The sequence below is a fragment of the Rhodamnia argentea genome, chromosome 6 (genome assembly GCF_020921035.1).
Source record: "Rhodamnia argentea isolate NSW1041297 chromosome 6, ASM2092103v1, whole genome shotgun sequence".
Lineage (NCBI taxonomy): Eukaryota > Viridiplantae > Streptophyta > Magnoliopsida > Myrtales > Myrtaceae > Rhodamnia > Rhodamnia argentea.
Genome location: NC_063155.1, coordinates 14,169,251 through 14,241,339, shown reverse-complemented (window position 1 = coordinate 14,241,339; position 72,089 = coordinate 14,169,251). Strand labels below are relative to the sequence as shown.

At 38.4% G+C, this 72,089-nt stretch overlaps 3 protein-coding genes and 1 long non-coding RNA gene across 6 annotated transcripts; all 4 read left to right on the top strand.

The window, feature by feature from the left end:
• Positions 1 to 20,890: 20,890 nt before the first annotated feature.
• Positions 20,891 to 25,282, top strand: LOC115754356 (protein LONGIFOLIA 1). 3 transcript variants are annotated; one of them, XM_048281211.1, is made up of 5 exons: positions 20,891 to 20,912; positions 20,959 to 21,133; positions 21,270 to 22,700; positions 22,863 to 23,058; positions 24,396 to 25,282. In XM_048281211.1, the coding sequence occupies exons 2-5, from the start codon at positions 20,984 to 20,986 to the stop codon at positions 24,980 to 24,982; spliced, it is 2,364 nt and encodes a 787-aa protein (XP_048137168.1). In that variant the 5' UTR covers positions 20,891 to 20,912; positions 20,959 to 20,983; the 3' UTR covers positions 24,983 to 25,282. The 3 variants fall into 3 exon arrangements, with proteins under 3 accessions (XP_048137168.1, XP_048137169.1, XP_048137167.1); XM_048281212.1 differs by having other exon boundaries at positions 20,892 to 20,912; positions 20,963 to 21,133; XM_048281210.1 differs by having other exon boundaries at positions 20,895 to 20,912; positions 20,955 to 21,133.
• Positions 25,283 to 34,808: 9,526 nt separating this feature from the next.
• LOC115754365 (protein DOWN-REGULATED IN DIF1 11-like) lies at positions 34,809 to 35,168 on the top strand. The gene has a single exon (XM_030693363.1). The coding sequence runs from the start codon at positions 34,809 to 34,811 to the stop codon at positions 35,166 to 35,168; it is 360 nt and encodes a 119-aa protein (XP_030549223.1).
• A 5,863-nt stretch (positions 35,169 to 41,031) lies between these two features.
• LOC125315633 (protein FAR1-RELATED SEQUENCE 5-like) lies at positions 41,032 to 42,883 on the top strand. The gene is made up of 2 exons (XM_048281220.1): positions 41,032 to 41,046; positions 41,574 to 42,883. Exon 2 carries the CDS (start codon positions 41,690 to 41,692, stop codon positions 42,485 to 42,487), a length of 798 nt encoding a protein of 265 aa, XP_048137177.1. The 5' UTR covers positions 41,032 to 41,046; positions 41,574 to 41,689; the 3' UTR covers positions 42,488 to 42,883.
• A 576-nt stretch (positions 42,884 to 43,459) lies between these two features.
• LOC125315634 lies at positions 43,460 to 62,985 on the top strand. The gene is made up of 3 exons (XR_007198899.1): positions 43,460 to 43,632; positions 47,978 to 47,986; positions 62,972 to 62,985. It is a non-coding gene; the product is annotated as an uncharacterized LOC125315634 (long non-coding RNA).
• The last annotated feature ends 9,104 nt before the right edge of the window (positions 62,986 to 72,089 follow it).

Here is a 72,089-nt window from a genome sequence, read left to right as displayed (position 1 = left end):
ACTGTACTTTTTATAAATTTTAAATTTTGATTGTGCTTTTCTCACAAGTTACTTTGAAAATGAAATTATTTATTTAAAAAATCTTACAATAAAATAGAAAAAAAAGGATTAAATAAAGGGATGAAAGGACCGTTAAAACAAATCTCTTTTCCACACTGTCACCATCACTTTTTCCTTCTTGTCTCGTTACTCAAAAGCAAACCCTAGATTGCACCATAGGGGGAATGATATGGTACTTCCGAGTCACATGCCATAACAATGCTAGCTAGTCACTATGTATAAAGTACTTTTATAATTATGGTCAGTCCATGTTGTCCCATTTTTATGTAAGTTTGAGCTTTTTCTGCATTTAATTTTTCAAAAATTTCTCATAGGAGTACTTTTTCTTTTCTTTGCTTTTTGGATTTGTTTGCATATATATACTAAAAAAGGGAGGGAAGAGAATTATGAGGTAAAAAGAGGGGAAGAGAAAAGGCAAGAAGAGAGGGGATGAAGATGAAATTTCCTACAGTTGGGTTGTTTTGGGAAGGGAAAAAGTTAGAGAGGAGGAAAAGTGGAAAGTAGGAAAGTTTGAGTTATTTGTGTGAAAAAGAAAAATTGCACTTCAATCAAGAAAGTGTTGAGAATGACCCCACGATGAAAACAAAAGTAGCATTCATGTATTTTTCATTTTTTTTCCTACATCTTTTTAGCCTTAGTGCATAATTAAGGGCCTATTTGTTTCCAATTTAGTTTAATCACTTTTTTTTTTTATATTCTCCTGCAGCGTTTGGACTGTCATCTAAAATTGAATAAAATATATGTAAAAATTATGTAGCAAGTTCATGTGTATATGTCGCGAAAGTTTCGGGCTAAAAAAAATCAAAGTGCTTATTCCGCGTGTTTTAGATTCAATAAAAAGTTAATCCATAAGATTTTTTTTCGCTAGCATATTATATTGCTTTTTCTTTCTTGTCGAGATTGTAAAAATCAATGAAGTATGTATAGTGTACTTTATTGAAATCTCCATTTTGTTCCATTCTCATGTAAGCTATTTTTTTTATTTTACTTTTTAATTTTTTTACGAGCACCTTTGTGCAATTTGTTTGCATACTAGAAAAGGAAGAAAAGAGATTTAGGAGGAAAAAGTGAGGAAGAAAAAAGGGACAAGAGGGAGGAAGAGGAAAAAAATTTCGACTGTTGGTTGTTTTGGGAAGGGCAAAAGTTAGAGGGAAGTGAAAATTAGGAAGATTTCACCTCCTTAGGTGGAAAATCAAAATTGCACTTCAATGAAGAAAGTAATGAGAATGACCCAAGGAAGAAAAAGGAAGTAGCATTCATGAATCTTTTGGCCACATTTTTTTACCCTCAGTGCATAATAATTAAGGTCCCATTTTGTTTTAAACTAAGTTTAAACAAAAAAGGCTATTTTATTTTCTCGTCAAAATTCTAAAATTTAGGTATTCGATTAAAAAATCGCAATGCTTGTGGCACAAATTATAGATTAAGCAAACAATAAAAATCAATCCGCGAGAGTTTTGTTTCACTAGCTATTACGTTTTTTTCCTTTCTTGTAGAGATTGTATATGCAAAATTCAGCTGAATTTATAGATTTTAGGTTCGCAATATTAAATGAGATACAAATTTCAGAAGTTCAAATGAAAACCATAGACAAAAAAAGTTATTTCAAACACACACAAGCTTTTTACATTCTCGAATTCTCTTTACCTTTTTTTTCCGCCGCAACTTTCTTCCTATCTCTTATTTAATATCTTATTGTTTAGAAAATATTAAATCCGCCGTCATTATTGAACTATGTATATAAGCAAGAAGGAATTGGCGGTCCAACAAAACAGCCGTCAGATGGATTGTTCACGTTTTTTTTTTTTTTCAATGTTCCATAAGATCGTGTGCATGTGATAATATCTATTAAAGTTGTTTTCACGTGAATTAGATACATGCATGTGCATGGAAACACATGTTTTCAGAGTTTGGACGGTGTTTTGGAGAATATCTATATGTGGACCCTTGTTTGAGGTTGACGCATATTCCATCGATCCTTCCAGTTTCCACTGACATTTTTTCTTCTTCTTTTTTTCCTTCTACTAATTATTGTCGTGTAGTTTGAATCATTTAGTATTACAGGGTCGAACTAAGAAAGGGGTTAACCCTAATTATTCTCCTGCTACATGACAAAGACTCCAATCAGCTCACCACATGAATATATGCTTAGAACATGCTTTTCTACGATCGAATTAAGAAAACATATATGTAGAAGAGAAACAGCGTTTCTATGGATTTATGTTGCTAGTTCCCGCCAACTTTTTCAGGAGCATGTTTTGTGTTTTTGAAAATTGATCGGGTATTAGAATTTATTAAAATGATCTCATCTCGAGAGGAAACACTAATTTGTAGAAGGTCCAAATAAGGTCCGAAGTGACATCATTTTTTCAAATAAGGTCTTAAAGTGACATGGCGGTTTCAAATAAGGGCATGAAGTGGCCATGATTGTTTCAAATAAGAGCTTGACTTCGTCAGCCGGCCTATCAAGTGGATTTTCATCCGAATACAATTTTAACCTAATTTTTAGTTAAAGTAAATTTAAAAAACTAAAAGCTAAAACAAAAAAAAAGGAAATACATGCTACCCTCCCGCTTGTGGGCCGCTTGCTCGTGTTTCTTTTTTTTTTTTTTTTTTGGTTTAACTTTTAGCTTTTTTATTGTCCGAGAAAAGCAAAAAAAAAAAAAAACAAAGAAAAAATAAATGACGAAAATGCCTCTAACCAACTGATGAGTCAGACCCTTTTTTGAGACTGGTATGACTATTTCAGATTCTTATTTGAAATAATATCTATTTCGAGCCCTTATTTGATATTCTTCCTTTGTAGAATCACCCAGAGAGCAACCTACATGTCCTCCCAATTTCTTGAAGATAATGACTTTGGATCATTCGCACGTAGCAGCGAGTGTCGTTTAATACATTTGAGAGATTACGTGCCAGTGTGCCAAGTGAACTAGATTTTAGGTCTCGATAATTTTTAAACTCCGTATTGGGTGCCTACATCGTCATCCCATTAAATGCACAACAATTGAGAATGGCATATGATATCATGTCTACATTCAAGATTTAATGGGATTACCTAATCCTCCTTATCGTGATTAAGTATTGTGTGCATGCAAATTCATGCACGAGAACAAAGACATGACAAGAATATTAGTCAAATGCATTAATTTTAGGGTTAAGACAACAAAAAATTCTAAACTAACACGCTTATGATAAATTTACCCAAAACTATTTTTTTATCATAAAAAACCCAAACTAATACACTGTGACAAATTTACCCCAAATTATTTTTTGACCACAAAAAATATTAAATGGTGTACTTGTAAAAAATTTACCCATAATCGGTACACTTGTAACAAATTTACCCTCTATTAGTTTTCGTTAAATTTTACTATCACCTTACTAAATTAGATAACACATGGCGGTTGACAGGTGTACCCATTTGAGGTTTTTATCCTTTGTTTGTCACGAGTGTATCAATTTGAATTTTTTTATGGTATTAATTCAATTTATTGAAAACTAATGGAGGGTATACTAGTTTGGGGTAAATTTGTCACAAGCTTACCAGTTTAAGATTTTTGGTGGTCAAAAAAATAGTTTGGGGTAAATTTGTCACAGATGTACCAGTTTGGGTTTTTTTATGGTAAAAAAAATAATTTAAGATAAATTTTTCACATGTATATTAATTTGAAATTTTTCGTGATATTACCCTTAATTTTATTTGTATTCAACCCATTAGAGTTTTCTACACCCAAACGGAAATACCCACTTGAATTATTATCTTGTTGTGGAGGATATAGTAGTGCCCTGCCAAGTTCATGTTCACCTAAATTTTCAAACAACCCAAAGGAGTTTTTTTTTTTTTTTGCTTGATTTGTTTCTTTCTTTTTTTCTTGTGAATTCTATTCTTGGGTGCAGCTGGGCCACATGGAGAGACAGATGACAGGAGTCAGAAACATAGACTACCATTAAAATTCATTGGTTTTATGTTGTAAAAATGGGGCATTGTTCAAGTCCTCCAAGTGAAGTGATGAAGTGATTCGACAAAAAAAAAAAAATGATGAAGTGCTGAGCTCCTCTCTTTTGCACTCTGCACAACACTTACCATGTCACAGAAGCCTCCATGTGGAAGATGATGGACTTTGCAGTCTTCTAGGCGGTCCAACCCCTAATCCCAGACAGGGAGGGTGGGAGGGGAATCAGAATCCACATCTCCCCTAGCTTCATGATTGATTCAGAGGGCCCCCAAGATCCAATCACCCACCCACAGTATTCTGCTCTACGTGAATTTAAAGGGGCTAGTCATTTTTTATTAATATAACATGAAGGGCACATTCTTTTCTATTCAAGCTATTGGAATATTCATCTCCTCTACTGCCTACCTAGCTGGGAATGGCATCACTTAAAATGCATATATGCTGAGGAAGAATGGTAAAATATCCAGAGGGATTTTCTAATGGCACCGGTGATTGGAGACCTATTGATAAAAATGACTTCATAAATAGTAGAAAGTATAACATACCCGAATTGACTTGCCAAGGTATTGTTCGTTTTGGCCCGTCCTATATTGAGCCTCAATTTTGTCCTTTGGCGTACAAGTGCATGTCTTTTTAGAAGGTCACTTATCCTAGAAGTGCTCCCACTTAAGAACGCTTATCCGTGGAGTTTCAAAGTTAAGCTTGTTGTTACGTCAAAAGGCGCTTCTGTGAGTTAATTATAGTTTTTACATATATATATCTCAGATTTGCTCTCCTCTTATGTGGTGCAGAGTCTTGTTTAATCATGCCACCTTCGCCATCTTTAAAGCCTACTAAGAGTTGCTTATTGTTCAGACCCTCCGGCCCCAGCGACCATTCTCCTTCTTCGTCGGACCGTTTTTAAAAGTTTTAGGACTCGAATGCACTTTCGTGTCAAGTTTTAGGACTTGATCGAACTTTTTGAAATTTTAGGACTCATTTACACTTACATGACAAGTTTTAGGACTTCAAGTGCAGTTATCCCAATGATAAACAATATTGGGCTCTTGTTTGTGATTTCTAGGGCCACCCTGCAACAATACAACAGATTATCCTCCAAAGTCGGGGACTGTTGGGAGGAGCTCTTTCTAAGTGAAAAACAAAAAAGCTGGCTAGGTAACATGGTACCAAGTGGCTTCTGAGACCACTGTTTCAAAATGTGGTAGTACTATGAATTTCTTGCATGAATTCACTTGTAGAGAGAGGTAAGAGGGAGGAAAGGGAGGTGCAGTTAATCCCCTCTATTGGCATACCAGGGAATGTGACTAAAGAATAGTGTGGGGGGTCGGTGGGAGAACATTGGAGGTGAATGTTGGAAACTGTGGAAAATCTAACCACAGTCATCTAATCAGCACATGGGAACTTGAGGTGAGACTGGGGCTCATCGTACCAAATTTTTTTGCTCTTGCCTTTTTCTAATTGGAATATTGTTACACAAATAGTATGGTCCACGGAGGGATAGTTCCTCGCGCCGCAACGGGTCATAATTTCTTACATTTTTCGTAATTTCTATACGAAATATCATCCCACACAAAAAGTTAAAATTTTTAGGATCAACGGACAAGATATGTATATATATACACACACACATTGTATTAGCCGTTCCTGGAAGGGTATGAGATTCGCTTCCAAAGGATCCTTACAAACACCCTACACCGAGTGGACTTGCTCGTCGGATGGCCCGGGCGGGCCTGCGCAAGCCGAACCTCGACAAGCCCTACCCAAGCCCGCCTAGGCCTGTCCAAGTTGAAAAACATGGTTTCTTTTTTAAAATTTCAGCTAAAAATGACTGAAACTTTAAAATTAATGCAGAGAAGCTTTAGATTTTGTGTTATTTTATTTTGTTACTTTACCTATGAGTTTTATAAGATTTTTTCTCTCCTATATTAGAAATTTAAGCTCATCAATCCTAATAGTGTTTGTAAATTTTAGACATCAAGGTAGAACTGTTAAGAAAATGTATTTTATAAATGTTCTAATAGTACATATGCTCAATGGAGCCCAGCCGAGCCTCGAGGCCCTTACCTAGTCTCGGCACGGCCAATGATCAAGCGTAAATTTTCCTCTAGGCGCGTCCATCGGTTCGGGATATTCCAGTCGACCTGCCCATTCTTATCATGTACAACACCACTTGATAAATGACATTTCGTCCCTCGCTTGCTTTTTATTCTATTGCACTTTCATTTCGTTGTGATCATTAAAATTACTATTTGATTCACTTTGGAGTAGGATTGAGATCAAACGGGGCAAATACATTTGATTCACTTAGGAGTTGGATTGAGATCAAATGGAAAAATATATTCATGGCAGGGTCAGCTTGGGCAATGGATCTGAAATGCATGTGGGTCAAAATGAAAGGCTAAAAACAAAGGCACCAGTGGCTGATAATGAGCTATCTGAAAATGCATGCGGGAAGAAATGAAAAAGGTTGAATGAAGGTACAAGGGGTTCATGATGAGCTTTTCTTCTCCTTATGAGTTGGGTGATGTCTTCTTCTTTCTTCTTCTCTCTCTCTAACCTGTGGTCCAAACGAGGTAATATTTCTCAATCAAAGCCAGAAAGCTACACCATGTGCAACTTCCAATGGGGCCAATCCCTAATGAGTCTTAAGGTTTCTAAAAGCCAGAAAACTGGTCTATGAGATTACTTTATTTACCCAGTGCGACATATGGTAACTGGATCTCTGAACAAGTGGATCAACAATGTTCAATATGTGGAAAATTCTATCTTTTCTATGAGGGAAGCAATTCAATGCATATCGATCTTAATGTAATTGACATTATTCTTTTCTGTTTACGAGAATCGGGCAGAAAATGGGAACACTTAGAGCACCGTGAGTGATTATGTTCCCTTGAGGTAGAGAAGAGAACCATTTTGAGAGGCTTCCTGTCTTTAAGGGACTAGCGTTTGGATATTGATTGTTGCTTCTCAAATTCAGTGTAGCTCTGTACGATACACATGAACATGATAGTTTGGGTGCATTCGTAGAGATTAACAAAGCCAAAAAGTAAATGAGTTGGTGAAACGCCTGGACTTACTCTCAGCGACTACGTCTTGGGGGATTTACCTGGTGGTATTGGTAAAACCCTCACCACCTCGAGGAATAGTCCATTGTATGCGGGAAACTTTGATTATAAAAAAATAAAATAAAAAAAAAAAAGTCAAAAAGTAATCATCAACCGAACACTTGAACGAGTTCGAAAAGCTACTCTCTCTTGCTCTCTTTAAGTCGATATCCGGTCGACTAACCAGCCTCAATGTGATCAAACACAAGAAGATTTCTAGGGCAAACATCAAAAGAGTCCTGTCAAGCGCTGGTGGCTTTCTCTCCATTCCATGGCTCATGCTTGTTCAATTTCCAAGTACCGTGGGGATGGAAAATTGTCTCAAAAATTTTAAATTTGCTACATTTTTGCTATTTCAGGTATCAATATTTTGTTGTGTCAATTAAGTCTCAAGCTTCTTTTTTTTTTTTTTTTTCATGTTTTGCTAATTGACCAATCAATTTTAGTATAAAATCACCTGCGCGAAACGTGAAAAAATTTAAAAATTTATTGACATAGTTAAAAAGCTAAAAATTGGACTTATAACAGTGTGGTACGCTGAGTACCTTTTGGATAATTTTTCAAGATGGATGCAGTGCTTTTTGGGGTGTGGCGTGACGTTTTTTCGTGGGCACCGGACAAGACAAGCGAAGAGACGTTTGTGCTCGACATCGTTCGCCCAATTTCGTACCCAAAAAGCAAGTGCTGGAAGCTGGAATCATACGACTTCACATGCAACGGATACTTCATGGGAAAAGCGAATGGTCGCTTTGTTTTTTTCTTTTACCTCGGGACAATCCACATGGGTGTTGATTGCAAAGCCCTAATTATGAAAGCACGCATTATGTTCCCAAACCAATCTTCTTAAACCCTTCTTTTAAGGAAAATAATCACGAAGCAGAAGCCTATTAGTCCGTGCCCCAGGACTAACCTAACTATAGGACAGCAACTTTGTCACGTGGTGTAGGCGGCCGTTGAGGCTTTTTAACTTGTTGACAAATTATTCTCCTTAAGCAAAGTCGGAGATGTTAAATGAGCGGGAGCTCCGCGAGCGCTTAAGCTTGATCTCTTTTTATTGACGAGGAAGTCCGCCTTGATTTGGTTAGTCCGGACTTATAACACCGCGATTCTTACGAGCCGTGTAAGGCGTTAGCTGATATCTAGAATGGGTGACTCAAACGTGTGATGGTTAACTTGGCCATCGAGCTTCTGGTTCCGCGTACACGTGTTCCTCCGCCAATTAATCATTCGATTCAATTCCATGGGTTTAATGTTTTCAACCACTATGCGGTGCGATACATGATGTTCCTGACAATTGCCGGAGATTTTCTCAAATCATCGGCTTCGTAGATATGATAGCCGTTAGAGGTGTCAAACGGGTGGATCGGAACGGGTTTGGATCGGGGTTGAATATGGTCCGACCCATATTAACCCATTTAACTTATTTTGATCTATTTTCATATAGGACAAATCCAACGACCCATACCCAACTCGACCCATATTACTAAAACACTTACGTATTCAATCCAATTTAGCTAAACTTATGAATTATAAAAAAAAATTAAATTACTAAAAAATTATGGACAATTACTATAATTAAAAAATTTAAATAAAAAAATTAAAAATTGACTCACTTGAGATAGTTAGCCAACCCATTTAAAACTCATTTAAGACACATTGAGTTATTAAGTGATCAATTTATGACCCACTTAAGTTTTTAAGCAATCCATTTATGACTCACACTCTTAAATATGGGTTAGAAGGGTTTAGTATAAAATAAAAAAAAAAACCGAACTTTAACAGTTGTCCCAATCATATCCAAAAAAAAATGTCTCATAAAAAAACTTTCGACTTTACTTTTATCCTAATTTTACCGGCATAATACCCCAAAAAAACCCCCAATTTTAGCATATGTCCTAATTATATCCAATTTTTTTGTCTCATAAGAAACCCTCAATTTTTATCTCAATTATACTATCTTCAGCCTTCCGTCCATAATCACCATTTGTTAATCCTATGTGGCTCGAATTTTCTCACCGAACTTACCAATAAATCTTCGAAATTAGGAAATAACGGGTTTCATTGACGACGATATTTAAGATCGTTCATTCAAAAAAGCAGATCTCTACGTCTAGCCGTTCTTTTGGTTGTTGAGTGCCAAGGAGAATTCGAAATGCTCCATCTTGAATGGCTCAGTATCACCTGTCAATGTGTAGGGGAAGCAGACAACAAAAGAGAAGTTGAAGAAATTTTTCATATCAACTTTGCAAAGATGTAATTCATTAACGGCGTGAAAATGCCACGTAGAATTAACTAACGGTGATTATGGATAGAAGACTAATGGCGGTAGTATTAAAAAAAAGTAAAAGTTGTGGATTTTTTATGAGACAAAAAAAGCTTTGCATATAATTGAGACAGATAATAAAGTTGGGGATTTTTTTGGGTATTAGGCAAGTAGAATTGGGACAAAAGTAAAACTTAGGATTTTTTTTTTTTTTTAGTATTAAGCTGGTAAAATTGGGACAAAAGTAAAATTTTGAGGTTTTTTATAAGACAAAAAATTGGATATAATTGGGATAAATGCTAAAGTGTGGAGTTTATTTAGATATTGGCTCGTTAGAATACGGGTTCTTGACCCATTTTGCCACCTCTAGCCGTGATGATCATAGTATCTAAAGATAGAATGCTCGATGCACCCGACATGGGCAATTCACAAGGTCATTTACCTCTTCCTATTACAAATTTGAGTAAAATTTTACATGAGATTTTTCTGGTAACTTCATTAATGCGAGAACTCAATTGTGTTTGGGGTCTCGTGTATGTGTTAACACCCAAAGTTACTCCAAGAACCACGTGACGGGCAAGAGCAGGAGTTTTGATCGCCCGTGAGCAGGTGTATTGAAGACAGATTCAAGAGAACCTCGAAGATGCCACATGTCAAAGAAAGTTTTGGGGCATCTTCCTTTGAGGACAAAAGGAGAAGCATGCGAAAGGAGCCACGATCGGGGCGGTTCTTGAAAGATTGGCAGTAATCCTCACGAGGTGAAAAGAAAGGACGCGAGAATCAAGAAAGCTTCAAAAGACTATCCACACGACTTATCGGAAAAGGATAAAACGTGGAGTCAAAGGAAATAACCGCTCGACGGTTGCCAGAGCTAGTCTATAAATACCCCGCAGTCACAAGAAAACAGACACACACAAATACTTATATTTACAACTAAACTCTTAGCCTTTAGCTTATTTGTAGCTTTCACATTCCCGTCGCCGATTCAATTCCAGCGAGTTTCATATCCAGAGCTATGCGTCGTCGATTGAATTCCGGCGTTTGCTCATTAGGTTTAGTACGATCGATTTAATTTTGGTGTTATACCCTTCGCTCATCCCGTTGGATACCGTCGATTAAATCCGAGTATTGTGTCCTACATCTCTCGTCCGGTGTTGTCGATTAGATTCCGGCATTGTGTCCTATAATCTGTTTCGATCTCGTTGATTAAATTTTGAAGTCGCATCCCAAATCCTAGTACGTCGAAGCTCATCTCACCGTTGAATGTCCGGGCTGTCGAACCGTTAAAAGTCTATATTGCGCCTTTGGTGTTAATATAATTATCATTTGCATTTGACACTCTTTATCCAAAATTGACCCGGAACTCCTCATTGGAAAACGAATGGATTAAGTTTGATAAAAGATTCTCACGTTAGCAATCCTTTTAGGCCTTAACCCGTTTTGGGCCAAGATTTATCTGCTTGGGCCTCGTTTAGGGATTTTGACACGCAATAGTATGTAAATGTTGTAACCCTCAAAGTGAGTGATCGAGATTGAAAGTACTCAACATTTAGCTCACGCCATCTCCTGGTTGTGCTTCCCTACCAAAGAGGACATAGATAAGATAAACCAATTATTATTTCTCTAATCAGATATTTCCTAGGGACTAATCGTGAATTATGAGCCCCAAGATGAAAGATCACGTGGACCCTTTTATGGAATGAAACCCACTTGCGTAAATTTCACTTCTAAGTTCTAACCGACTTTGCTTGTTAAAATAAACTTTGAATTAAGACAATTCGCGCAAACCAGCAATTTTTTTTTTGCCATTTATGTGCAAACCTTGAGATTTCTTTCTTGCTTTGAAAGTGATGTTACTTCAGCCTTTTCCACTTATAAATGAACTTCGTAAAATAATAATATTTTTTGTGGATAAAAACGGTCACTTCATTAATGAAGCTTGATGGGATTTGAACAGACCTCGACGTTAATATCAGTTAAGCATTCATCAGACGGTCTAGTATCCAACGATCATGTCTCTTTCGATTAAACAAAGATTTCAACGTAAGATTTCTCGATGGCAATTTAGGATCACGTGTCGAATATTTTTTTCATGCGTCATTGAAGGTCAAATGGCGTAAGCACGCCATTGATACTGCCAAAAAAAAAAAAAAATTAATATCTCATGATAATGATGACGACGCTGAGGAAATGGGATTTTACTCCGGATCTTCTGAGGTTTTAGATAAGGTGGTACCAGAAAATTCGGGGTCGAAACGTACTATATTCAGTGGCCCTGGAATCTAGCCACCAGAACAATGAGCAAAGGAGGTGAGCCAAAGTATATACTTTGATACTGCGTATTATCTTAGAATTAGTAACTAAACAACGATGAAATAATTAAATATTAAATCACGTCTTCATCTATCAAATTAAACTTTCTGAATAGTTAATAGTCATCCCACCAAATTTATCTTTTTTTTTTTTTTTTTTGTGTTCAGAAGTACCACCAACTTTTTCATACTCCTAAATTGTGACTTTACAAGTTCGACGTCAATCTAATCTAAGGGTGCGAATCTTTCACTAAGGAAAACTTCGAGATACAGGAAAACATTTTTGATGAAAAACGGTTAGTTTGTCATTCGCTTGGTGATTTGGTAAAAATAGTTTCCTTTTCTCAGAGAAGGGAAAATTGTAAAAAAAAAAAAAAAACTCTATACCTCTTGCACTTTTACCAATTCAATCATCAACTTTTTAAGTTTGTCGATTTCACTCCTAAATCTTTTCACCTTTTGCCGATTCAGTCATGTTAGCATAGAATAGGCGACGTGGATGGAGGCCGTCCACGTGGCACCGCCGGCGCCGATATGGATAATTTTTAATAATATTTTTAATGAATGTGTGATTTCCGGACGGACAAGGCTCGTACCCAAATACATGTGGGCATGGAGAACCCCACATCAAATGTGAAGAGCATTTTTCTCGGAAGCCATATATCGAGTAGTTGGACTTGAGTAGGTCCTTAAAAGGTTCAAAGGGAGACAAGGAAAGGAACTCCCCTATATGGTGGAGGAATCTTCCCGTAAGTTCTCTCTGTATTCCTTATTTTTAGGGGAGAAAAGGATTTGGAGAGACCTTAGGGACCTTTGGTGGGTGAAGGTACACCCAATCAGCTTCGATTGGCGGCTACTGGATAGGCAGGTACAGTAGCCCCCTGTGCCTGGAGTCACGAAGGAGAAGCTAGGTGGACCTATGCTTCGCACAACATTAATAATGGACATGTTCACCTAGTTACCCCCAGTGACATTGTATCATCTTGTAGTGTTGTTCAGAACGATACCCTTTTCTTATCATGGACTTACATGTAAAACGGCCCGTCGTCACATGAATATTTAGATATTTTCACCGTTAGTGGGAAAGCAAATGTATTTGCCCGAGAAAGCGGCACGCGGCTTTGGGGTCGTGTAGGTGAGGCGGTCGGTGACGCGCCGGTGGAGTTGCCCCACGTTGCGGCGGTGGGGCGCTCGGTGCGGCTTACCTTTTGTTCCAGCTCTTTGCTTTGCTGATCCGAGTGGTGTCCTGAGAAAAAGCTACGCGAGACTTAGCTGGATCACTTCCACTCTAGTGTCTATTTTTATATTATTTGTCCGTATAAAAGCCAAATGCAATTGTTTCACTTGAAATATATATATAGAGAGAGAGAGAGAGAGAGAGATGAATATAGTTGGGTTGACATGTAAAGTGGATTTGCAAAGGGATGCGTCCCGGAATTTTTCAAAGTTACTATAGTATATATATATATATATATATATATATATATATATATATATATATATATACATATATATATACATATATATATATATATATGATCATTTGATTTTAAGAAAAATTATCCAAAAAATCCAAAATTTATTATACAATGGTCAATTTTTTGCAGGAAATTGCTAATATTGGTATTTTTGAGGCTTTCTTTTTTCTATCTATGAATTGTTTCCTTTTTGTTTCTTCATGCTTCTTTCCTTTTTCTTTTTCTCTTATTTCCTTCTACCGGTCTGTGGCCATGGTGATGGCTGGCGGAGGTCACCAACCACAAGCGAGGGCAGCAACGCCCTTTCCAACCACTATTGGAGTGTTGAGTGGACCGACCGAGGGAAATAAGAAAAGAAGAAAATAAAAATCGAAAAAAGAAAAAAATCAGACAAATTTTAATGAAAAGATTGCAAAAACTGTTTACTTCAATGCCCACCATGGCTGTGGCACATAGGAGGCTAGCATCTCGACAACTATTTTTGACAAAATTAACTAGAAAAATTATATAAAATCATCAAAATGTTTATGACTAAATTGAACAAATTATTCGATAATTTTTTTTATCAAATTGAGAAATTTAGAACCGCATTGATCGCCGTACAATATGTTTGGGAATTTTTAGACAATTTTCCCTTTCATTTCATTTAGGGTCAAATTCATGATTGTTTATTATTGAAACTTAAAAGAATTGATGGAATGATACTACCAGGAGTGGAACATGCAGCTTAATTTGACTGAATATGGGGAAGCTTACCAAGTCTAGACATAGTAAGAACTGATAGAGTGAGAGTTCTTTCTTTGAAGCATTTTATCAATGATGTTGAAGATTTTCGTATAAGCTCAAGACGCATAAAGAAGGGAGAGAAAAAGATGAAGATTCCAACTCGAAAATCCTAGTTTTTTTTTAATGTCTAGATAAGGCAGAGAGTGCATTTGACTATTGAAAATTAAGTGGCACATTATATTATAATATCGTTTTAGGGGTTGGGATTTGTTAATTAATGTTCCGTTTGTTTTATGAAAAATAAATGATTTGAAAAATATTTTTTTAAAAATAATTGCTCGTATCGTTTACAAAAATGCATAAACAAAAAGATTTCACCGTCTATAAAAATATATAGGCATAAATTGTTATAGTAAAAAAAGATATTTTTTATTAGTTAATAATTTTAGACGATATAAGTAATTTTTTGAAAAATATTTTAAATTATTTATGTATGGCGAAGCAAACGCCCGGTACGAGATTACAGTGAGCAGAACAGGACACAGCCGATCAGCATGCAGACCTGTGGACTAATCATCATTTTCGTTGTTGTCGGATTTATCATCACTGACTGAGATCAACAGACTACAGAGCGAAAGGCCCAGAAAATAAAGGTAGTCCTCAGAGAAAACAGGCGCCCGACCACTAAAAAAAAAAAAAAAAGGACAAGACCAGAACATTGACCATCAAAAATACAAAAAGAAAAAGAAAAAAAAAAGAAATTAAAATCCCAAAAATTCATGCGTGATCTTTCCGAAAATAATAATAATAATGTACGCGTGATCTACCCGCTCATAGGATTTTACTATATCCGCTTGTACTTGAATCCCGTTAATCGAATTTCACGTGTCGCTTCCAACCCGATTTGCACGAGAGAGGAGATATTGAAATATTCTACGGCGCTTGACGATAGCGTTTGTATACTTTTTATGTACATGCGATCTTTATGTATCTATAAGCTGCTTAAACTTTTGGTTAGATTTCCAATGAGGATTTCCAATTGACTTATATGGTTTTGCCATTTTGTCATGTGCGTGCATCTCGCTAGTTAAATTTCACGTGCCATTTTTTATTCGGCTTGCACGTGAGAGAAGATGTTGAAATATCTCGTATCGCCCGGCAATAGGGTTTATATACTTTTTTACGTGCTCGTGACCTCGCTTTTGGTTGACGAGGATTTCCGTCTTGAGAATTAGAAATTATCTTATTTCAAATATCATTGAACGCGGCCATTTAGCCGGATCTCTGCACACGTGTCTGAACTTTAAAAAGAAAAAGAAAAAGGGAAAAACGAAACTCCGAAGCGAACCAAGCAATTTTATCTCATGGACTATAGCAATAACTTCCCCTCGTGGCACGCGTGAATGTTCATCGTCACACTCTTTGGTTTGTTGGTCCTCGCGGGGTTTAAATGGACTCACACGAATTTCACCTGACTCCTAGATATATAAAACAAAAATGAGACAAATAGTCTTAAATTTTGACACAACATATAATGTGGTCTCCGAATTTTTAATCTGTTCAATATAGTCTTTAAACTTTAACCCAAGATGTCATGTGGTCTTTGAACTTTTAATTTATTAAATGTGACCCATGAGTTTTTCGTACATGTTCAATTCAGTTCATGATCTATATGGAAATGTTCAGCGTTATCCCTAAAGTTAAATTAACGGGAGGAGAATATCGAACATTTTCATATAGTTTACATACTACGTTGAAGATGTATTAAAAGTCCGTGAATTCCGTTGAACAAATTGAAGGTTTAAGGACCCTATTACATATCGTGTTAGAGTTCATGAATCATATTAAACAAATTAAATGTTGAAAAATTACATTATATATTAGGTCAAAGTTTGGCATTATTACTTAAATGAAAGCACACGATGCTTCACTTTGCATAAGGCTGCCATCAACCCACGCCAAAAGCGAGGACGGCCTCGGGTGCCATTAACTCTTTTCCTATGGGCCAAACAAAAGTTCCCTTCGCTTTAGATTCAACTCATGACATTCTCTAGTTTAGGAACTTTACTTGTTGACTTAATTACAAGATCTCAGCCAAATCCTATATTAAAGTTAAACCATTAACTGAGGTGGCAATTTTTATTTGGGTAAAGAAATTAATAATCTAATTCATGAATCCCACTTATTGTACCGAGTGAAATTCGATAAAAAAAAAAAATTTCTCAGCATATCTAGCATCTTTTCGAAAATGTTACTCACGACCACCGAACAATGGTCGATATGCACACCTAAAAACAACAACGTAAATAGTACATGCGACGAGAAGAAGAATGATGTACGAGATTGAAGTCTCGAATTCATGCAAATTGTTGAAGTATTTGTCCTTATCATTTGGCAACGGGCTCTATATACTCTTTATATTTATGGATGAACCCGTTGAAAGTTATAAAACTTATTACGAAAGTGCAATTGAATCTTAATCTTTCAAAAAGTACAATTAAGTCCAAAAACTTGACAAAAAGTGCATTTGAGTCTCAAAACTTTCTAAAAGTGCAATCAAGTTTTAAAACTTGTCAAATTGGTAGAATCAAGGCCTTCCATTCAATGCACTTTTTGAAAATTTTAGGACTCGATTACATTTTTGTGACAAGTCTTAGAATTTGATTGCAAATTTTGAAAGTTTTATGACTCGAATGTACTTTCGTGACAAGTTTTAAGACTTGATTGTCATTTTGAAAGTTTAGGACTCAATTACACTTTCGTGACAAGTTTTAGGACTTCCAATGCACTTATCCCTAATATTTAGGTAGTTTTCTTTCCCTCTATTGATTTAAAATTTTGAGTTGAATTTCTTGACATGGTGTTAGAGTAGCCTTATCACTTTCTCGTATGTGCTGATAATTATACCTGTTCCAAAATTCACTCAATAGCGCACAAGCATTTAAAATTGGTCATAACAAACTCATCGGTCCAATATAATGGGTCTACAAAATAAAGATGCCAAACTAAGTCGATTATAAATGGATCCATTATGAACCCATTTACAATCCACTTAAAACAATCCATTCAAGAGGCCTCCGCACTTTCCTTATCAAGTGGACATACCCATTTAAGAGACCCAATAATTAACATGATTATTATAATTTTTACTTTTTATTTTTTTGGATTTCTTTATATTTCTTTCTTTTTTTTATTTTATGTTTTCTTTCTTTCCTTTTTCTTTTTTTTTATTTCTACCAAATCTGGTGAGGGTTGTCGGTCGCATGCAAGTTTTATGACTCAAATATACTCTCGTGACAAATTTTAGGACTTACTTGTATATTTTGAAAGTTTTGGGACTCAATTACATATTCATGACATGTTTTAGGACTTCCAAGATAATTATCCCTAATATTTACGGAGCTTTTTTTTATGCTATTAATTTAAAATTTTGATTTAAATTTCTAAACATGGTATTAGAGTAGCCTTATCACTTCCTTGCATGTACGGATAATTAGACCTGTTTCAAAACTCGTTTAATAACTCATAAGCATCTAATAAACTCAACAGGCAAGTATAATGGTCTAAAAAATAAGGAAGTCAAACTAAGCCGATTGTAAATGGGTTCACAATGAATCTATTTACAACCCACTTAAGACAACTTGTTCAAGAGGCCTCTACCCTTAACCTATTTAAGAGATCCAACAACTGATAGGATTTCCATAATTTTTATTTTTTAAATTTTTTGAATTACTTTATAATTTTTTTCATTTTTTTTCGAAGTCTAGCTCGGCAATAGGTGAGGCCCTCGCCAGATTTGGGCGAGGGCCCGACCCTTGCGCATGGCCGGTTGGCCGGCCCTCGCCGGACATCGTAAGGAAAAAAAAAAGGAAAAGGAAAAAAAGAAAAAGAAAAAGACAAAAAGAAAAAGAAATAAAATAAAATAAAAGCAAAACAGCAAATCATATGAAAAAGGAAAGGAAAGAATGAGAACGAAAAAAAAAATCAAAATTTTAAAAGAATTACAAAAAGTCGTTCACTAGAATTATATTGCACGCAAGTGTTTCAACAATATGAACGTGTACTAACAAAATGGATAAAAAAATAATTTACGTTATGAATAAATGAACCATAAACAGACAAATAGATCAATTTGAACTGGTATTATGATTCGATCCAAATCCAAATCCGATCCGACCCATCAATTTCACAGCAGGACTACTGATAATGTTACGTATGTACCATCTCTTTCTCGAGTTTGGACTTGCGTTATTTATGACGGGATACACGAACGAATGCATACGGACGCGAACGGGTCAACGGGGTCGTCGTTCAAAGGATGACCCCAAGAGTCGAGCACGTGGGTTTCCGACACGTGGCGAACGTCGCCCCGCTCTTGGTTTTTGCTATCCTCCCTTCCGCCCGTTAAGCCTGCGCCCCGGCAGAGGTCACCTGCAAGATTTCCCCAGTCCCCTCCCCCGACGACCGGGAAGAAGACAGGAAATAATTTGCAATAAAATAAATGCCCTATGCCCATTTTTATATTTATTATTTGTTCGCTTAATTTATTACAATTTTGCGTAGAATAGTCCCGACAGCATTTCCATCTCTCCGACCACCTCCCCCCAAACATCAAGGACCCAACCCCATTTCCTCGATATAGACATGGCCACGGGTCGTGAACCGCCGATTCCGATTCATGAATCGACAGTTCCGATTCGTGACTATGCTTGAATTGGAACCGGCCCTTGAAGGGGCAATCCCGATTCCGGGCCGGTTCCGGTTCGGCCCAATTTTGAGCCGTTGGGAGGAAAAGAGCCGTTGTTTCCCCTTTTGTTTTTTTGTTTTTTTTTTGTTTGGAACGGCCGGTTCCGAATTTTTTTAAATCGTAACTAGCCCGTGAAGGGCCGGGCCGGTTTAGGTTTGGGTTTGACCTCGTGTAAAACGAAACCGAATCGTCCGACCCATTTGGCTAAATGGGTCATATTGACATGATCGATCGGTGCAACTTGATTAATTAATTGGCTATGTTTTTGTCTCTTATAAGTGAAATTGACATTAATGATTGCTGTAGTATTTCACAAAGTTTGAAATTGTAAAGTTCTAATATGCCAAGCGAGAAAGTGACATTCGTGATTTCACTCATGCCTTTTCTAGGATAATTTTTATTGGTTTTGCATAATTATAACAACTTATTAAACACATCAATTTTTTGAGAATAAAATAGTCAAACATTAGATTTCATCTGAAAGACGTTATTCAAATTGTCGCATCATGTTCGGATTGGAGTGGCCCGTGTAAAACGAAACCGAACTGTCCAGCCCATTTGGCTAAATGGGTCATATTGACATGATCGATCGGTGCAACTTGATTAATTAATTGGCTATGTTTTTGTCTCTTATAAGTGAAATTGACATTAATGATTGCTATAGTATTTCACAAAGTTTGAAATTGTAAAGTTCTAATATGCCAAGCGAGAAAGTGACATTCGTGATTTCACTCATGCCTTTTGTAGGATAATTTTTATTGGTTTTGCATAATTATAACAACTTATTAAACACATCAATTTTTCGAGCATAAAACAGTCAAACATTAGATTCCATCCGAAAGACGTTATTCGAATTGTCGCGGTCGCGTTCGGATTGGAGTGGCCCAACTCGACCCATGTAAGTAAGCACATTTTCATGCGGGGTTGTGTTCGGCTTACGTGCTTAACGAAACAGATCGTGTTCGGAATTGGCCTAATTGTTTGTAGATTCTTAAGTCGATGGTAGCGAATATGATTCGCGAATACGAATCGCCACCCCTAACTCCGGCGGGTTCGCCGAAATTCGAAGATCGGGTAATCGGCGATGCCGAATGACCCGGGTTCAAACCGAAGATTCTCCGGTGCGTAAGGTTCTTGCGACGACGCCCTTCTGGCCCTTTATCCTAGGGATAAAATATCTCCTCGAAGGAGACTTGGTCATATTCTCCAAAGAATTCTGTTAACGAGCGTCGTTAGCTCAACTTACTATGCACCAATATTTTCATGAAAAGAAAAAAATAATATTTTCCATCATTCGCGAAAATACTAGACTAAATTACCGGCGATGATGAAATGTTTTCCACAAACCGATTATTCGAAGCGACATGAGAGATCGTTTTCTAGGAAATCTCTCAATTATTAATTTTTCGTGGAACAAACGGAGTCTAAGAAGCAAGAAGGGGGCAGGAGATAGGCATACGTCAAAGCTCCATTTTGGCCCGGGGTCTCGTGTTCGGCGGCTCGTCACACTCGCCAATTGGTTGGCTCGTGGCTGCGCTAGGACGTCCCGTAGGCTCGCGCGAAAATGATCGAGGCTAAAGGAAAAGTTCGCTCAAGATGCGATATTTGTTCTCTTCGATAATATTGATATTTCACAAGTTACGAGTGGCATGAACTTCCTCTTTACGTACGAGCGAAAAAAATTACACACATCTTATTTTTAAAAAGGACATAAAATTCGAGGCGTAAACATGCGTGTATTGTTGTATTGAAATTCGAGATAAATATCTTACTCGGATAATTCACACGTGTCGTCCACCGTTCAAATTTAATAGATTGAAAACCAAATCAAGAAATTTCTCTTATTTGAATTAATACAATAACATTGAACATGTTTATATACTTTTAGAGATTAAACTGAATATTTATCAATAATTCATAGATCATATCGAATAGATTTAAGATTTTAAAAACTACGTCGTATATCGATTCAAAGTTCACGTATGATTGTTTTTCCTTTGTAATGATACCGGCAGTCGTCGGGGAGTGCAATTTCAGGCGGGGGCTTCGGAAACGCTCGGTGGCGGTAATTTCCGGGAAAGCTGAGGGCGAAATTAGTCATTTCGGAGATGATAGCTCGCAAATTTGGCTCCGGTTCATTGCCTGACAACGCTCGACCCACCCATTTAAAAGACCAGCAAAGCGGGAGTCATCGGTAAAGCGAACGGTCACACTGCCCATCCACACTTCCACAGAGAAGAGAGAGAGAGAGAGAGAGAGAGAGGAATGGAGATCTGAGATCGGGAACTTCGTTTCAGCTAGAGAGAGAGAGAGAGAGAGAGTCTCTCCGGCAAGATGATGACGGGGATCGTGCAGGATCAGCATCTGGAGAAGCAGATTGAGAAGCACATCGGATGCATGGCCGGCTTCCTCCACATCTTCGATCGCCACCAGGCCCTCGCCGGGACACGCCTCTACGCCGCCAAGCGCCTCCCTCCTCCTACGGTCTCTCTCTCTCTCTCTCTCTCTCGCGCGCGCGCTCGCTTTTGCGTCTTGGGCGCTCGTTCAGTCTCGTCATTGCTGTTTCTGACGGCTACTTTTTTTTCTTTTCTTCTTCTTTTTCTTATCTTTTGATCTTCAGGGACTGAATTCGGCTCGAGAGACGCCCAAGGTTGTTCGTTCTCCGGCGATGTCAGGAGAGCTCGCGAAATCTCCGGCGGCTAGAGCGCCGCCGTCGCCCGATCGGTCCTGGCCTTCTCCGCTGAAGGAGATCCGCTCTCCGGCGCCGGAGCCGGGGACGCCGGCCGCCAGGTCGCCGCTCCCGTTCCCGGTGTTCGAGTTCAAGGAGGGCACGCGGTCTCCGTGGAAGTTCTCCAAGGAAGCCCCGAGGCTCTCGCTCGACAGCAGAGCGACGACCGACGCGAAAGGCAGCCTCTATCCCCGCGAGATCCGCACGAACGCGTCCATTCTGTCCGCGAGCAGGCCCGACAAGGCGGCCGGCGGCGACGACGAGAAGCAGCGGCGGTCCCCGAGCGTGATCGCGCGCCTCATGGGCTTGGAGAACTTGCCTCGTCCGGATCCGGAGCCGGCGAAGAAGGCGGAGCTCCGGAGATCCGCTTCGGAGTCCAGAGTCAACAAGGACATCTACCGGTTCATGGAAGGGGCCCCGAGCGGTTTTCACGTGAATCAATCGCAGCAATTCAAGGTCCAGAGCAAGGCCGCGTGCAATGCCATCAGAGAGAATGCCGCTGCGAGAGGGGACAACAAGTCCAGCCTCGCCGTTGGCCATGACGCGAGGAACGTGAAACCGGAGACGGCCAAAGCTTCGCACAGAGGATTGATCCAGAGGAAGAGCTTCTACGACTCGACGGAGTTCTTCCCGGAGCCGAAACAGGCCGTGTCCATCTACGAGGAGATTGAGAAGAAACTGAGGATGAGAGGCATCGACGAGCCGTCGAAGGATTTGGAGACGCTGAAGCAAATTCTCGAGGCTCTGCAACTGAAAGGCCTTCTCCACTCGAAGCGCAACGATGTAAACCCGAGAAACTTGGTCTACGAGAGAAGTTTCAACGACTCTCCAATCGTGGTCATGAGGCCGTCGAGGTCCAGCAATCTCTATGGCAGGAATGGCAGTAATTCACCGCCTTCGAGCTTCAGATCGAGGCCGGCGGCAGCTCGCCGGAGCCCTGGTGCGGTGTCGCCGGCGGCGAGCCCTCGGTTCGAGAATGTGAATAGCCAGAACAGGGGGAGGAGTTCGGTTTCGCCCACTCGGAGTGACAATGGCGCCAAGAGCCCAAGCAGGAGGAGGCCCCTGGCGGCGGAGCCTCAGAGGAGAGCAAACGCAGTCGCAGAGCAGCGGCGAGTGTCTCCCGTTCAGTCCCCGAGGATTGGTTTCAGAAGGACAGGGCCGGACCAGAGCATGACGACGAGTCAATCTCCGAGGACTCGGTGGTCGACGGCCAAGGCTTACCAGGAGGAGGAGGAGGACGTGAAGGCGTTCCTTCCCGCAGAGGATGAGTCGTCCACAATTTCAGAGAGCAGTATCAGCACTCCATCACTGACCGATACGGAGGTACCCAATAGACATTCCATGTCCAATTACAAATCCTTTCGTTTTATTTCTCCCGCAAAATAAAATCCCGTTCCCCATAAAATCCTTACGACTTGTTATCGTCTCCGAATGGATTTTTATAAAACTTTAGTTCATGTTGATTGGTCCAAAATGGCGAAACAGAGATCGAAGATGGAGGAGTACAAGGAAGGGAAAAGCTTGCTGGAGAGGTGCGACAAGCTGCTACACAGCATAGCGGAGATCACAGCCGCAGCAGAGTCGCAGCAGCAGCAGCCGAGCCCGGTGTCCGTGCTCGACTCCTTCTACAAGGACGAGTCTTCGCCCTCGCCCGTAATGAAGCGCAGCATTGAATTCGAAGGTAACGTTTATTCCCAAGCAACGGGCTTCAAAGAAAGTCTCTTACTTTCACAGATTGTCTCATAGATTTTGATGGTTACGTCCTGCGAAATTTTCGATCACGGTGACCCCTCCTCCTGCAGCAGCAGCAGGACTGGACCTAGTCTCCCTCTCAGGCATTTCTTTCTTTCACCGGGTTTTAGATTGGTCCCCTCCTCCCTCTGCTTGCCATTTAAAGCCAGCCTTGACATGAGTGTCGCTGCGTCAATGTGAACTGGTCGTGCGATCAACGTCCATGGCTTTGAAAAACGTTGGCATTCTCTGTTCTCAAGCTTTTAGGCAATGTCCCAATCATCACTGCTCTAAACAATGTCCAGGACCTCATTTTCAGTCTGCTGGCAGTGTTAAAGTAGGTCTGTCACACGGAAACCGTTGCTTAGTCATGTCCATGTCCTTCTCGAGTTGAACAGCAAACTCGGGTCCGTTTTGGTGAGGATTGCGGTCCGGGTTTGGCAAATTTCACCTCCGAATGATCACGTGGTTGTCCTGCGATGGTGAAGGTCGGTGCAAATCTGCGGCGACCGACCGTCTTATGTGGGTGTGCGTGGGGAAGTTCTCGTGCGCTTTTTGGTGACGCATGAATCTGGCCAATTCAAGGCACGAGAGCATGGATTAAATTAGTAAGGCGGGGTCCAAGCCCATGAGCTGGATTGACTAGAATGAAGAGCCAGAATCATTGGGCACTGTGGCCTGTGGGGGCGGGGGGGACCCCCTGGAGGGTGTTGGATATATATATACATATATAAAACCCAGCATGTGCTCGGTGTACTGTCACGTGGGACGGGTGGGGCTAGTCCGACCCACATCATTAGTGACCTCATATACTCCATACTTAGAACATCTGCATAGTGCTATAATACTTTGTGTATCGTCCCTACGTGTTGATGGGTGGTACGCTGTGTTGCTGGATCTCTAGGTCTAAGCATTTGAGAGAGTCATGTGATCCTTATGTGAGGACGTGACTGGTGCGGGCTATGGAAAGATTATGTCTTGAGATGTCTAGGGAACGCTGTGCTGGTTGGTGGGTCATGCGGCGGCCCTCCTTCCTTAATGGAGTTAGGATCGTTTGCTGCCCCAGGAGGCGTGAAAACGGCTTCTCCATGAGCGCAGTCAGTGTAGATATGAGCCCTTGTTGCTTTCGTCTTGTGCTGATGTTGACAATGCCCCCTCTTAAAGCTAGCAAAATCACCCACCAAGTGCTTGTGGTTATGCTAGCGAACTCATCAGTTGATGGCACGTAGTGATGGGTTGCGATGTTTGTGATTTTCGACTGACTTTGATGATGCCGGGTGCGTGCAGATCAAGCGGCTGATCTGGACGATGATGCTTGGAGCCCGGTTTCCCCGATCTCCTGCAAACTCAATGAGAAGGCGGAGGACGGTGATTATCTTTACATCTCCGACATTCTCCGAGCGTCCAGCCACATTCCCAAAGACTCCAACTTATTCTTGTTGCTGGAGAAGCAACAATATCTCAAGGGGAAGGACACCTCCCGAGTCTCGAGACTCCAGCGGAGGCTAATATTCGACACCGTCGCCGAGATCCTCGATCGGAAGAGGCATTTGCTCGAGTGGAAGTCTCTCTCCGATGCGAGCTCGGCTCTCGAGAATCCATCCTTACAACAGATATGGTCGGAGTACCAGAGGATCCGGGAGAGGGACACATCGGACGACTTGCTGGAAGTGATCTGCGGGACGCTGAGGAAGGATCTGGCAGGGGACGCGGTCAACGGTTGGGACGGTTACCCCGTGGAGATGTCCGAGGCGGCCGTGGACGTGGAGCGGCTCGTATTCAAGGACTTGATCAGCGAAACCATCCGGGACCTCGCCGCCTTCGCCTCGGAGACCAGTAAATATCAGCCTCCCAGAAGGAAGCTGGTTTTCTGAGTCTGCCGCTGAGAGGGGGGGGAGGCGGCCTGTGGCGTATTACTTTCTTCCCCGCGTGCCCCTTTTTTTCGTTCTTTGCTTTCCCTCCTTTTTTTCTTTTTCGTTTTTCTCATCCTTTCGCACTTCGTGTTTCCCCCCCCGGTTTGATAAAAATGTTTAATCCTTAGTCGTAGCCTGAAAACCAGGTGATTTGCACACCCACTTCGGCAAAAAATTAAAGGTGAGAGGTGGGATCGAGATTGTGCATTTGTGAGCTTTGGATTGAATGTGGCAATCAAACTAATCATAACCTTTTACGCATTCAATTAAGTATAAAAGATGAAAGAAAGCTAAAAGGTAAAGAAAAAAGTCCTTGTAGTTTGCGCGAGACTGAAGCGTGAAAGCATGTGTTTTCGGGTTCTCAAAGTGATGAATTGATCGTGGATTGACGACTTTCGTCACTCGAGCTTTTTTTCGCTTCGACTCCCTGGCACGCTCGTGTCCTGTAGCTCATCATGCTTCACTGACCTTCATTGCTTCATTCTGGAAACGCTGGTTTCGGTCCCACTCCTTTAATTTTGTTGCTTCTTTACTGTTAGTTTTCCCTTCTTTTTTTTTTTTTTTTCTCTTTCGTGAGGTGGGTTCGTGTTTTCCGACCCTGCATCGGACGAGCCGCGGCGGCTCAGTTGTTTGCTCCTGAGGTAACCCTCTTGTGCCGCCATTCTCTGTCTGAAAATCCTGATTGCAAGCCCCGCCACTGGAAAGGATTTAGATGTCCTAGCAAAACGACCATCGGTGATTATCGATCGATGCGGCCTCCTCCCTTTCGCAACTTTCTCAGGGGCTTCTTACGGCATCTTGAGAACCCGGTTTCGGAGAGGATCGATGGTGGTTGGCTCGAGTGGATGTTGACTAATTACCCAGAATTCAGATGTCTTGGCAATCCTGAATGCAAGCGACACTAGATGTCCTGGTAAAAGACTGTGCTAATTATCTCGCTCTGATGACATCCCGAGCGGTCTCTTGGGGCATCTCGAGAACCCGTTTTCGGAGAGGATCGATGGTAGTTGGATCGGGTAGATCTCAGACTAATTACCGAGAATTTCTCCCAACGCTCGTGAGACAACAGCTTGTGTCGGAACCAAAGATAAAAGACACAGTTGGGTAGGACAAATAACATCGCTGGATTGGTCCCTCCGGGATCACAGAAGCCCGCGTTTTCGCCCGCAGGAAAGGCGGGAAGCTGTTGAAACGTATAGACTTACAGACGGACAGTTGAGTCCCACGTTGTCTGTCAGGCTTCAGGACTATACGAACCTCCGCCCCTCCCTCCCTGTGCTTTGTCCTTTACTTCGTCCCTGGTCTGAAGAGGTTTGAATTGGCAAAATTTATGAGGAGCGACCCCAGTGTTTTTACTGCAGAAAGGGGGAAGATGGGAAAGAAGGAGCGAAACCGGACGGATGACCCTCCTTTCTTTGGGAATTTAACTCGCGGGGGCCATCCTCGACTCCATTGCGCTGCCCCACCAAAGTCACCAATACATGGGGTTGATCGATTCTCGGTCAGGCCGGTCCTGTTCCCTCCGGTTCCCTCAGGTTCGGTCCGATCCGATCCGGGTCGGTTCATTATGCCGTTGCCCGGCCCTACTAATACACCTGCTTATAAGGGGGTTCTCTTGACTGAGGAGAAAGCCAAGGGTTGCTGCAGATGGAAAAGCTGGGGGGGCTTTTAATGCCGAGTCTGCAACTGTAGAAACAACCGAAATTGGATGACGGGGAGTGTCTTTAAGTAAGCGGGTTTGGTCCCTATTCCAGTCTGCTTCGGTTCAGTCAAATACAAGAGCGCTGGTTACCTGATTCTGATACAGAATTCAATCAGTTTCGGCGCAGGTCTACGGTTGGGTCATCGGCCCTTTTCCGATAACTCTTTTAATGTCACGTTCCGAGTTATCAGATGAGGTTTTTTTTACTTGGAGCTACTGGAATTACTGTAATGACGGGCCGGTGTCCGTGTCAATGTACGAGCCGGTGGGGGTGGGGAGGCTCGTATCAACGGAACGAGTGGGGGCGCGAACGTCTCCACGATTTCGAGATTCGATTCGACATTCTTTTTTCCTTTCCGGGGTTTGGATGATGTCCATCCCATGGTTCCTACGCTTTTTGCGCAATTTTCGTCATGTGGGTTTCGGCCATTTCGGATCATCCCATTTTTGATGTAATGAAAGGTTGGTGGGGTTGCAAAGGATGGACAAGAACTGCATGCCTCAGAGCAATTTCCAGTCAAGTTGCGGGCCTCGTTCATCACCTTTTACATCATCTCCTTTTCGAATTTTCAGCCCCCACCACTCCAAGGCCCATGTTCCCCATCTTGTGGGCCTTTGGCCACATGGCGTCCCTGCCCGGCTGATGGAGCCAATCATATACCGTAGAAAGCACCGCACGAATCGTTTCCAGGGTAAAATTTTCTGGACAAGCCCCTGTACTCTGGGGGTCTTTACGCTATGGTCCCTTCATTCTTTCGAATTCGAAATCGGCGCTTGATTATGGTTAGAAACCCCTAAGGAAAGCTCGGATGGAGGGGCTGCGTCGACCAATACACGAAAAGCGAGTGGGACTTAGTGCCATGACTATGAACTGACGAAGGGTCGCTGGACTAAAAAAAATCCAGAATCGCGAACGATCTGCAGATGAATTGCCCTTTTGCCATGGTCAAATGATGTGCACTTGTTCCTTGTCATATTATTTCATGATTCTGTCCTCCAAAAGAAGTAATTGCGCTCTTGAGTGTCCTTTCTAGCAATTGAAGATGCTTGCTATCGCTCATGTGCACCATGAGCTCATTGAAACCCTAATGAAGAGAAGCCTTGGGGGGTGCAAATTGGAAAGAAGCTAAAGACCAAGGGGCTCTCCCAGACAAAGGGCAAAAAGATGTGGGGGGGTCCTTGTCATTCTCAAAGGGCACAATCTCATATGTGAAGCAGAAGAGGATGGGGATGGGGTGGGTGCTCTGCCACTAGGCACATGCCATTCATCAGGGAGACTCTTCCTCTCTACTCTTTCTTCTTATTATGGGTTGCAAGACTTTCCAAACAATATTCGATTTTACCATTAAAAATCAACACATTTCCTAATTAGAAATGACTGAAACACCCGTTCCGTGTATCTCTGTTAGCCTTTTGGTGCGCGATAGTTAGGACTCGGATATTCCGTACCTAGCACGGGATCTTATGGCGGATGCTCAGAGGGAGATCGCTAGCACCGGTTGCCCCTCGCCACCTTTTTTTTTTTTTTTTTTTACTGATAAAGGAAAACTGCAGATGACAGATTTGACCGGGCAATGCCAGAATGATTTAGAGGTTAAATGGAATGGAGGGTTTTACTCCTTTTGTATCTTTCTTATTTTAACCTTTTTTTGACTTTGATTGTTCTTGACCAAATACAAATTCGAATCAAACATATAAGAGAGAGAGAGAGAGAGAGAGAGAGAGAGAGGGTTCATGCTCCCAGTTGTACTCTTTTGTCTTCAATGTGATAGCTTTGGCTTGTGATTGGGAGAGTTTATGGTTTGTGTCCACATCCTAAGGAGAGTGCCAAGAAATGGACTTGCAAGTCCGTATCAAGCCAAAAAATTTTCACAGAACTTGCTCCCTTCACATGCAAATAGAACCATATGCATGAACACAAAACCTAACATCGAGGAAAGTATCAAGGAATAGATAAAAGCCGACGGACAAAAAAACAAAGAGACCTTGCTAACATATTCGAATTTGTAACCCGTTCTCTAATACCATGTTCCCAAACGTCTTTTCGGCCTCCGTTACAAGAGAGATCCAATTTCCAAGTAGATAAAAAGATTGAGATTTTGAAAGGGATTTGGGCTTTTAGCCCCCAAAAATGCTCTACGGCCCATCAATTGTTGTTTCAATTAGGGCCTTCTAAAAGGGCCAGTTGAATTTGGGTCCCCACCGATACTCGGCTTGATCCAAACACGACGTGTCATAAGTTTTTTTTTTTTTTTTGACCCGACTCGGGACTCGACAAGCATTGACCCCGAGCCCAAAAATGGTTTGTGTCGGATTATTGAGTATATGTTTTTCGTGTACAATGTTCAATAAGGTCGGTTTACTTTGATTGTTTTGATTTTGAAACAAGTTCATAAACTTCCTTCGGATTAATTTCAGTTCACGATATGAAATTGAACCAAACCATCAGAAAGACTTTGTTCTACATCTTACCCCGAACCAAAAGGAAACACGACTTGTAAAAGACCGAAATTTTTTAATCCAATAGATTCTTTTCGGGTAGTTCTTTTTGACATCCCTAATTTTCTCAAGTGTAATTTTCGGACTAGCCTAACTAAGATTGGAATCGCGCTATGTAGGATTTGAACGACATTGGGTTTTGGAGTCCCGCATTCTACCTATTTCTTTCAAGTGCAGCTTCGCGCTTGGGTTTGTGTTGTACTTTTCATCTTGGATCTAAACGATGGTCAGAAATAGTACGTTTCAATAAGAATTCATTTGTTAGTATATGCTCACATATTTTAGCTTAGTAGGTAATACAATCTACCTTATTTTATAAACACCTCAATCAAGCAACATAACAATGTGAAGTCGATTTCTAGGATGCACACCTCCAAGACTTTTAAATGACATAAGCCCTACAGCTTAATCTAAAGGTCCGAAATCAAGAGATCTCCGGAGGAGGAGGCCGAGGTCAAGGGATCGAACTTTCTTGGCGTCCGAAACGGTTTCTCTCCATCTTCATCTTCTTCCTCACCCACACACATACTCACTTTATTGGAGGGTCTTCCGAAGATAATTTCATGTGGACTTGTTTATCTTTGGTGTCGAGATCCATTCCAAATGCAATTTTTTCCTTTTGGGTATGACGGAGAAAATTACCGAAAAATTCCTTAATCTATTGTAATTGTGCTAATTCAGTCCCAACTTTTTTTTCTTTTTCAATTGAGTCCTAAATCTTTTGTATTTGTGCCAATTCAGTTCATTTGGCAGGCCGGAACTAACGTGGATAATTTTTAATAATATTTTAATAATATTTTTTAATCTTTGAATTGTTCTTTCCTTTTTTCTCTTTTTTTTTTTTTTTCGTTAGGGCTGGCGAGGGCTCACAGCACTCGCCCAAATCTAAGTGAGGGCCGCGACCCTCGTTGCGGCTGCCGAGGACTCGTGACCATCGCCGGCCACCGGGGTGAGCCTTCATGGGCCCTTGCTCGGTGGTTGGCGGCCTCTTGTTGGTCCTAACCAAAAAGAAAAGAAAAGAAAAGAAAAGAAAAAAAAACACAAATGGTCTCCGAATTTTGGCTTAATGTGCAATGTGATTCATGAATTTATAATTTGTTCAATGTGGCCCTTGAACCGTAGCCCGACGTGCAATATGATTCCCGGACTTTAAATTTTTTCAATGTCGGACTTTTAATATGTGTTCAATTTAGTCCTTGGATTATAACAAAATGTTCAATGTTATCCTTGAACTTGAATTAATGGAATGACAACATTGAAATGTTTTCATATAGTTCGGGGACTAAATTGAACATGTTCCAAAAGTTCATGGACCATATTGTATATTGAGTTAAAGCTCAAGGACCACATTTCACATTGATTCGAAATTTAGGGATGATTTATATCATTATCCCTTCGATTCCTCGTCGTATCATCAATTAGGTGGTCCAATGATGCATCCTTATGTATTTTAGGGTCTGTTTTAGATTAGTTCTCTATACCGACAGGGTCCTCAATCCTTCCGAAACAGTAAAACCCAAGAAGCATTTATTGCAAGAGAAAGAACTATAGATGTTTCCTACATAAATATCTAAATCATAACTGATGAATTCATTTCATTAATGCACTACTTCTCTCAAGCTATAAAAGTCCTCATCTCTAGATCAACTACATCATCAAACAATCAACAATCTCATACGATTATCCAACTCTTCCATCTCCAAAAGACCATCATGGCAATGCTCAAAAACTTGTCTGCTCTCATGATCTTGTCCGTCATCACCGTCGCATTGCTTCCTAGGGCTACCTTCAGCATAGTCGGAAACGGAAAAAGCCCTGATTGTGGAAAAGGAATGACTACCGATTGTGGGTTTCAGCTCTTTCAAATCATTGTCTTTGCCAACATCACTGCACCCACGGAAGAATGTTGCCGTGAGCTCGTGAAGGTCGGGAAGAATTGCAACGACCAATTCGTGGAGTTTATCCTCTCGACCCACAAGCCGGGTAAGGGGACGGTATCCGATCTCTACAAAAGGAGCAATGAGACATGGAACAATTGTGTTGCGGCTACCCATCCCAAGCCCGCTCATTGAGAGTTATTCATATTTTTGTAGAACACTAAATGTGCAAAATAAAAAAGAAGGAAGTAGTACTTCTATTTAATTCTACGCAAAGAGTTTTCCTATATTTTCTTTATGCCTCCTAAGCTTTATAGTTAACCGTCACGGAAGCACAAGAGTGGATGGGTCATATTTCTAGTGTTCAATTTGCTTAGAAACTTGTAATTTTCTAGAGTGATCTGCAAAATACAATCAGCCCCGTAACCTATTCTTACTTTCGAGTCTAAAAACATAGTCACAAACAAAACTATAAGAAAATGTCACTTTGTTCCTTATGTTTCTAGTATAACCAATTGAAACGAACAACTAAGCGATCTTACGATCAAATGATGGTTTGATAATCATATGTTCATCTCTGGCAATGGATAAATGTATGAATTAACAATCTTGTATAAATCTTACTTTGAATCTTGTAAACAAAAATAAAAAAAAATTCAAATCTCGAAATGTATTTCTCTCTTTATATAAGCATCTATTGCTTCATATCATATCACTAATTTCTTTCTTTCCATTAACCGATAATTCAAATAGTCTATACTAAGATAATCTGGCAAAATCTTTTAAATGTTAATTATTTGATCACGCGAGTGTAAACTTGTCTTTTGAACATTTAATGAGGTTTTATTTAGTATCAAGAATTGAGAAATGAGTAGGGTCCAACATCTCATGTAAAATGAGATCGTAATAATTCAGACCATGTTATTGTGCAAGAGTAGATTTAATTTAATCAGCCTAAACGAAATGAATGTATGTTGCTTGGCTCTGAAGACGACGATGACGAGTATAATTATTATTATTATTATCGTCATCGTTGTTATTATTTTTATTACCATTATTATCATCATCAACTTGGCTCCATTTGATTAATGAAACTTAGTAACTTCACAAGTTTTAATAGTTTTTTAATAAAGGGAAAAAAGTCCCACCCAAATATAATCGAAAAGTTAATTAATCAATAAATGAGTTCTGTAGATTTGGAAGCCCAAACCCAAACCTTATTAGAGTCAAAATTGGAAAACCAAAGCCAAATTTGGTTTAGTGTTGTTAGAACTTTGTATATATAAACTAGACGTCCTTCTCATTAACGAGACCTATTAATTATTCACCTTTTGTTCCACAAGTTCTTAAAAAATAACGTAATGAAAAACAAAATCACACTAAAATATCTGGTCAAATTGTCAATTAATTAATAAATAATCTTACTAAATCTGGAGAACCAAAAAACCAAAATATCTGGTCAACAACGAATCGAAAAACCAAAGCTAAATTTGATTGAGCGATACACGGGGAAAAATACAAAATTAAACAGTACAACGGGGGATGCTAGGGAAGTTGATAAGGTATCTAATTTTTTGAGGTTGATCCATGTTGATACAACAAGCAGTGTGTAAACGGGTCGGGTTAACTTGAGTCAATCACTGTCGGGTCATATCGAGAATGTGCAATGTTATTCTCTGTTTTATCTTTCTCCTGAAAAGGGAGGACCCTTGCTTGCTTGCTTTGGCTTTTGCAAGCCTTTCGAAACCTGATCGAGTGCCTCTGAATGACCGGTTCAGCACACGTGTCGCGACAATATTCGTCGCAAGCCGAACACCTCTTCTTGGATCCTGAGAACCGGCGCGTAGGTTTGGAAAGGACAAATCAAGCACAAACAAAGTTTTATCGGGAAAATAGCCCTATGTAATTTTGATGATTCCAACATTATCGTTGATATATAATATCTTCATGATAAGTGCAGATATTCGTCATAACGACATGGTGAAGATTTCGCGAGTACTGCGATGATGTCGATGGGCTTCATGGGATCAACGACGAAGAATTACAAGGATGAGGATATTAATAAGAGGAGAAAAAGTCAGATATGACGAAGTTTTCATAAGAAGATGGAATCATCATTGATCTGTCATCGACGTATAGTCTTTGGAAGCAGATATGCTCAGGAGGATAATTAAATTGACTAATCGCAAGTCGTACCACGCTGTTTGACCATGGGCAAACCGGAAGACCGGTGATAAGGAGCACATGCCATCGTTAAGTGATAAAGAGCATTCGATGATGCTGATATCATGTCTTGGAAGGTGCTAATGATTGAGTGCATGCGTGCATAACTGCTGGTGGGTAGTTGTCGTCTAAAGGATAGGTTGTATTGGCTGATCTAGACCCCGATGACAGCACCAATCAACTACCCGCAGCTCTTAACTCCCAACGGGTGAATTGAAAGATGGCCATACAAAGAGAAGTAACGTAGCTTATAAGGGTTGGTTGAAAAAATAAATAGAGCTTGTTCTATTATCATCATCTTTCTGTTGATGAATATATGCTAGTGCCCGATTGAAATTTCCTTGTTGTGGTCGGCGGTATTGTAATTAGTGATAAGAGGAAGTGTACAATAGCGTTAGTAGTACTTGCATTTCGATAGTGCAATCTATCTTTTAATAGAAGTAGTGCATGCTGATTGTAACTTCTCTTGGGAAATACTTGTAGAGTAATACAATAATGAGGCCATCGAGGCCACCGGCGAGGCCACCTTGCCTAGATTTAAGCGAGGTCGGGCGAGGGCCGCAACCCTTTCCCCTTGCTGGCGAGGGCTAGGCGATCGTTGCCAGCCACAATAAAGAAAAGTTAAAGAAGGAAAAGAGAAAGAAAGAAAAGCAAAAAGAAAAGATTTGAGTGAGGGCCGTGACCCTCATCGCGGCTGCCGAGGACTCGTAACCATCGCTAGCCACCGGGGTGAACCTTCATGGGCCCTCGCTCGGTGGCTGGCGGCCTCTTGTTGATCCTAACAAAAAAGAAAAGAAAAGAAAAGAAAAAATAACTCAAATGATCTCTGAATTTTGGCTTAATGTGCAATGTGATTCGTGAACTTATAATTTGTTCAATGTGGCCCTTGAACCGTAGCCTGACGTGCAATATGATCCTCGGACTTTAAATTTTTTCAATGTCGGACTTTTAATATATGTTCAATTTAATCCTTGGACTATAACAAAATGTTCAATGTTATCTTTGAACTTGAATTAATGGAATGACAACATTGAATGTTTTCATATAATTCGGGGACTAAATTGAATATGTTTCAAAAGTTCATGAACCATATTGTACATTGAGTTAAAGTTCAAGGACCACATTTCACATTGATTTGAGATTTAGGGATCATTTATATCATTATCCCTTCGATTCCTCGTCGTATCATCAATTAGGTGGTCCAATGATGCATCCTTACATGTTTTAGGGTCTGTTTTAGATTAGTTCTCTATACCGACAGGGTCCTCAATCCTTCTGAAACAGTAAAACCCGAGAAGCATTTATTGCAAGAGAAAGAACTATAGATGTTTCCTACATAAATATCTAAATCATAACTGATGAATTCATTTCATTAATGCACTACTTCTCTCAAGCTATAAAAGTCCTCATCTCTAGATCAACTACATCATCAAACAATCAATAATCTCATACGATTATCCAACCCTTCCGTCCCCAAAAGACCATCATGGCAATGCTCAAAAACTTGTCTGCTCTCATGATCTTGTCTGTCATCACCGTCGCATTGCTTCCTAGGGCTACCTTCAGCATAGTCGGAAATGGAAAAAGCCCTGATTGTGCAAAAGGAATGACTACCGATTGCGGGTTTCAGCTCTTTCAAATCATTGTCTTTGCCAACATCACTGCACCTACCAATGAGTGTTGCCATGAGCTTGTGAAGGTGGGGAAGAACTGCAACGACCAATTCGTGCAGTTTATCCTCTCGACCCACAAGCCAGGAAAGGGGACGGTATCCGATCTCTACAAAAGGAGCAATGAGACATGGAACAATTGTGTTGCGGCTACCCATCCCAAGCCCGCTCATTGAGAGCTATTCATATTTTTGTAGAACACTAAATGTGCAAAATAAAAAAGAAGGAAGTAGTACTTCTATTTAATTCTACTCAAAGAATTTTCCTATATTTTTTTATGCCTCAAAAGCCTTATAGTTAACCGTCGCGGAAGCGCAATAGTGGATGGATCATATTTCTAGTGTTCAATTTGCTTAGAAACTTGTAATTTTCTAGAGTGATCTGCAAAATACAATCTGCCCCTAACCTATTCTTACTTTCGAGTCTAAAAACATAGTCACAAACAAAACTATAAGAAAATGTCACTTTGTTCCTTATGTTTCTAGTTTAACCAATTGAAACGAACAACTAAGCGATCTTACGATCAAATGAAATGTATAAATTAACAATCTTGTATAAACCTTACTTTGAATCTTGTAAAAAAAAAAAAAAATCAAATCTTGATTTCTCTCTTTATATAAGTATCTATTGCTTCATATCATATCACTAATTTCTTTCTTTCCATTAACCTATAATTCAAATAGTCTATAATAAGATAATTCAGAAAAATCTTTTATCTTTTAAATGCTAATTATTTGACCACGCGGGTGCAAACTTGTCTTTTGAACATTTAATGAGGTTTTATTTAGTATCAAGAATTGAGAAATGAGTAGGGTCCAACATCTCATGTAAAATGAGATCGTAATAATTCAGACCATGTTTTTGTGCAAGAGTAGATTTAATTTAATCAGCCTAAACGAAATGAATGTATGTTGCTTGGCTCCGAAGACGACGACAAGGAGTATAATTATTATTATTATCGTCATCATCGTTGTTATTATTTTTATTACCATTATTATCATCATCGACTTGGCTCCATTTGATTAATGAAACTTAGTAACTTCACAAGTTTTAATAGTTATTCAATAAAGGGAAAAAAGTCCCACCCAAATATAATCGAAAGGTTAATTAATCAATAAACGAGTTCAGTAGATTTGGAAGCCCAAACCCAAATCTTATTAAAGTCAAAATTGGAAAACCAAAGCCAAATTTGGTTTAGTGTTGTTAGAACTTTGTATATATAAACTAGACGTCCTTCTCATTAACGAGACCTATTAATTATTCACCTTTTGTTCCACAAGTTGTTAAAAAATAACTTAATGAAAACAAAATCACACTAAAATATCTGGTCAAATTGTCAATTAATTAATAAATAATCTTACTAAATCTGGAGAACCAAAAAACCAAAATATCTAGTCAACAACGAATCAAAAAACCAAAGCAAAATTTGATTGAGCGATACACGGGGAAAAATACAAAATTAAACAGTACAATGGTGGATGCTAGGGAAGTTGATAAGGTATCTAATTTTTTGAGGTTGATCCATGTTGATACAACAAGCAGTGTGTAAACGAGTCGGGTTAACTTGAGTCAAACACTGTCGGGTGATATCGAGAATGTGCAATGTTATTCTCTGTTTTATCTTTCTCCTGAAAAGGGAGGACCCTTGCTTGCTTGCTTTGGCTTTTGCAAGCCTTTCAAAACCTGATCGAGTGCTTCTGAATGACCGGTTCAGCACACGTGTCGCGACAATATTCGTCGCAAGCCGAACGCCTCTTCTTGGATCCTGAGAATCGGCGCGTAGGTTTGGAAAGGACAAATCAAGCATAAACAACGTTTTATCGGGAAAATAGCCCTATGTAATTTTGATGATTCCAACATTATCGTTGATGTAATATCTTCACGATAAGTGCAGATATTCGTCGTAATGACGTGGTGAAGATGTCACGAATACGGCGATGATGTCGATGGGCTTCATGGGATCAACGAGGAAGAATTACAGGGATGAGGACACGAATAGGAGGAGAAAAAGTCAGATATGACGAAGTGTTCATAAGGACATGGAATCATCATTGGTCTGTCATCGACGTAAGGTCTTTGGAAGCAGATATGCTCAGGAGGATAATTAAATTGACTAATCGCAAGTTGTACCACGCAGTTTGACCGGTTTGGCTGATCTAGACCTCGACGACAGCACCAATCAACTACCCGCAGCTCTTAACTCCCAACGGGTGAATTGAAAGATGGTTATATGAAGACAAGGGAAGAAGTGTCAAAAAAGTCATAAACCTATTACATTAGTACTAATTAAATCCTAAATCTTTTTTTAGTGTCAAGTCGGTTCTAAACCTTTTACATTAGTACTAATTAAATCTTAAACCTTTTATTGGTGCAAATTCGGTTTTAAACATTTTGCATTGGTGCCAATTTAGCTCTAAATCTTTTGTATTTATGCCCATTGAATTAATCCGATTAATTTTAAGCACAAATCGCCGATGTAGATATCGATTGTCTTAAATGACATGGTCGACGCCGACTCTGACTTGGACATTTTTTTTCATACTATTCTAATATTTTAAATAATTTTTAAGCATTTTTTTGTTATTGCAGAAATATTTTTTAAAAATTATTTAAAATATTAAAAATATTAAAAAAATATCCACGTCAACACCAGCGGTGACATGTAGGAAAATCGACGTCCACGTCGCCGAATTTAGATCAAAATTGATTGAATTGACTCAATTGGCATAAATACAAAAGATTTAGGACTAAATTGGCACTAATGCAAAAGTTTTAGGACTGAATTGGCACCAATAAAAGATTTAGGATTTAATTGGCACCAATGCAAAATGTTTAAGACTGAATTGACACCAAAAAAAGGTTTAGGACTTAATTGGCACTAATGCAATAGATTTATGACTTTTTTGACACTTTTCCCCGAAGAGAAGTAACGTAGCTTAAAAGGGTTGGATGAAAAATAGATAGAGCTTGTTCTATTATCATCATCTTTCCGTTGATCAATTTATGCTAGTGCCTGATTGAAATTTCCTTATTGTGATAAGCAGTAATGTAATTAGTGATGAGAGGAAGTGTACAATTGTGTTAGTAGTACTTGCATTTTGATAGTGCAATCTATCTTTTGATAGAAGTAGTACATGCTGATTGTAACTTCTCTTGGGAAATACTCATGGAGTAATACAGTAATGAGGCCACCGTGGCCGCGGGCGAGGCCACCTTGCCTAGATTTAAGCGAGGTCGGGTGAGGGCCGCAACCCTTGCCCCCGGCTGGCGAGGGTCCGGCGACCGTTGCTAGCCATGATAAAGGAAAGTTAAAGAAGGAAAAGAGAAAAGAAAAGAAAAAGAAAAAAGAAAAGAAAAAGGAAATAATGAATTAATAAAAAAATCATACATGTTAAATTACCATTAAAAATTCTCCATGTCAACGCCGATTGTGCCACATAGGACAATCAGCATCCGCATTAGCGATTTCCAGCTAAAATTGATTGGATGGATTTAATTGGCAATGTATAAAAATGCATAGGATTTAATGGCACAATTAAACAGTTTAGTACTGAATTGGCAAAAATGAAATAAGTTTAGAACTTTTTGGACAATTTCTCCTTTTTTTTTATGGCAAAATGATTGAATCGGAAACTCAATGAGATGACAATGCCATCAATCCTCTTAGAACAGTAAAACCCGAGAAGAATTCATTACAAGAGAAACAAATGTAGATGTTTCCTACATAAATTTCTCATCATAATTGACAAATCCGTCGGATTTGGATTCCCGGCCATAGTTCCTCAATGTCACGGGTAACATTAAATAAATCTCCACCATCCAATTGCATCCAACGCTTAATAATCCGCCACGTCATCTAAAGGAGGCTTAATAATCCGCTACGTCATCTAAAGGAGGGGGGGCAAAAATTGGACGGCACTTTTGAAATCTGAATATTCTCTCTCTCTCCTCATTCCTTTTCCTCCTCTGCCCGATTTTCCTTTGCTCTCTCCTCAATTCCTCTCCCAAATTTCCTTTGCTCTCTCGTCGAATCCGAAACAAAATTTGCTCTCTCCTCTTTGCACCTTCGCGCTCTGTGTCACCTCATTCCTCTATCTTCGCCGCTCGCCTCCTTGGCCTCCCTCGCATTGTCCGTCGTCTCTGCTTGATGCGTCGCGGCTCTCCACTTCATGTCCGCTGCCTCCAAGTCGAGATTGGATGGGATCAGCGTCGCCATAGCATTTTCCTGTGCTCCCTCCCGCCGGCGAACATCCCTCATCATCCTCTACTCCCCTCGACGCGTCGCGTCTCTCCACTTCAAGGCCGCCGCCTCCAAGCCGAGATTGGGGCTGGATCAGCTTCGCCTTAGCATTCGCCCGTGCTCCCTCCCGCCCGTGAACATCCGCATCGTCCTCGACTCCCCTCGACGCGTCGCGGCTCTCCACTTCGAGGTCTCCGGCTTGGTTTCAGCTTGCCCTTTTGCTCGCGTCGCCTTGGCTTGTGTGGTAAAATTTTTGATTTGAGCCTCGACGGTTTTACGTGCACGTATGAACTTGCCCGAGCTTGAATTATATGTACTCCCAAGAGAGAATCGATGGGCCAAAAGACTGCATTCACCTTCAAATCGCCCAATGAATAGCAGAGAAAGATTGCTGCACATTCTATAATTCTTGGTTTTTGCCCCTTCTTTTCTAGTTGAGGTGTGAAGGTTGAGGGAAACGTTTTCATTTAGCTTTGCTATGTTCCTACTTGTCTGCGATTCGGGGAGGTCCCTAATTTGCAGTTGACTTCTAAATTAGCTCACATACAAATATTTTCATTTCTAGTTGTGTCTAGAGACTTTGCATTGTAATTACCTGCTATAATGCCTAAGCGCACTTTTTTTTGTCAACAAGTAATTGTTTCTATAAGAAATATGAAAGCATTTCATATCGCTCCTATGTAGAGATTTCATGTCGTTACATAACTCTGTAGCATATTGAAGTGGTCATGATGATTCCTTATATGTGTAATTGGAGGTGATTTAGATGAAGCGAGGGTTGCTCTATGGTATTCAGTTACTATTTCTGCAAAATTCTTTTAATAAGATGATAATGTGATTAATCTCTTTAGGAACTTCAATGTAGTGATTGGTCACAACGTCCTCTTACGGAAGAGCAGAAACAATATGTAGGGAGAGATGCGCTCCGCTTGCTTGAAATTTCAGTGTCTTTCAGGCCAAGATTATCAATAAAGGTTGTACTGCTAGAACTTCCTAAATCCCTTGAGATATCTTTGACATCATAATGCAAAGAAAATTCTTTGATCACCTGGAATACGTCACATGGCTTTGCAATTATTTTTCTTTATTCCGACTTAGTTTCATTCGTGCTCTTGAAATTGAATCCGCCAAAACAATTTGTTTCCCTTCACCTTTTGTGGAGATAGGGTCAGAAAGGGATGTGCGTTTTAGTTTTGGAAGACCGAGGACTTTGACGGTTGTCATCTCTTCAAGAAAATGTCCCTTTACTTGTAGCATCTTCTTCAGTATGAAGCCTTGTGCCTTAGCATTTCCGCTTTGTGCATGTCACGGTTTTAGGTGATGGGATTTTCTATCCCGATTGAATTTTTTTTTTTTTTTGTTGTAGGTAAATGTTTAAATGGTCATGTGGTCTTGCATTCTGACCACATGAATCTTGGATTGAAAGAAGTTCTTAAAGAACCCGATACATGTAGTGCAATTTTGAGGATTAAATCTTCCGAAGCTTTACACATCAATGAGAAAGGCTACAGCTGAATTTCCTCACGGGATAGTCACAGTAGATGAGGATTAAATCTTTTGAAGCTTTACACATCATGCGCCATAAATACAGAATTTATTCGAGATCTTAATGCATGTGCTCATGATGCGTCGCGCTATCGGGAGAGCTTTTAGCTATATGTATAGCCCAAAGTTAGAATGTGCACAACTAATATCCACTTCATGTTTTATGACAGAGTTATGCGGGTCTCTTCAACCTCTGCTATGCTTAGTACTAGCAGTCAAATTATCCCTCAAATGGAGACTCCCTCTCAAATGGATGATGATGGCCCAAGGTAATTAATATGTAGAAGTGAAAGTATGTTAGTTTTTCTTCTGTTTTATTGTTTGTTGTTCAAGTTTATCTTCTAATGGTGCTACTTTGTCCACTATTTTGTGTGTGATTTTATCAGCAATAATTATTGGACTCCACAAGTGGGTATGGAATTTAATGATGTTGATGAGGCGTGGGAGTTTTAGAAGATGTATGCATTGAAAATTGGTTTTGGTGTACGTAGGAGAGTTACTAACAAAAGTAAGGATGGTTCCATAACTTCTACACGCTTTTGTTGTGCAAAAAAGGGACATCGACGAAAAGATAAACGACTAGAATTAGTAAAAAAACATAGGCCTGAAATGAGGATGGACTGCCATGCTTGAATGGGAATCAAATTAGTTCGAGGGAGCAGTAAATTTTGTGTGTATGATTTTGAGCCAAATCATTCCCATCCACTCCATTTTGCAGAGTGTACTCACTTGATACTGTCACATAGGCAAATAAGTGATGCCCAAGCTCAGCAAATTGTGTTGGGCGATAATGCAGGCCTCACACATAGACAGTAGCATGACTTGTCTAGTGTATAGGTTGGGGGAAGAGAAAATGTTGGTTATACAAGGGTTGATCTAAAAAATTATCTTCACACTAAATGAGAGAGAGACATGGAGTTTGGAGACGTAGGATGTTTATTGAGGTACTTCGAGAAACGACAGATCTTAGACACATCTTTCTTCTATGCTGTTCAACTTGACAAGAATGAGCAAATAACAAACATATTTTGGGCAGATTTTAGGATGGTTATTGATTATACCCTTTTTGGTGATGTTGTGACTTTTGACACCACATTTTCCACCAACAAAGAGTATAGGCCACTCGGTGTCTTTATTGGATTCAATCACCATAGAGAGCTTGTGATTTTTGGGGCTGCACTTTTATATGATGAAACTGCAGATTCATTCAAATGGCTTTTTGAAACATTCTTGGGGGCACACAAATATAAGAGGCCTGCAATAATTTTTACTGATCAAGATGCAGCAATGTCGAAGGCATTAGAAGAGGTGATTCCCGAGACAAGACATGGATTTTGTACATGGCATCTAATGCAAAATGCCATAAAAAATGTTGGTCATTTAATGAAGAGTGGATCTTATTTTTTGACTGATTTGAAGAAGCTTGTGTACGAATATGTAGAAGTGAAAAAATTTGAAGAGGCTTGGGACTCATTACTTTCAACATATCAAGCCAGTGACAATTCTTGGCTCCAAAATCTGTATAGGTTGAAAGAGAAGTGGGCTAGATGTTATATGAAATCTACAGTGACCTTGGGGATACGTAGTACACAGTTGAGTGAGAGTTTGAATGGAGATCCGAAAGATTATCTTACATTTAATATAAATCTAAATGGATTTTTTAAGAGATTTGATAAAGTGGTGAATGATAAGCGGTACAAAGAGTTATAGGCTGAGTTTAATGCTAGAGAGAAATTGCCTACGATTTTGTGTCAGACATCACCAATGTTGCAACAAGCGGGTAAAGTCTATACACCTTCGATGTTTGAAAATTTTCAGGCAGAATGGATGAAAATTTTATCCCTGGTTATCAAGGAATGTAATGAGATGGGTCTCTTGCGTCAATAAGTTGTTGGTTCATTTGGTACAAATGAATTAGAGTACAAGGTCATTGGTGGCCCAAGCAATGAAGTGGTTAATTGTGCTTGTAATCATTTTGAGACCGTTGGGATTTTATGTTGCCATGCGTTGAAGGTGCTTGATAACTTGGACATAAAGTTAATTCCTAATGCTTATATTTTGAAGAGATGGACACGTAAAGTAAGAGATTGAATACTAGAGAAGCATGGTTTAGATACTCAGGTATAAGTTGTCATTAAACTCTTTTTTACTCAATTTAATGTTCTAATTTATTGGCAACTTCTAATAAATTCTATATATTCGTTCGGGGGAATGGTGACATGGATGCAACCGATAGATATAGAGAGGTGTGTCCCGAGTTTGTTAAGATAGCAGTCAAGGGCTCACAAACTATTGAGAGATATGAATTTATCAAGAAGATGATCTTGACCATAAACAAATCTCTCGATCAAATGCCACTTGGAAGTGAGTCTCAGGGAAATTTGACAGCCTTAAGTGAAGATACGAGTCTCCTTGCAAAATGTACGGGCCTGAAGAAGAAAGATGGACGCAAAGGAGGAAAGCGACATAAGAGCTGTCTAGAGAAGAAAAAAATGAAAAGAAAGAAGCAAAGAGACGTACCTCAAGCATCTTCGCAAGCATCTTCTGCACCTCAAGTTCTTGGAAGTTACAATATGCCTCCGGGTTATTACGGTAGTCTACTCGGTACGTATGAGGCATCACAAGAATTGAATATGCCTTCCATGATAGCACCGCTTGGTGACGGGTAATGCACTATTCTATTTGCACTAAGTTATGTTCATTTTATTATGTACATTTTATCATGCATGCTAATTTCTGATTAAATTAACTCTTTCTATTTTTTCTATTTGACAATCGGGATGTTGTAAAAGATATTCCGATACACTTACGTGAATTGGAAAAGATCTTCTTCATCGGTTGGAGTCCACTTGAGTGTCATTGTTATCTGGGTATCTGTTTTGTGACTATAATTTTATCGTGCTCTTGAAATGCCTAAGTTCTCATTGTAGAGATCTTACTTGGCAATGTCAATGACCGGTTGTTCTAACGCTGTTCGGTCTAGTGCTTCTTTTGGGATTTTTAAATTTCTTTTTTCAATTCCAGGATGGCAAAGAGAAGCGGGCAAGTATGAAGTTGTGGATTTGTTTAGTGCTTATTGTTTTTCTATTCCACTTAGTGAGTAGAGGCTTATTTGATGTTACTGTTGTCTGGATTAATGGTTTTCATTTTCCGAGGGGCAAAGTTTGTCATATTTATCGACACTCGAGACATTTCATTGTGGATGTTTAGACTTATCAACCTACCTATACAGCCCTACCAGCTCTCCCGAACTTAGAAGATGCTACAATTGACATAAGGCAAGAGTTTACTTTAATATGCTTGCACATTTAGCTAGTTAGCTTCATTTTAGCTTGTTGTGATGATTTATGGAGAATGAGAACCGGCTGGTAACGCCTTCATGCATTGTGTGTGTGTCTGTCTAGTGATATTTTATCATGAAGTTTGTAAAGAAGCTTGGTTGTCCCAGGTCAGATTTGATCATATTGATGGCTCCTGTTTCATGTTTGTGACGAAGAAGATGATGCATCCGCATTTTTCTCTGTGAGTGTTCTGTTTTCTTATTTCCTACTAGAAGTGAAATCAGTTATCTCTTCCGGCATTAGTTTACTGGTTTTTTCTTTGCAGCTGTTATTGCTTTGAGCTACTGGCTTTCTTCTTTCTTGCTACATTATGGCTTGCGACTGCATGGATTCAAGACTTGCGGTGACACTTTCATTTTTGTAAGACTTGAGACTGCATGGATCAAAGTTAGTGAGACCAGTAGTGACGTCAATGTAACATGAACTAAAGTTAAGTCACCACCAATGAAAGTATTGCAGGGAAATGAAGGATGCTGTGTTTTATTATGGTTCTTGCATCTCATTACTTTTGTATGTATTTTATTCTTTGTTTGAACTATCAATTAGCAAGTAGATGTTAGAATTCACAATCTATGTTCTCTCGGATGTAATCCACATTCAATTAGATGCTAAATTCGGGACCACGACTTTTTTTTTTCTTTTTTTTTTTTGTTACAAAGTGAAATATGAAGGTCCATCATCAAGAACAAGGGTTGATGCATTTCCTTATTGGTTTGTGCAATAATGACCTCTTTAGTTAATAATGACCTCTTTTTTTTTTTAATGTAATTATCTATTTAGTTCCTAGGCTAACATTCATAAGGAGCTTTGACAAAAAGGAAACCTTAATGCAATTTTAGCGAGATGCCAAACGTTAACAAAAAGAAAGGAAAAAAACTGACTATTCATTAACAAAAAAGTAAACACACGGATGAAAGATTGTTTGGTTCTTCTGAATTTTTTTTTTGGTACGTGATTATTCGTACGTGACCTTGGAATGGACATCGGTCAACCTCATTACAGAATAACAACAAAAGAAACTAATTCGGTGGAAACGCAAAAGCAAAGATTGTTTGGTTCTTCCGAATTTTTTTTTGTCCCTTTCCAATTTTTTTTTTTACTTTTCTTTTATATAAAGAAAAGTTTCCGATTCTACACTAAAAAAGGGCTTCGCATTAGAAAAGTGTAAAATAGGAATGTAAAACCAAGGTCACGTACGAATTATAAAAACGACGTAAGTTTGCACAAAGTGGATTACCCTTTCTTTTTACTTTTCTTTTTCATGTCCCCTTTCGATTTTTTTTTTACTTTTCTTTTATGAAAAAAAGTTTCCGATTCTAGCTAAAAAAGGTTTCGTATTAGAAAAGTGCGAAAAGGGATGTAAAAAGCAAGTCGGGTATAAAAATAAAAATAAAAAAATGCGAGATTGCACAAAAAAAAAAAAAGGTTCGGTCTCTCCCTTTTTTGGACATTTGCTCAGCACTTGTTAATCACCAATTTTAGCGAGATGCCGAAGGTTAACTAAAAGAAAGAAAAAAAAAAGACTATTCATTAACAAAAAAGTAAACACCCCGATCAATGTAAATGAAATGCAAATTCGAATAATCGAACACGCAACATGGTCGGGTATATAGCGAAATAGACTGGAATGGACATCGGTCAACCTCATTGCAAAATAACGACAAAAGAAACTAATTCAACGGAAATGCAAAAGCAAAGATTGTTTGGTTCTTCCGAATTTTTTTTTTGTCCCTTTCCGAAATTTTTTTTACTTTTCTTTTATATAAAGAAAAGTTTCCGATTCTACATTGAAAAAGGGCTTTGCATTAGAAAAGTGTGAAACAGGAATGAAAAATCAAGGTCACGTACGAATTATAAAAAATGACGTGAGTTTGCACAAAGCGGATTACCCTTTCTTTTTGCTTTTCTTTTTCATGTCCCCTTTTGAATTTTTTTTTTTACTTTTCTTTTATGAAAAAAAGTTTCCGATTCTAGCTAAAAAGGGCTTCGTATTAGAAAAGTGCAAAAAGGGATGTAAAATGTAAGTTAGGTATGAAAATAAAATTTAAAAAAACCCGAGATTGCACAAAAAAGAAAAAGTTCCGTCTCTCCCTTTTTTCGACATTTGTTCAACACTTGTTAATCACCAATTGCTTAAAAATGGTCTGCAAGATGTTTTTCATGGCCATGTACTTTGAACCTCGAGGACCAAATACGGTAAGTTCGAATATGGAAGCAAATTAGTATGTACACATAATGGTCCGGGCTAAGTAACTACAATTATATCGAACGAAGTCGGAACAAAAAGTCATCTTCATGTGGTGAGTTCATTTAATAATGCTAGGTTCGAAACCGGACAAATGAACAACTTTACAAGGCTTGATTCACGTTAAAAATCTTTCATATTGCATCACATAAAAAAGAATGTTTGATCCGAATGAAACTAGGTAACCTGTAGTTTCCAACGCATATTTGCAGCACTGAAAACCACACGTAACAACCAAAAACAGAACATTACCAAGAGAAAATGAAGCAATACAAAGTCACAGCACAACATGAACAAATTCCACCTTACAAGAACTATGGTATCAGCTTGAGTACGAGTTCGCTGGGCCGAGGAAAACAAGGGTCTTTGCTCGGCGAAACTGAGCAATAAAAAAAAAAAAAAATACCCAACTACGAGTATACTCCCTGTTGAAAACTAGAACAACTACAAACGGTGGGGAACTCGACGTCGGGAACCGTAGGGACCTTCCTTGTCTTCTGTTATATTCACGTCTCCCTCATTCTCTCTTTTTTTTTACTTTTGTTGTTGTTCTCTTTCCAACTTCACAGTCCACCACATCCAGAGTCTTGAGTGCATGAAGGTTGTGAGATATCAATTGAAGCCTGGTTTGGTGAAACTGGAACATTCCTTACTAATCATATCTCGAAAGTTGTCATTCACCTCCCTTGCATTCTCGTAGCTCTGTACAGCCAATCGAAGCGAACCTTGGGTGTGTTCCAATTCTTGTATAGTCAATCGATGTGAACATTGGCTATGTTCCAACTCCCTTCGGGTTTGTTGCAGCTCAAATTGGGTTTGTTCCAACTCTATTTCCAGATCTCTAATTATATGGCTACATCCACCGGGACAAGCACCATCCTGATTAGACATAACAAGAAACCGTATAATTTTTACATCCCTAAACCATTAAAAAATTAAAGTGTCTTATTACAAGAGTAAGCAACTAACATACCAACTTCACATGTTCATTATTGGGACGAAAGCGTGATGGCAAATGAATTGTCGTTGGCAACTCCTTCATAATGAAAAAATTCAAGTACGCTTGTTTTGCAGCTTCACAATTGTTATATCCTTTGTAATTAGCACGACTAAAACCACTTACTTGGACTTCGGTTTGAGGCCAACTATCGTATATGCCGATATTACGGCCATTGAAAACAACATAGTATTCCTTCGGCATTTCAACAAACCTAAAATAGCATAGATAAGACACATACAACACCAAGGGGCATTAGCATTCAATATACAAAGCATTCATTTTACCACGTATATACACCAGAAATACTAATGCAACATACTTATTACAGCTACTTGTATACTTCTTTTTTGCTTTTGAAGGGATTAAGCAAACGGAGCAATATACACCGATCAAGACAGTTAATGCCAAAACTCTTTCGAATTAGGGGAAGAATTAAGAACCAAATAACCAAATAATCACTTGTCAACGTGATCTCCCTTGAGAGCTTTCATATTAGATTAAGAGCCAAATAACCAGCAAATCTATAACATGTTAGAACTCTTTGGAATTAGGGGAAGAATTAAGAACCAAATAACCTCGTTCCAACAAAAAACCTAGCTTAAGGAAGAATTCAGCTTTATGTAGTGAAGAGGTCCGATCGGGTTCCTTGATTTTCAGTCTCTCCCATCTCTGTTAGCAAGGGATAAAGCACTTGCATATTAGATTAATTTCGTTCTTTCCTACGATCAACTACAGTGGATTATCTCCGGTCTTGCAGAAAAAAAAGAAAAAGAAAAATCTACATAAAACATGAATTTTGGGGAGTTAAGGAAGCAGATGTTGGGTCCAACTTGTCATTTTCTTGATAATCCTACAATTTAATATGAGGAGGATTATCTGACCAAAAAAAATAAAAAATATGAGGAGGATTAGAATTGCTCGGGATAGTATAGAATATGTACCAGAGCAGCCTGACTTTTTCAATCCTCCAAGTTGAAGTTCCACGCGGCGATGCCTCGTATGTATTCTTGCTGCAAGGTGACCAAAATTACTCATATCACCGAGACTCGATCAGAACATCTAAATGAAAACTATTTCGGATTCTTCAACATGAGGATATCTCCATCATCAGTAAAAGATGAAACATACTAAAGATGAAACACTTCTATCAACTTATTGTCTTATCTAAAGATTTCACTAATTTCCACATTCATCATATCAACAGTCCTAAGTGGCGGTTCAAGTCAAAAACCAGTTCGTTCATTTAAAAAAGTCTACTCCTATAGATGAGTGTGTCTTTGAAGAGGAGATGTTAACAACACACTTCAAATTCTTTGTGGAGTAACACAAATGCAGCCTTTCTCATTGGTGTGTAAAGCTTCGGAAAATTTAATCCTCAAAATTGCACTACATGTATCGGGTTCTTTAAGAACTTCTTTCAATCCAAGATTCATGTGGTCAGAATGCAAGACCACATGACCATTTAAACATTTACCTACAACCAAAAAAAAAAAAATACAATCAGGATAGAAAATCCCATCACCTAAAACCGTGACATGCGAAAAGCGGAAATGCTAAGGCACAAGGCTTCATACTGAAGAAGATGCTGCAAGTAAAGGGACATTTTATCGAAGAGATGACAACCGTCAAAGTCCTCGATCTTCCAAAACTAAAATGCACATCCCTTTCTGACCTATCTCCACAAAAGGTGAAGGGAAACGAATTGTTTTGGCAGATTCAATTTTAAGAGCACGAATGAAACTAAGTCGGAATAAAGAAAAATAATTGTAAAGCCATGTGACGTACTCCAGGTGATCAAAGAATTTTCTTTGCATTATGATGTCAAAGATATCTCGAGGGATTTAGGAAGTTCTAGCAGTACAACCTTTATTGATAATCTTGGCTCGAAAGACACTGAAAATTTCAAGCAAGTAGAGCGCATCTCTCCCCGCATATTGTTTCTGCTCTTCCGTAAGAGGAAGTTGTGACCAATCACTACATTGAAGTTCCTAAAGAGATTAATCCCATTATCATCTTATTAAAAGAATTTTTCTAAAACAATAACTGAATACCATAGAGCAACCCTCGTTTCATCTAAATCACCTCCAATTACACATATAAGGAATCATCATAACCACTTCAGTGTGCTACAGAGTTATGTAACAACATGAAATCTCTACATAGGAGCGATATGAAATGCTTTCATATTTCTTATAGAAACAATTACTTGTTGACAAAAAAAGTGCGCTTAGGCATTATAGCAGGTAATTACAATGCAGAGTCTCCGACACAACTAGAAATGAAAATATTTGTATGTGAGCTGATTTAGAAGTCAACCGCAAATTAGGGACCTCCCCCGAATCGCAGACAGCGGGAACATAGCAAAGCTAAATGAAAACGTTTCCCTCAACCTTCACACCTCAACCAAAAAAGAAGGGGCAAAAACCAAGAATTATAGAATGTGCAGCAATCTTTCTCTGCTATTCATTGGGCGATTTGAAGGTGAATGCAATCTTTTGGCCAATCGATTCTCTCTCGGGAGTACATATAATTCAAGCTCGGGCAAGTTCATACGCACACGTAAAACCATCGAGGCTCAAATCAGAAATTTTACCACACAAGCCGAGGTGACGCGAGCAAGAGGGCAAGCTGAAACCAAGCCGGCGACCTCGAAGTGGAGAGCCGCGACGTGTCGAAGGGAGTTGAGAACGATGTGGATGTTCGCGGGCGGGAGGGAGCACGGGCGAATGCTAAGGCGAAGCTAATCCCGCCCCAATCTCGGCTTGGAGGCGGTGGCCTTGAAGTGGAGAAACACGACGCGTCGAGGGGAGTAGAGGACGATGAGGGATGTTCGCCGGCGGGAGGGAGCACAGGAAAATGCTATGGCGAAGCTGATCCCATCCAATCTCGGTTTGGAGGCGGCGGACTTGAAGTGGAGAGCCGCGACGCGTCGAGCGGAGACGATGGACGATGAGAGGGAGGCCAAGGAGGCGAGCGGCGAAGATAGAGGAATGAGGCGACATAGAGCGCAAAGGTGCAAAGAGGAGAGAGCAAATTTCGTTTCGGATTCGATGAAAGAACAAAGGAAATTTGGGAGAGGAATTGAGGAGAGAGCAAAGGAAAATCGGGCAAAGGAGGAAAAGGAATGAGGAGAGAGAGAGAGAATATCTAGATTTCAAAAGTGCCGCCCAATTTTTGCCCCCCTCCTTTAGATGACGTGGTGGATTATTAAAAGTTGGATGGAATTGGATGGTGGAGATTTATTTAATGTTACCCGTGACATTGAGGAACTATGGCAGGGAATCCAAATCCGAATCCATTTCATTAATGCACTACTTCCCTCAAGCTATATAAGTTCTCATCTCTTGGTCGTCTGCACCATAAAACAATCAACAATCTACAACAATTTTTCAACCCTTCCGTCCCCAAAAGACTGTCATGGCAACGCTCAAGAACTTGTCCGCCCTCACGATCTTGTTGGTCGTCACCATCGCATTGCTTCCTAGGGCCATAGTCGGAAATCCCGATTGCACAAAGGGAATGACTGGTGATTGCTGGTCTCAACTCTTTCGGATTATAGTCCTTGCCGATACCTTTGCACCCACTCATAACTTATGATCAAAGATAACATAAAGTTATGAGTTTCTGAACATAAAAGGTTCCATAAAAGTAATGGTGGTACTGTCAGCCATTTGCAAGGAAGGGCCTTTTTGCGATGGGTTTTGGCAATCCAATCTGCTACTTGGTTTGATTTCCGTGGGCCAAATGTAAGCTTAATCAAACTAGACCTGCCGAGCTTCTCTTTACATTCTTGTGTAATGGGCCGAAGTGTCCATGGGCACGATTCATGGCCCATAATTATTTGCACAAGCGATAAGCTATCAGAACTTAACTCCACGTGCAGATCACTTTGCTTCAGTTCATCGTCTTTTTCCTAGTATAATAGAGCAGCTCGCAAAGCTAGGCTTCCACTTCCATGGCCAAAGCTGCGACGACCCGTCGCGCGAACCTGGCGATCACTTTCCCAGTTGAGTCACGACAGATGCCAGCCACCGCTCCTTCGCTCTCCCCCTCAACAATCGACCCATCGATGGTCTGAATTTGCAATCTATGGTCTGACCAAACCATTTTTGTCCAGTCGCAAAGCAGAAATAAGTGCTCTAGAGTTTCTGGGACTTGATGGCAGACGGGGCAAAGGGGATCGAGTGCGATTTTCTTCTTGTGCATGTTCTCACGAGTTGGTAAGCTGTTCTGGCACACATTCCATAGAAAAAATGTAATATTTGGCATCATATCAAGATTCCATATGTTATGCCAGAGGGATATGGCTATATGGTAGGAGGTTGAGGCTTGGCTATGGTTCTTCTGCTGATGTGCAAATGATTGCGTGCTGTTGTAGGCCCCTTTAATTGAATAGATGCCTGTTTTGTTACCAGTCCACGCCATCCTGTCTTCTATTGAGTTACTGCTCAACGTTATGGCCTTGATTTCCTCAACTATTTGCTCGCTAAAAATGGAGTTCAGCTTCTGTTCATCCCAATGCTATTCTCCTGGAGTTAATAATTCTTCTACTCGTTGGGGATGTCCTATGTTGGCTTCCCCTCCTATTGCTTCCTGGAGCAACCATTTGTCCTCTCTAATGTCAATTGATTTTCCATTGCCAATGGCCCACCTAATTGATGAATGAACTGTTTCTCTTCCCATTAGCAGGCTTTGCCGGCCCCATGAGAGTTGGGAGCCTTGTCAGCATTCCAAAAACTTACTCTCGGGAAGTAGAGTCCTTTGATTATTTGACTCGAGGGGGACTGAATTAGTCTCCAAGCCTGCCTTCCCAGCATGGCTTTGTTGAAATTCAAAAGATCTCTAAACCCGAGTCCCCCCTCCGTTTTCTTTAGTTTGAGTATCTCCCATCTCTTCCAATGGATGCCTGCCTTTGATTGGCATTGTTTCCACCAAAAGGGAGCTATCCTTTGCTCAATTGCCCTACAAATGGAGTTTGGAATTTTAAAGATTGACATCACATACTGGGGAGTTGCTTGCACCACAGACTTTATTAAAGTTTCCTTCCCGGCTCTAGCTATAAGCTTCTCCTTCCATCCTTTTAGTTTCATATTGACCCTTGCCAAGATCCAGGAAAACATTTGCTTCAGTTAACGTGAATAATAAACAAGGCGAAAGAATTATAGCTTTTCTATTGGATTCTACTCATGCAATCCTCTTTTTTTTGGGCCTCAAGCCTTTTAGTTAATTATCACGGAAGCGCAGTTGTGGATTAATCGTATTTTTGGTGTTCAATGTGCTTAGAAACTTGTAACTTTAAAATGATCTGCGAAATACAATCTACCCTTGAGGTGGTTACTTACCATTGAGTCTAAAAACATAGAGGCACAAATAAAACTATAAAAAAGAATTTCACTTTGTTTCTTATGCTTTAACATAACCATTTGAAACGAATACCTAAGAGATAAAAAATTCAAATGATGGTTTGATAATCATGCATTCATCTCTACTAATCACATGAATATGCAGTTGAAGTGGCCAATCTAGCTATCTATAATGTTATAAAGTAAACTAACGAGGACAACATTTAAGGTTTTCTAACCAAAAAATCGAGACACGAGATTTTATCCTGATTTACCCTTAAATTAAGACAACGTCCAGTAGAGAATTCCACTATAATTAGCATATCGCTCATCTCGTTACATTCCTCAATTACAAAAGAAAGAAATAAAATTTAGCGATAGCTATTCATGAACTCAAGCCCAAACTATCAATGAAAAAAATATGGGTTCAAACTATAAAAGCCCTCCGACGACTCCCTCTGATCTTCGCCCGCTCACGGGAGAGCGGGACCCCCATGCTTCCTTGATGATGGAGAGTATTAACCACACCTCAATAATTTCTAGTCATAAGGTTACATAATCAATAAACGAGTTCAGTAAATTTTGAAAACCAAAACCCAAATCTTGTTAAAGGATACGTTAAAAAGCTTGTCCTTTAAGAGATAATCTAATAAATTTTGTCATTGTTTTTGCAAGACAGATTCACAAAAAAAAAAAAAAAAGATTAAGGGGTTGACATGAAATTTAGAAGTTTATGAAATAAAATGGGAAGAGATTGTAGCACCTTCAAAGCAGCCAAGCTTGCTGGATGAGACATCTTGGATATAGGTTGCGATTGGTCGTTCGGATTTCTAATCGGGATAAGATTGGATATGAAATCCAGAAATTTTTCCATATTCTATCCAATGTTTAGTGAATCGCAGTAATAGAACCAGATATGTTCATATATATCATGTTTATTGTTTGATATTTACTACATATCAATATAACTGAATCTGAAAATATACAAACGAAAACCGTAAGAAAATCTAGCCATTCATCTTTGTGACTATGAAAAGTTTTGCCTCTCTCGCTGTATTCGTTGAACTTCGACATGAAACTCAAAGTTATGGGGGAGAAGGAGGTTTGACTCTTTTTCTGCTTTTCTTAGACTTTTGATGTGCACCGAAAAGCTAAGAAGGAGAAGAAGTTTCAACTCCCTCGCTGTTTTCGAAGAGTTTGATCGTGAACTAAAAAATTACGAAGCAGTCATGAAATTTCACATGAGCTAAAGATAAAGAGGAGAAGGACATGGAGATGCTAGTTTTTTTTAGAAATTTCATTGCCCCTCATCCTTTGAGAATTAGAAAAATCATTTTCATGTTTGAATATATTCACTTAAAATCCAGGTTCTTCTACTTCATTTTTACTTATTTTTTAATTATAAATCTCTTTTTATCATTATTTGGATTCCCTTCCTTCATTTCTTAATAAAATTTTTCATTAGATAATAAACTATACTATTATGCTTAAAATATGCAATGATATATATACTAGGATATATATTATACATCAATTATATATATGGACACACACATGTAAACTATGTATTCTAAAGAAGAAAGAAATTAAATGACAAATAGGATTTATAATAAATAAAAATGAAAATTACTTTTTATTTTATTTTGAGTTTTCTTTTTAACATTAGAATTCAAATATATTTAAATATAATAATTATTTTAATTTTATTATGTAAGAAGTTTATTATTTAGAAAAATAGTTTTTATACCATGAATGAAAGAAATCCTATCCATCTTTATCACACCTCTCCTCATGAGATAATTATATCCATGATATATCCCTTTTATATCATACTGTATCCTATCCCGAGTGGAACCAAACACAGTATCCTGATTGCCAAACGTACCTCGATGAAATATAAGAGTCACTTATCCACTGAGCTAAGCATTAATGTTATGCTAACTAGGCAAATTTATATTATGTAGTATATGTCATTCCTCGATTGTCCTAACTTATTGACCCAACGATTGAACATGTTACAGACTTTTAAAACATTCGTATCAACCTCTCAATCTGTCTTGCAAACCACATAACATCCGAAAATTTGAGCTTGGCCAAAACTATGGCAAGTCGAATAAAACCACATACTGATTGCGAGGGATCTGATTAAGATAGCATCGATGCTCATTCTACTACCATGAGAATGCCTAAGTTTTGGCAATTTTGGATTTGCTATCAATCGGATTAAGCATTTTTCACTGAGAAAGTGTCAATGAAATATCAGTCAGAACGTGGATGGACCGATATGAATCTTACAAAGGTTTTGAAAGGTCCTCTGCTAATTTTGGACCAAAAAGTTAGAGCGCGCATGACAATATTTCTGGAGCAGAAATCCGTTTAGTAACACAATTTCTGAAGTAGAAATCCTTTTGCCTATGCAACTTTATTTTTCTACTTATGAAAATTTTTTTCCTCTAGAAGTAGTTTTGGAGCCGCTTGAAGAAGTTAAAGTTTTTTTTATCTCTCTTCAAGAATAGAAAAATCAACTTTTGCTCAGAAGCAAAAGTAAACAAATCAACCTTTTGCTAGAAATTGATTTTTAAAGCAAAAGAGTTGCTATACACCCTAAATGACAAGAAATTTAAAGGTACAAACACTTGAATTTGAAATAATCGTTGCCAGTTGTGGATATTACAGGAAAGTAAAGATACAAATTTGCAGAAGAACATTAAGCTATGTAATTGTTTGGCGGTTCCTTTACAAAGAGTACAATGTTGGCTTTTATTGCCCACAATCAATAGTTACAAGCGGTTACTAGATGTTGAACACAGTCATTCATGACTCGAACTATGTAGCAGAATAAGCAGTTACATTCGAGATTGTCCACTTCACTACTCGACGGTAACCTAGAAGCAATACTCCACAGTTACATAAAAAATACATCAACTCAACTACTCAACGGTTGCATCGACTCCGTTACCCAATTTTTTTTTTTTTGCTGAACAAACTATCGACGTAAAGACTTGGACATTTGTTGGGGTCCCACATATGCCGTAATTGTGTATCCTTATGTATTTTAGGGTCCGTTTTAGATTAGTTCTACAAACTTAATTGAGGCCATTTTCATAAAATGTATATATGTTGAGAGGTTGTAAGCATAATTTAATTTCGTAAATTTATTTTAAACCCACGTGGGCATGTGACTAGCTCCTATTATATATCAAGCATGGGATTGGAAATCAGACCAGAAATGAGTATTAATTCAAGGCTAATTCTCTTCAACTAAACAACCCATTACTGCTTTTTTATTTTTATTTTTATGGCAAATGGTTGAACCGCAAACATAATGAGATGACAAGGCCCTCAATCCTTGTAAAACAGAAAAACTTGAGAAGAACTTATTGCGAGAGGAATGTAACTGTAGGATGTTTCCTACGTTAATTTCTGGATCATAACTGATGAATCCATCTTGTTATTGCACTACTTCCGCCAAGCTATATAAGTTCTCATCTCTAGATCGACTACATCATCAAACAATCAACAATCTCACCCTTCCATCCCCAAAACACCATCATGGCAAAGCTCGCGAACTTGTCTGCTCTCATGATCTTGTTGGTCGCCACTGTCACATTGCTTCCTAGGGCCGCAGTTGGAAATCTTGATTGCGCAAAGGGAATGACTAACGATTGCGGGTCTCAGCTCTTTCAAATCATATTCCTTGCCGACACCTTTTCACCCACCGATGAATGTTGTAGCGAGCTCGTGAAGGTAGGGGAGGACTGCCACAAGCAATTCGTGAAGTCGGTACTCTCAACCAACAAGCGGATCAGGGGGACGAGATCAGACGTCTCCAGGAGGAGCGATGAGACGTGGAGCAACTGCGTTGCGGCTAACAAACCTCAAAAGCCTACTCGTTGAGAGCTATTCCTATTTTGTAGTACAATAAACGTGTAAAATAAAAAAAATACCAAAGCATTATAATATTTTTATTAGATTCTCCTCAAATAATTTGCACATTTTTTTGCCTCTTAGGCCTTAAAGTTAACGATCACGGAAGCGCGATAGTGGATAAGCCATATTTTTAGGGTTCAACGTGCGTAGAAACTTGTAAATTTAAAATGATCTGCAAAATACGATCTATCCCTGAAGTTGTTACTTACTTGCGAGTCTAAAAACATGGAGTCACAAACAAAATTCCAAGAAAATGTCATTTTGTTTCGTATGTTTTTAACATAACCCTTTGCAACAAATACCTAAGCGGTCAAAAGATTCAATTATGGTTTGATAATCATGCATTCATCTCTATTAATCACATCAATACGCAGTTAACGCTGGCCGATCTAGCTATCTATAATGCCGTATAAAGTAAAATAAAGAGGACTTTTTACTTTTAAGGTTTTCTGACCAAAAAAAAAAAAAAATCCCCAATGGTTGGGCTATTCAATACTCTCAATGGATAAATGTTTAAATTAATAATCTTAATGTATATCTTACTTTGAATCTTTTTAATGCTGAAAACAACCTTAAAAAAATTCAAATCTCCAAATATATTTCTATCTTTATATATGTATGTATATAATTGCTTCATATTATGTTAGTAATTTCTTTCTTTCCATTAACGAATAACTCAAATAGTTTTTACTAAGATGAACTCTTTTAAAAGTTAATTATCTGTTCACGAGAATGCGTGTGCAATTTTGCTAATCATGCACTATGTAAAATTGAATTTTGAACATTTATTGAGTTCGCGCCTAAAGGGTATGGACTTTTAGGGTTATATATATTATTTCTTTTCATAGCATGCATCTGTTTTCATATCTTTATAATAATCGCTTGTGTAGATTTAATATAGTATATCATTGAACTTGTTTGTAATTTCATACATTATTTTGATTATTAATTAGATATTCCAGTTGAAGTACTCTTCCATACATACTTTAGTAAAAACAACTAAAATTACACTTTGTGTAATAGACCCCAAGAGCTTGCGAGCTTATGGTATATCAACGCCGGCCTGCTAAAATTTGCTGAAATGGATTGAACTTGTACAAATACAAAATGTCTAGGACTTGAATTGAAAAAAAAAATAGATTAGAATTGGTGCAATTACAATAGCTTTAGGACCTTTTTGATAATTTTCCTGGTTTGATGTTATCAACCCAAACGAAATGAATGTAAGTTGCTTGGCTCCGAAGATGATGACGATTGTTATTGTTATTATTATTATCCCCGTCGTCGTCAACTTGGCTCCTCTTCATTAATGAAACCTGTTAATTATCACACGTTTTAATAGCTTTTAAATAAAGGGAAAAAATCCAACCCAATTATCTAGTCAAAGGTTAAATAATCAGTAAGTGAGTTCATGAAATCTGAAAACCAAATCCCAAATATTGTAAAAGGATAATTAGCTAATAAGTAAGCACAATTAATCTGGCAAACCAAAGCCAATTTTGGTTTAGTGATATATGGGGAATAAAAGGCTTGTTACAACTTTGTATTTATTAACTTGGCTCCTACGCATTAACGAAACTCATTAATTATATTACTTTTCTACACGAATTATTCAAAATAATTTAATGAAGAACAAAATCACAATAAAAAATCTGGTCAAACTGTTAATTAATTAATGAATAAGTTCACGAAATCTGGAAAGCTAAAACGAAAATATCTGGTCAAAGTTTAATTAATTAATGGATAAGCTCAACGAATGGAAAAACCGAAGCTAAATTTGGGTGAGTGATGCCCGGGAAAAAAACCAAATTAAAGGATACGGTGGGGGATGCCAGGAAAGTTGATAAGGTATCTGTTTTTGTGAGGCTGGTCCATGATGATACAACAAGCAGTGTGTAAACGGATTGGGTTAACTTGAGTCTATTTATTGTCGGGTCATATCGAAAATTAGGATTGAATATGATTCTAAAGCAGAACCGAAAACCGGTCTAGTCTCGGATTTTAAGGTATACAAGTAGGTTCCATGATCTAAAAATTGAAAAATTGATTTCGAGGGGTGGGTTCCAGGTTTCAAGACCTGAAACTTGAAACCCGAAACCTAGGACCTAGAACATGTATTTTTGTTTTTCTTGTTCAATGTTTTCGCGTAATCCTGCAGTATTTTCCGGCATCCGATAATGAGTGTGTAATCTAAAATCACTAGTCTTAGTCTTTATTTTCAATCATATCTATGATCAAGACTTTTATTTTGTTAATATTTCAGACTCTTTGTGTTTCTAAATATGAGTAGTGGTCAGTGGATTGTAGTTGCAAATGGTGACAATTAGAGCTGATGATTCATCGTCATTGTTCAATTAACAATAGAGGTAGAAGCTGAGTTGTGACAGGATAAATTTCAAGTTATAGGATAAGCACGATCAATTTCAAGTTTCAAAAGTTGGAGATTCGATTTCGACGGATAGATTTCAGGTTTCAAAATTAAATCCGGAACGATCTTGGAGCCCCTCGCTCCTACAAAAAATGTGTAATGTTTCGTTCGAGATAAAAGGACGTCCAACCACTATATGGATGACGGTTGAGATGTGATCCATTTTTTTGTTTTTTCCTGAAGAAGGACGATCCTTGCTTTCTTGCTTTGGCTTCTACAATCCTTATCAAAAGCGTGATCCAATGCTTCTGTTTCACCGGCTCAGCACACGTGTCGCAACAATATGAACTGCGAACCTAACGCCTCTTCCTGAAATTCTGAGCACATGCACGTGGGCGTGGAAAGCACAAACCATTCATAAATAGTGTTTTGCTGGGGAAACGTCTCTATGAAAATTTTGATGATTTCAAAATATCATTGGGTTTACTATCTTTAGGATAAGTACACATCATCGTCATAATGACGTGGTGAAGATTTCATGAAAATTGTAATGATATCAATGGTCTTCGAGAGATCAGCAAGGACGAATTACAAGGATGAGGGTCTTCATAGGAGGAGTTCAGGTACGGCGAAGTGCTCATACGGACATGGAATTAAGGCCGATCTGCCATCAACATATGACTTTGGAAGTTGATATGCTCAAGAGGATCATTAAATGATTAATTGCAAGTCGTTCCATGCACTTTGACCATGGGCAGCCCTGAAGATCGATGATAAGGAGCCCAAGCTATTGTCAAGTGATAGAAAGCATTCGATGTGCTTATTTCAAGTTTTGAAAGGTGTTAATAAACAGTGTATCTGCTGATGGTTGTGGATGGATAGAATATAGCGGTAAAAGGACACTTTTGGTGTTAAAAATTGTGTACGGAGATTACCTTGATGCCAAAAGTTTCAATTGGATTACTTAAATGCCAAGTCGGAGAGAAAATGATCATTTTGGTGCCTCCGGCAATAATTCAAGCCAGTCTCAATACGTAGCATTTTTTTAAAAAAAAGTGAAGTCCACGTGGACTTCAAAATATAGAAAAAAATTAAAAATTAAAAATAGATTTTTAAAAAATAAAAATTAACAGAAAATTTTTAAAATAAAACCTTTATTTAAAATAAATTGAAATAAGTTAAAAAAATTAGCAAAAACTAAAAAAAAAAATGATAGGCGGACGCGGTGAGGGCTTGCTGTAACCCTCGTCGTTGTTGCCCCACCATAGCCGGCGATGGTGGGGAGGAGGCGGCGAGGGCTGGTTATCCCCTAGCTTTTCCTCTCTTTTTTTAAACCCTTTTTTTAATGAATTTTTCAGCTTATTTTTTCAAATTTTATTTTAAAATAAAAAATTTAATTTAATTAAAAATGCCGCGGTGAACCTCCGGGGAGCCACATCAACATCATATATTAATTAAAAAAAATACCACGTTAGATTTCCGGTGAAGAATATCGGAGTTGGCACTTAAATGATCCTTTTTAAAAAAAAATTGACACTAAAATGATTCGATTGAAACTTTTAACATCAAAATAATTTCCGTACACGATTTTTAGCACCGAAAGTGTCCTTTTGCCGAATAAAGCCATAAGTCCCTAGCAGGAGAAGCGAAAATGAGTCATACCAACATTAACAGTTTTGATTAAAGGAACAACACAGTAACAATAGTAGCGGATTTCATTTTGGGAAACCATGCTATCGGGGAAAAGTACACTAGAAGTGCCATAACTTTTGTACGGCGTTCACTTGAGTGCCATAACTTTCAAAACGTTCACTTGAGTGCCATAACTTTTAAAAATCGTTCACTTGAGTGCCATGTTGACGTGGCGATCGAAAAAGCTGACGTGGCAGCCGGAAAAGTTACTGTAGACACCGGAAAAGTTACTGTAGCACGCCGGAAAAGTTATAGACGCCGGAAAGCTAACGTGGCACGTCGGAAAGCTGACGTGGTACGCCGGAAAAGTTACTATAGCACTCAAGTGAATGATTTTGCTCTGACATAGCACTCAAGTGAACGATTTTTGAAAGTTATGGCACTTAAGTGAACGTTTTGAAAGTTATGACACTCAAGTGAATGCCGTACACAAGTTATGGCACTTCTAGTGTACTTTTCCCCATGCTATCGTCTAAAAGGTAGGTTATATGGGCAATCTAGACCCCGACGACCATGCCAATCAACTCTCCATGGCTTTTAACTCCCAATGGGTCAATTGAAGATGGCTATATAAAAAGGAGCAACGTAGCTAAGAAGGGTTGGATTGAAAATAAATATTGTTATGTTTTCATCATCTCTCTGTTGATCAAATTGTGCTAGTACCTTATTGGGATTTCCTTGTTGTTGATCTGTGGTATTATAAGTAGTGATAAGAGGAAGTCTCCAATAGTAATACCAGTACTTGCATTTTGATAGTGGGATCTATCATGTAATAGAAGCACTCCATGCTAATTGTAACTTTTCTTCAAGATTACTAGTATAGTCTAGCCCGTGTTGAGGCTGTTACTAGAGAGAGTGGATATTGTAAGCTGCGATTATAACCTTAAGCAGCGACCTAAGATTACCATAATTAGAAACACGAATCACAATATTAAAACAGAGAAATTTACACACCTTGTTAAAGATCCATCGTTCTTAATGCGGAATAGCGATGATCCGATGCTCAAGAGTTTCTTCACTATAACTCCCTTGATCATCGGCTTCAATGAAATCACCCCTTAATATTGCTTTTAAGGCAACTCTTTTGCGAGGTTATTTATGCATTGGGGTTCGGATGAGTGATTTGAGCTCTAGCTATTTATAAAGTTTGTTGCATATCCTCTCATTATGGAGAAGGTTTAACTTGATCCACAATATCCATTCCCATATTGGACTAATTAAGAAACCTTATCTTTAAAAAATATTATCTCTTTACGTTATTAGACCAATTAATAATTACAATTATTAATTAATAAAACCCACAATAAAGAAAATTTTTACATTCTCCCACTTAGGCTATATTAATTAAAATTATATTGTATATGCCCATCTTTATATTGGTCCAGAAATAATTCTTAATAGTCAATCTAATCCCAAAAAGTCTCAAACACTGAATCATGGTAGTAATCGCATCAAAAGGCATAGAGCCATCCATAGTTACAAGTGCTCTTAACTTTACTGATATGGATTTACTATGGTAGTATAACAAACAGATAACACCTCAAATAATAGAGAAACTTTATATGTTATCCCCCTTGTCAATCATCATTTGCTTACTTGATAGAGGATGACATAGATTTCTATTTCTCGCTTTTCCATAATACTGTACTTTCCTTTAACTTACAAATATATCTAGCTGCCAACTTCACATCACCCCGACAACTAGCAATGTTTGTATTTGAATATCCTATTAGTTGGAGGTTTTGACATGTCTATAAGTCAATATATAGTTTTTTGTCCTCTTTAAGTACCTCAAAACTTTCTTAGCAGTAATTTAGTGATCATGTCTTGAATTTGACTGATATCTGTCTAGAAGTCTTGTTGCAAAAGCAACATCTAGTCCGGTGCAAACTTGAGCATATACGATGCTTCTAAGTACACGAGCATATGGTATATTCTTTATTTGAATTTTCTCAATAACCGTATGAAGACACTATGATGAATGCAGTTTATCACCTTTAATGATAGGAGCAATTCTTGACTTGCAATACTATATACTGAATCTTTCCAAAATACGATTACTATATGTTCTCCGAGATAAACCTAATACACGATAAGAACGATCCATATGGATCTCAATACCTAGGACAAAATACGCCTCACCGAGGTCAATCATGTCAAAATGTTATGACAATATCTGCTTCGTCTCATGTAGTAATATAAAAAAATTGCTCTCAAGCAAGATATCATCTATATAAAACACGATGAGAATTAATTTCCTCCCATTGAACTTGCAGTACACACACACACACACACACACACATATACATTGATCCACTTTGTTCCTAACATGACCAAATGAAGTAACAACCCTATGAAACTTCAAGTACCTTTATCTAAAAGCTTACTTAAGGCCATGGATAGACTTTTCAGTTTATACATAAGCTTATCCGAATCATCTGTTGCAAAACTCATCCGGTAAAGCTCTATATCATAATGAGCTATTAATGTCCATAATTACTCTAAAAGAATATTTAGGAAAGACTGGAGGAAAATTTACTTTACAATCTATTCTTTCTCGCCGAGTGAAACTTTTGACTACCGGTCCGGCTTAAAACCTTTCAATCTTTTATTTGGAGTCTCTTTTAGTCTTATACATCCAATTGTAGTCGAGGGGACTGTAACCTTTATGCATGTGAACAAGCTTTCAAACACCATTATATTTCATAGATCGCATCTCGTTTTTCATCGCATCCATCCACAATCTAATTGAGGACAAGAAACACCATATGTATAAGTTATTGGATAAACTTCATAATCAATATCGTAGTCATGCTCTTCCGGATAAACTATATAATGCGGTGGTATATCGATCACCTCTGCTCGATAGATTTATTAACTTGAGCTATTTCAACCTTTATTTTGCTCTTGTGGGATTTGATAAGGAACTGTCACAATAATAGGATCCCGAACCCCAATAAGCTCATTCAGTGATTTGGGAGGCTCCACGATCATCTAGTTAGGCAGAGAAAAACAACATAGTAGTCCTCACTATACCATTATCTTTAATAGTCTGTGAGCAGTTACCCTCTTTGGCCAAATCAAATTCCAAAAACTTTGATGTCTGTGATTCCACTATTCTCGTACCTCCATTGAGATTATAAAATTGATACCCCTTTGAATGATTTGATTAAGATACAAAGTAAATCGAATGATTCTGGGGTTCAACTTACTTAATGTTGGATTATCTAATTTCACTTATGTAGGACGATCCCAAACCTTATTATGATTCAAACTAAGTTTACGTCCAATCCATAACTCAAAAGAAGTCAATAGAACAATTTTGGTAGAAACATGGTTCTCAATGTAAATGGCCACTTTCAAAGCTTCACCCTCAGAAAACTATGTAAGATGATTTTATCAATCATACTCCTATCCCGTCCAAAAGGGTGTGATTGTGCCTTTTCACTACACCTTTTGGTTCAAAACTTTCAGTAATAGTAAACTGAGTTACTATCCTAAAATTCTCTTAAGTAATTGGCAAATGCCCCTTTAAGTTATCTAGCATCGCCATGCCTACCAAAATACTCACCACCATAGTCAAAGCTAGCAACCTTTATGACTTTTCCCAACTGTTTCTTGACTCTGTTCTGATAGAATCTTGAACTTGTTAAGAAACCGAGATTTTTCTTTATTCAAGTACATATAACCATATAGGGAATAATCGTCAATAAATATGATGAAAAAAAATTTCAACACAATATTGCCTTATAGGGTCCACTTATATCGGTATAAATGACCTCCAATATGTTTTAACTTCGAACTGCAATTTTCTTCTTTATCTTAATTATCTTACCTCTACAACAGTCTACGCAAGTCTCTTGCTTACTTTTTAGAGCAGATAGGATGTCGACCTTTATCATCCTTTCCACTCTTTCCCTAGAGATGTAACCAAGACGTTTATTCCACAACGCATAAGAATGTTCTTTAAGTAAAGGTTTTTGGCAAGTAACCCTTTTAGCTGTATAAGCGGTGTAGATATCATTGGAAATTTGAACATAATATGTACAATCCATTGGACATATAGCAGCACCCAACCTTATTTGAATCAAAGAACATAGAAATGTCATTATTCCTTACTTCAAAAGAGTAGCTACACAAATCCAGGACTTTATACGAAACTAAGTCCTCTTATAAAGAAAGCACATAAAATGTGTTTCTTAATATCAATTTAAAATCGGAATCCATAATTAAATGACATTCCCACAAACTCAATGTCAACTTTATTGTTATTTCCTATAGTGAGCTATGATTCATCCTAATTTGACTTCTAGTTTTATGAATCTCTGTTTGGTAAATGCAATATGATTTGTTGCACCACTATCCGGCTACCACGAACAAGATTTGGCTTTTGATAGATTAGATTCACAAATCAATGCCAAAGAATTATTACCTTTAGGCTTACACTTAGACAACCAAGTTTTACATTTGTCGTAGCCAATCTCTATGCCACCGTTCTTCTTTAAAAAAAACCAATCATCATCCTTCTTAAATGATGCTTTCATTGGACCCATAATATCAGAATGACATCCGGTCTCATGAGTTCCTTTATTAGTATGATTTTTGAACATCTTAATATGCAATTCTATCATCTTTAAGGCATGATTTTTGAACATCTTAATATGCAATTCTACTATCTTTAAGACTTAATCTCCAAACCTACCATAACCATCATAATCATACCCGATGTCAAAGAGTCCTTGCAGATGTGTCCCACTCTCATCATTAAATGGGAGTTCCTAGCTTCTAAGGCTTTCATTATTTATGTAATAGTGCAGTCAGCTGGCATAACACTTTTCAAGTGTTCCTTAATGGATTGTTTCATAGTAAGCGGATCCTCTTGCTCTTTTTCTAAGCAACACATAGTGCTTTCTAGGGTTCCTTACTAATGTCAATGAGTTTTACGGGCTTGTACTTAATAAGAGCAAGATAAATATTCACTAGCTATATCACAAACAAAAAATCTTCATTTAATTTCTTAAAATTTGAACCAATATAAACCTCAATTTTAATAGAGTTGTCCTTTACAGAGAAGGTGTCTTAAAAAAATAATTAGCAAAATGTGAAAATTTACCTTGAGAGTAACATAAATCATCCTATAATCACCTTTGGGCAAGGTACATGATATGCAGTTGTATAGTCTATACATTACAGCAGCCATGAAATATATTTTAATCTTTGCTAATTCACCACCTTTGGTGGTATGAAAACACTTGAATTAGTTAATTCTCAACGATATGTTGTATATGTATCCCTCCATGCAATAATAGACAATCATCTCATTTGGGAGTGTAATTACGCATTAGAGTATGAGACATCCCACCATAATTATGACATCAAAAATTTCTCAAACCCAACCAAGTATGCCACTTTGGCGGCCACAACCCAATTGAGCATTTGAAACTGAGCTATAAACTTTATATTTCATATTTATAATATGCACGTAATTTTAGTTTTGAAAATAGAGGTAGTTAAGTACTAAAATTACATGACATGCTAATTTACAATGATCCACTTAACAACACATGTTAAATAGTATACATGTAGTTGACAAATTATTCTCTACACAATCTGTATGTGGTTACTGACCAAAAAAATAAATATGTATATGGTTACTTATATGTGAGCTTGCACCTATATTTAAAAAAATCATAGAGAAATACATAGAAAAATACAATAATACCCCAACCAATACACGCATTTACGGTTCCATACGTATTTTCAATCCATAAAAGCATCAAACATGTAAAATAAATGTACCACCTAATAGAGCATAAGCATACGAGCACACCAAGAATCGGAACACCTCATTTGGACAGGTCAAACGCCCTCTCACGCGGGCCTTGAATTCTCTGCACATGGTCCCCACGTGCTAACACGTGCAATGTACGTGTTCAAGTCCTAGATGGTCTTAAAAGCTGGTCCAACCGCTACCCCCTTACCGACCAATCGAACCGAGTCATGTGTTTCGATCGAATCGGAAGGCTCGAGTCAAACGGTAAACAAGTCGGGGCGAGTCGGGTTTACCGGAATGAGGTGACGTTAGCCCTACATGTGCTGCGCACATGCAAGGTCGGGTCTAGCATGTGGTTTCACTTCATGCGCATGGTCGCCAAGCGCACGACAAAACCATGTAAGCTATGATTATAACCTTAAGTAGCGCCCTAAGATCACCATAATTACATACACGAATCGCAATATTAAAGTAGAGAAATTTGCGCACTTTGTTTAGGATCCATCGTTTTTTATACGAAATAGCAATGATTCGATGATTAAGAGCTTTTCCTCTATAACCGTCTTGATCACCGGCTTCAATTAGACTTCCCCTCGGTATCTCTTTTAAGACGACTCGTTTGTGAGATTATTTGTGCATCGGGTTATATAGGAGGGACTTGATCTCCATTTATAAAATTTGTAACCAACCCTCTCGATGCTGATAAGGTTTAACTCGACCCACACTATCCAGTCCCATATTGGACTAATTAAGAAACTTTATCTTCAAGAAATCTTATCCCTTTACTTCATTAGATCAATTAATACTTACAATATTAATTAATAAAGCCCACAATAAAGAAAACTCTTCTAGATATACGTTTTGGATTAAATCCGAACCATTATAAATTGTTTTGTATTATCTATATGTTCATTATCATTTATATTTATCAAATAGTTTCAGCACCCTACTTGATGCTTTCAACTTCGTCTTGGGATTGTCTAGGTACGACTTGCTATCTTCTGCAATAAAAATTGTTCGAGTTTTGCAGGCAACCTATTCACCTCCCTTTAGATTTTATTGTTAACTATTCACCTCCCTTTAGATTTTATTGTTAACATCAACAACATTTGTCTTCTCAATAAGGCGAACAAAAAACGATAATAAAGAAATGAAAACAAAAAAACAACATGCACTGTCGCATTTGTCAACTGTGGGATCCTAGATTTAGTTTGTGCATCGAAAGCACAGGCACAATTGGTGCGGGAGTGAGCATGATGACTCGTACAGCAGGCGCTGCGCGGGTAAAATTTTTGGCAAATCGATAACACCGCATATAGATTGCAAGGAACCTGATTGAAAGTAGTATCGATGTTCATTCTACTACCACGTGAATGCCTACGGAATTTTTTTTTCCCGCTAGCATTTGCATCGATCAGATTAAGGGTTTTCTTACCGAAAAAGTGCCAATAAAATATCATTCAGAATATGGATGGATCCATATGAATCAAAGGTTTTGAAGGGGTCCTCTGTGACGATTTTGGACCGGAAAGCTAACGGCAACAAACACTAGGAACAATCGTTGCCAATTGTGTATATTGCATGAAATTAAAGAAAAAGATAAATCCGCAAAAAGATACCGATCTCTCTGTAATTGTTTGGCAGTTCCTTTTCAAAGAGTACAATGCTGGTTTTCATTGCCACAATCGACTCTTGCAAGCGGTTACTAAGATATTAAACGTGTCGCATGTGACTTGAACTATGTAGCAGTACTAATCTACAGACAGTCACATCCGAGATTGTCCACTTCACTACTCGACCGTTACCTAGACTCAACACTCCATGGTTATGTCAACAATTATATCAACTCAATTATTCGACGGTTGCATGGACTCTGCTACTTGGCTATTTTTGTCGACCAAGCTATCGACCTAAATCCGACCAAAAAATAAATAAATATGGACTTAAAGACTGGACATTTGTTGGTGCCCACATATGCCGTAATTGTGTATCCGTACGTGTAAAAAAGAAAAAAAGATGAAAGAATTATAATTTTTCTATTGGATTCTCCTCAAAGAATTTTCCTATATATATTTTTTGTGCCTCTTAAGCCCAATAGTAAACGATCACGGAAGTGCAATAGTGGATAGACCATATTTTTTAGCGTTCAATGTGATCTGAAACTTGTCATTTTAAAATGATCTGCAAAATACAATCTGCCCCTGAAGTGGTTACTTGCTTTCGAGTCTAAAAGTTTTGAATCACAGACAATACTGCAAGAAAAAGATCACTTTGTTTCTTATGTTTTCGACATTAACTTTTGAAACCAATACCTGAACGATCGAAAGATCAAATGATGGTTTGATCATCATACATTCATCTCTACTAATCACATGAATACGCAGTTAACACTGGCCAATCTAGCTAGTAAGTTTGACGATCAAAGAACTATTTTGGCTTCTGGTACTCGAGTAATCGGTTCACTCCTCCGGATCAATAAGTTAATATTAAGGCTCTGTTCGTTTTGCAAAAAATAACTTCAAGTTTAAAAAAAAAAAAATCCTGGCATTTGATTCACAAAAAAATAAATGAGCCAAGGAAAACATTTTTCGTCAATGAAAAAAACACCACCAAAAGGGGGGAAAATAAATTTCTCTTTTTGAAGAGAAGAAATCATGTTCTCTCATATTTCCTCCCACCACTTCTTCACCTTCCTTTGCTTTTTAATTATTTTAAACAAAAAATTCCAATTTTTTAAATAATTTTTTATATTTTCCTTTTTAAAATTTTTAAAAGTTTCTTTTCTTTTTTTCTTCTTCCTCAACCGAGCGCCGTCCATGGTGATAGCCGGTGAGCCTCGAGCTCCCTAGAGGCCGTCCTTGGTTGGTCGCGGTACAGGAAGGATGAAGAAGAACATGAAAGAAAATAGAATGAGAACGGGAAAGACAAAGACAAAGACAAAGACACAAAATTCATAATTTAATTTTTTTAAAAAATGAATTGAGAAAGGAAAAAAGAAAATAAAGAAAAGAAAAATTGAAGATAACAAATTATTAAAAGAAGTGCACAGAGGAAAATAAAAAAGGAAATCTCATTTTTCATAATGAACGGTGAAAAACATTTTCCATTTCATTTTCATATTTTAGCCAAGCGCTAAAAAATACTGTCATTTTTCTAGAAAATTACTTTTCTGAAAAATATTTTTCAAAAACACCTCATTTTTCGCAAAATGAATGGAGCCTAAGCATGCCTTTAGACCACCATTAGAGCTCAGCTTTGCTTATTGGAACGGCACTCTTTGTATTTCGAAGAGATAAAGTCGATCAATCCATGATGTATCATCCATCAAGCTTTGACTTTGAGAGTGGCTACGAGCACCATCTATCAATATTATGCGACATAGAACAAGCTTTTAAATTTGGTATTAACCCCTTAATCTACGCCCCAAACCCGAGATTCTTCGACAATCCAAGGCTCGAGCGACACTGTGGTGAATCAAATTACGCCGTGTGTCCATTGCTAACGATTGACCGCGAAATAGCAATCGATGGTCGCCCTACAATCTTGAAAATTGCCGTTCTGTGTGAGGCATGAACTGCTTATAAGTTTTCCCTTCTTAGGTTTCGCCGTCAATCAGATTCAAGAGTGAGATTATTCCAATTATAAGAATACGTTGCTCACAAGACGTCGCTGTTCTTGATTTTCTGCTCCCTGCATTGCTAGAGATTATTCACATTAAGTAGACATATTTACCTTTCGACGTCATTGACGGTGGAAAAATGAAGTTTAGTGCTCTTGTCCATTTCCTTTGTCAAAGACGAAGATCACTTACTTTTTTTTTGCCCTTTTGACAAAGGTTGCCTAAGTTTTCATCATTAGAGTTGAGGAATCTTTTCCCGAAAAGCAACGAATGGATTTGAACCACGCATGACGAACATCATGGCCAAAGAAGAAAGGAACTAAAAGATGCGATCTTTCTCGGACTCCTTTCCTTTCGAAAAAAAAAAGATTTAAAAAAGATTTTCTTAAATATAATCGTTTTTATCGCTTGAAATAATTACTCAATAGAACACATATTTTTTTATTAATAAAAATTTATATCACTACATTAAAATAAACGATGAAACTACTTTACGTTCAGTTATTTTTATAAGCGATATAATTAATAAAAATCGTTCATTTTCTGCGAAACAAATGGAGCGTAAGTGTAATACATTCTCATAAGATTTTAACTTCGTACTTGTGAACTACATTTCTTTGCCGCAAATGACATTATTGTGGATTGGGATCCTCCAAAATTAGACGGCAATTTTACCATGTGAAAATACCCCTTAAATGACCTAATTTCTTACTTGCCGAGGAATTTTCACTAAAATATTCCGACTCCCTAAAACCCTAATTCTCACCCCCATCCCCTCTCTCTCCCCTCCACCTTCGGCCACCACTGGCCTCTGACCCCGCCCCATTGTGAACTACATCTCTCTCCCTTCAAGGCCGCGACTCAGATTCGGGCTCAGTGGTCCCAACGTCCCGAGCCCGTATTTGACCCCCGACCCGTAAAGGGAAGGAGTGGGGTCTTGGGGCTAGGCTCACCGGCCGGCTGCCGCCCCTGGGATTGCAATGAAGACAGGACGAGAGAAGTAGTTTCTTTAGTATACTGGCTAGGTATTGCTATTAGACACTCCCACTAAAAGTACTTTCCCAAAACCCTCACACTATTGTATCTCTCTCGTGCAATTAAAAAAATTGAGTGGTTATGTGCATAGCAAAAGCCATAATCTTAAGTCATGTTCCGAGCATATCTCTGGTCTAAGAAAAACCTAACTTTAAGAGGACAAGATAAGAAAAATTTGAAATACCGAATCTACGGGACGAAATTTTTCTAATTCTCACATGCATGGTCAAATATCATAACATATATTACACGAAAAGTGCGCCATGTACGATACGGGCAGAGGGGCGGTAGCTCTCCATTGGCCCTTTCAATCCGTGATCGGCCGAATTGTACTCGTAGTCCTACTCTCTTCGAGTTATGTTGTCGAACAGGACAATGTAGTCAATTATGAACATAACGTGATGGATGCAGTGAAATTACATATGTACCTCAATGAACTCTAGATTTGAACTTCGTAAATTATATCTTCTTTAAAAACATAAGAAAATTAAGAATAAATTTGTTGACACCTAAAATCGAATCGGGCTTAAGAAAGCCGGAAAGCCCAAGGAGCATCTTGGGCTTGAAGATCCGGAGCCTTCATAACGTGTTGGCGGCTAGAGACATGTCATGGCCCATGGCCGAACAGAGGAAGTGTTGGTGACATCGAGAGACCAAGACGCGACACCGAAGTATAAGCGAAGTAGATAAGCCAAAAGACCAACCACTCAATGGATAAGATGAGCAACTATCTGATAATTTAGAGATATGATTAACAAAAGTAACCATTACCAACGGTTATCTTTTGTCCTCGGCTATAAGCAATCGAAGACGAATTTTGTAAAGAATCTACTTTGCAATTTAAGTTATTTGCTCATATTATCTTGTTTCAGTTATTTTTAATGTTCAATTTATCTTTTATTAGCGTACTTATTTTCTATTCAAAATCACCACAAAAACTCGATTATTTTTCATTGCAGACGGACAA

Excerpts from the sequence above, each read along its gene's own strand:
- LOC115754356 (XM_048281211.1), top strand. The coding sequence starts at position 20,984 with ATGATGACGGGGATCGTGCAGGATCAGCATCTGGAGAAGCAGATTGAG. Across the intron at positions 22,701-22,862 it reads CATCACTGACCGATACGGAG|AGATCGAAGATGGAGGAGTA; the intron begins GTACCCAATAGA and ends ATGGCGAAACAG. Across the intron at positions 23,059-24,395 it reads GCGCAGCATTGAATTCGAAG|ATCAAGCGGCTGATCTGGAC; the intron begins GTAACGTTTATT and ends GGGTGCGTGCAG.
- LOC115754365 (XM_030693363.1), top strand. The coding sequence starts at position 34,809 with ATGGCAATGCTCAAAAACTTGTCTGCTCTCATGATCTTGTCTGTCATC.
- LOC125315633 (XM_048281220.1), top strand. The coding sequence starts at position 41,690 with ATGGAGTTTGGAGACGTAGGATGTTTATTGAGGTACTTCGAGAAACGA.